The sequence below is a fragment of the Triturus cristatus genome, chromosome 11, assembly GCF_964204655.1.
Source record: "Triturus cristatus chromosome 11, aTriCri1.1, whole genome shotgun sequence".
NCBI lineage: Eukaryota > Metazoa > Chordata > Amphibia > Caudata > Salamandridae > Triturus > Triturus cristatus.
Genome location: NC_140594.1, coordinates 433,394,814 through 433,466,902, shown reverse-complemented (window position 1 = coordinate 433,466,902; position 72,089 = coordinate 433,394,814). Strand labels below are relative to the sequence as shown.

Here is a 72,089-nt window from a genome sequence, read left to right as displayed (position 1 = left end):
AACGTGGCAGCTGCCCGCTAATTGCGGTACAGCTGGGAAGGCAAAAGTGTGGGCACTGAAACAACAGCGCTGGGCTCTGGGGCCAATAAATGTAGCCCAATCTGCACCACTGCGCCCTTGTGAAGCCCCACTCTGGGTCTACGCAAAGCAAATGCCCCCAACGTTGGAGCTGCCCGCCTTTGTGCGGCGCAGCTGTGTAGCAAAGCAAGCACGGGCACTACGGTGCCTCCAGGGAGAACCAACTCGGTAAGGGGGTGGAAAAGGGCAGCTGCCCACTGCGAGTGCCCCCAAGAATCTGGGCAGGGTGCAACTGTCACAATGCTGAATGTTTCACCACCGCAGGCCGATTCATCAAATACGGTGGGGTCACTCACCCTACCACCCTTGGACTGCACTGGCTCCTGCGTGCAGTTACCTCGAGCGATGTGGTCCCTTCGGTGAACAAGACGTCGGCACTGCGCCCTGCAGGCCCTGCTTACCTCACGGAGCGAAGTCTCCGTCGATCTGGCTATCCGCGGGCCTCTCACGATCCTCTGGCCAGACACGTGGGGCTCCCATCAGCATACGGGGGCCCTGTCTTCCTCTGAGCGCGGGACGGTGGTGGAAATGGAGCCCGCATGGCTCCCAACTTCTGTGGCACACAGGGCTTTCCCCTTCTCCCGGGACGCTCTCTTTCTCACTCGGGATCTCTGTGGACACGCGTGGCTCTCCACAGGCACACAGGAGCCCCGCCCACAACCAGGCAGCCTGCCTGGTTTCCTGTTTTCGCCGATCTCGGCAGCAGCGCTTCACAGCTGATCCTCAAGATGCGGGTTGGGCACCCGCCAATACCACAAAAATGCGGGGTGGGCACCTGCCTTGAAAGACACTACAATGCGGGGTGGGCACCCGCCAATCAGCAGAAATACGGGGTGGGCTCCCGCTCCGGTTTGGAAGTAGCCGCAATGCGGGGTGGGCTCCCGCTATTTTTAAATATCTATAAAGCGGGGTGGGCTCCAGCTCGGTAGGCGCAATGCGGGGTGGGCACCCGCTTGCCTGGTACCACGGGGGAATCCCTACGATGGGTATTCCCTCGAAAAAGACAGCAGCTCAGCGCTGCACATCCCACGCTCTCCTCCTGGTTGGGCAATTAAAGGAATAAAGCACAGCGCTCACAAGGCGCTAGAATCACAGAGAGTCCAAAAGTCATTCTTGGGTTCCACACAGGAGCAGTCTCCTGCAGGTCAATTCGCCCCTTACAGCAGGGCAGAGCTGGGCACAGGTAGGCCAGCATGTAGGGACCCCCCCAGGAGACATCAGCTGGATCCCACAGCAGTTCCTCCTTGCCCAGCAGTCCTTCAGGCCCCTGTAGGTCCCACGCAGCACATCTTCATGGGGTCACAGCCCCAGTACTTGTACTAGCTCTTCTTTTGTCTGCCCTGGCACAGGTCTTGGGGAAACCAGTTAGAATTGGTTCTGGAACACTCTGTTTACCAGGCTCCTCTTCCCTATTGTGAGGTGGGGGGTCGTCATCAGACACACCACAGGGGAGCGGAGCCAGCATTCGCTAGGGCAGGCACCATCCTATTGAGGGACCAGGGACTTCCCCTCCCACTAATCAATATGTAGATGTCCCATTCAGCTTAGCGCTGACTCACCCTGCCCCTCCTGGAGCCCCCCACACCTCACCAGCCCCTGTCACTTAAAAGCCAGACATGCAATTCACATCAGGCAGGCAGACACATAGCGCACAGAAATTCCAACTTCAAAAAGTGGCATTTCTAAAATAATCACAATAAATCTGCGCACACCATTGCGCAGCATTTATTAATACCATTTCACACATACCAGACTTGACCACTCTGCGCCTCTCATATCAGGATTTACCACTGACACACATTTCATCAGGGAATCCCCCATGCATTCCTATGGGAGGGCAGGCCAATCTCATTAAATGTAACACAGAGCGCACACACTTTACACTGGGCCAGAGTGTTAAAGTGCCCAGAGGCCTAAAACCACTACCACCAAACAGGGAAAAGGCTAGGAGACAGGCAAAAAGTTTAGGGGTGAACCTGCCAAAAGGGCCAAGTCCAACAGAGCAGACACAGGGGTGCACTGGAGCTGAGGATATAACTGGGGTGGATATTTTGAAGTTTCGGGATACAAAAAGATTGGGACCCTGATTACAAGAACTATAAATTGTGTACTATACATTGCACACCCCACAATTTTCCTCTGATAAATGTCACCAAAATATATCAACTGACAATAACAGGGAGAAATATGCCTGGTAAGTTCTGACAAAAATTGAATTTGATGAGGAAATCACCGGGTCCACATGTCACACCCCATTTTTCAGAGGAAAACCTCAGAATTAGACTTATTTGCCACACTGGATAAATACATAACTGGCAGTGTCAGGATTTAGTGGGAGCAGTAAAATGCCCCATGCCAATCCCGGAGACTCATTAACGCGATATAAATAGGGATGTCGCTCTTTTGGTGCACTTTGATTCCATGCATCTTCTGTAACATGCTTTACAATGAACGTGACTATACAGGTAAAGACATTTGAATCACACGTGTGTTCAGTGAGATCAGAAAACGTATAGCTCACTTGGCATGCCACTGAGAGCCACAGACACGTTTTTTGGGGTTAAAAGGCAGGCATGCTCAGCTCCAGAGCAGGGGCATAGCTACCACTGGTGGAGCTCCTGCAGTGGCACCAGGTCACAGAGCCCTATTAATTGCTGTATTTTACTCTTCCAACATCTGTCAAAGAGGCCATGTACCTTGCATGCACAAAGACCCATAGCAACCATGCTAAGAGACTGCTCCAGAGATGCCAACCCCATCCTCGCCATGGCATGATACCTTTGATAACCTCCAACAGGTCTCTGTGACGATCCCCACCTCTGATTCTGAGTACCTACTGTCTGTCAGTCCTGTGCAGCCAAAATATGAGCTGAGCTAGTTAGCCTTTGACACAAACCACAGGGCTTCAGTCCCCGAGCCACAGCTACCAGGCAAGTACAAGATCCATGCATGTTAACTATATAGAACTTACAGTGGCACCAATCATTTTATCGACCATGGGCCCGGCTTACCAAAAATACTCATAAATCTACACCCTACTCAGACTTCTAAGCAAGGGGGTGTGGGGGTGGGTCTACAAGTTTTAAACTCACACACATTCCAAGCAATGCACCTCAAAAACTATGCCCACCACAGCTTTCCGGGCACATTTCTGGTAGTGGCACGTGGCATCTTCCCAAATTACTACTTCCCCTAATGTGGCTTGATGTGAAAATGAACAGGGTATTCCTTTGCCTCATTTAGAAACTCCTTGCTCTACAGACGTACACAGTGTGGGATGGGGCAAGGGGGTTCTGTCCCCTCCCCGCCCGCCCATTAATTTCTGACCATTTTCATCGTAAGGAATGGTTGGACAGGAATGGGCGCCCACAAACTAGCAAAGCAAACCGCGGCACCATCCCCGAACCAGTTGCGTGGGTTTTACTACTGTAAGTGTATAGTTGCATGCAGTCGTGGAAGACAATTTCGCAAATCATTTACGCCAGTCAGGTATCCAAAGTAGATGCCTAAATACCTCACAAAAATTCGTCCATAAGTGAAGTTTTACATATGTAATTTGCTTTGTGAATGTTGCCCCGTGTATATAGCACATTCATTTCATTGACAACAGTTCATTGTTTGTATTTGTGAGTTGCGTATTTGGTGCACAACTATGACGCTCGCAGTCAGTTTCGGACGTATAGAAATACATGATTGTGGAAGAAAGGAGGCACTTGAAATGGAGAGATGTGGCCAGGATCTCTGATTAAATCCCACCCGTCATGGCTCTTTGAGCAGCAGGTGCTGCGCGGCATCTCAAAAGTGATCACAGTTCTTGTGTATAATGAGAGGCACCCCCCGCGCTTAGGGGAGGGGTGCCGTTAGTGGCATTTCGGGCAAGAGGAAACAGTTTTGTTTCTCTCGAAATGGACAAGGGGAGGGTCGCAAAGAAATGCAAGAAGATAGGGAGGTGCGCTGGTGATCCCTCCCCGAAGCTGTTAAAAGTTCCAGACTCAGGGGCGTAGCCCTCTTTGTCCTCTCACCTCAAGGGGTTGCTGGAGGGTCGCATTTTGTTTTGGTCGGACAGTATGTCGGTAGTTATGGCAGTGAATAATCAAAAGGCGAAATGTCCATGGGTACTCCGTTTGCTAAAAGAATTGGTGCGGGGCTGTCTCAGGCGTAATGTGTATTTTACGGCCAAACATGTACCAGGTGTGGATAACATGGTAGCTGACGCCTTGTCTCGTTTTAAGTTGACAGAATTCAGAGCGCGATGGCCTCAAGCAGACGATCAGATGACGGTCTTCCCGGAAAGCCTGTGGAAGCTTGGTGCCCCATTGCTCCCGACCTGATAGCGACTTCAGTTGCACCCAAGACTAAGTGTATGTATGAGAAGGCATGGCAGGTTTACTTAGCAGTCACAAAGGGAGCAGGGTGTGTGGAGGAATTCACAACGCAGAGAGTGCTGTTGTTCATAGTTCGGCAGAGAGAGATCGGAAGGTCGTTGTCGCTGGTTAGGAGGCAGTTGTCGGCAATTGCCTTCTTTGCGGGATTAAAAGGGGTGACGGATCCCACTAAGGACATCCGAGTCAGATGGACTATAAAAGGCTGGGAGCGGCTGGCCCCAGGGGTGAAGGATGACAGGAGACCCGTAGATGCCAGAAGGCTGGTAAATATCTTGGGAGTGTTTCCACAGGTGTGTGTGTCAGCATACGAAGTGCACCTGCTGAGTTTAGCGTATTCTTTAGCTTTCTTTGGGGCATTCCGGATATCTGAGCTTATACCAGGCTCTAAGGCGGACGAAAAAGGGGGAATCTTGATGGATGATGTGGTGGTGGCCGCGGACTTACTGCAGGTTAGGGTGAGGAGGTCAGAACGGACCCTCTGGGGAAAGGCGTGTGGGTCCAGCTAAGAGCAGTATAGGGGGCATGTTATTGCCCGGTGGTGTTGGTAGAGAAGTTCTTGCAGATGAGGCCTGGGGGCAGAGATGATAGGTTCCTTTTGCATGCAGATGGAATGCTGCTGACAAGATTTCAGTTCACGCGCTTATGTAGATGCGCTCTGGGCCTGTTGGGCGAAGAGACTGCTCATTTAACATCACATTCATTCAGAATTGGGGCGGCCACGACAGCAGCGAATTTGGGACTCTCATCAGAAACAATCAAGAGAGTGGGCAGATGGAATTCATCTTGTTTTGAGCGTTATGTTCGACCGCAGTTGGATTAGGCAGGGGTCGGGTTTCGGCATTTTGGTACTGATGCTCCTCTCCTTTTTTCTCTCTATTTGTTTCTTGGACTTCATACAGTGGGTGCAAGTCAGTGGACGCAGGTATGCTGGTGTGGAGACTCAGTCATACAAAGTGCAGGGCAATGGTTCAGCACGTCCGGGGAAGCGAGAACACAAAGGGCCATGGGAGTCAATCATATTTGCATGGGGACTGACGGGCAACGTTTGGAGGACGTCACAGCCCATTTGCAGAGTGAGCTTGACAAGGGTATGCCCATTCCAGACGTGCTGGTGATTCACTCGGGAGGTGAAAGCATGATTCCAGGTGGCAGGAGGGGGGTGAAGGAGTCGCTGTTTTCCACATTCTCATGGGTAAAGAGGGTCTTACCAGACACCACCATATTTTGGTCAGAGGTGCTCACGCGGAGGGTCTGGGGTGACGACGTGCCATCAGCCGTGGTGAACACGTCCGTGAGAAAACTGAATAGGGAGGTGGCCAAACTGTTGAGAGGTTCGCAAATACGTTCCATTAGGCATAGCTTGCTGCAGGCATTAAACACTGAAGTATATCGGGAAGATGGGTTGCATTTGTCTAAGACAGGGTTGGAATTGTTCGTCCAAACCATTTTCGGGGCCATCGCGTTACAGCTAGAGGGGAAGCAGGGCCATAGTGTTACATCTGGAAAGTGAAGCAGCGGTGGGGGGAGGGCGAGAGCGCCAGTTGGCTCCTCGTCCTGTGGCGGCTGACCCTGCAATATGCAGGTAGACATTGGGGCTCATGGGCTGGCGGGAGAGGGGGCCGTCCTGCTGGTGGCCCTGGACTCTCCGGCCCTACCCTAGTAGCCGGTGCTTGGAGGAAGCAAGATGGAGAGAGCGGTTGTGCAGGAAGGCGCTAGGCAGTGCTCTGTTGGTCGCGTCTAAAGGGTAGACGACGGATAGCTACCTCAAATGGAAGTAGTGGAAAAGGGGTGGGGTTGTGGCCTGCTGGTACAACACCCCTCAAGAGCGGATCTAGTGATGCCGAATTGTATATACATGGTAATCTGGGGCGCACTGTATACGGCACCATCTTATGTTCAGTAATGTGGGATGGTTTTGATGTAATAAAAGTTGGTAAAAATGTTGAAGGTTTATCAACAAATAAAGATGGTGTTATTAGTCAAATAATAAAAGCTACGCAGTGAACACCAATCACTTGTAAAGTGTTTTTGTGGGAGGAAAAGGGGGTATAAAGGTTTTGAGGACGAATTGCACGTTATATGCCCACTATCAACCTTTCCAGAGAAACAGCTGACTCCGACCAGTGTGCGATTTGCCACAATTGACCCGTTTTTGGCTGCCACCTGTTCATGAACTGCTGTTGTGTGTAAGTAGTTTATGTCAATACTTATCAGCGTGACATTTCTTTGATCTTCCAAGGTGAGCCTCCAAATCAATACTGAAAACAATAATTAACTGTCTGCCTCAGATTACACCAGTATCTACGCGGGGTGTTAAGAAACACTCAGCGTCGACATTCATGGAGACCCCTTTAGAGCATCTGTCGGCACAATGATGCTGTGTGTGAATGTGCGGAGTCAGTGAACACACGTGTGTAAAAACTCGGCCATGGTCTTTGTTCTACAGCGTTAATGACCTGTCCAATGACATGAGATGACTGTGCGGCCTCGATCCCGTCTTAATTATTTTAATTGAGATTGAGATTATTGTACGGCCTCTAACTCTTATCTTTATTGTTTTATAAGGTTTCTTTATTCTAAAGATTGACTGTTACACTTGAAGTATTAAGTAGATAGCAGCTGAGCCAAACTCTATTCAAATTTATTTTTAATTATTGTCTAAGCAGCAAGGAGGCACAGGGTGTTCAGTATATTATAGGAAATGTATTGGACTCTCAGCTGCATACTTCAAACATGTCAAGGTGTACTTCAAAGTTCAAGCACACCCTCGGGCCTCCCGCTGGAGTGCTCCAGAGCGCACAGTGCAGTGTACATGCATTAATCCATGCATGTCTTCAGTTACAACAAACATAATGAAAGTGGGATTCGTGGCCTGCCAAGTCTTCTATCATATTTTATATCTGTATTTATTACATTTAAAAGTTTGTATATTGCAAAAAATAATAAGATCCTTAAGACGTCACCAGAAAAAATCTGGACCTGGGCCACTAAGTAATATTGTGGCTATCACTGGCATACTTAAAAAAAATATAGAACACTTCACACCTCATTTGGGTTAGTTTAGAGATCTAGATGATAGACCTCTCAGGAATTCCCCTTATCCCTTGCATAACTGTGACCACCACTGCCAGATGGTGGCCACGGCATATTGTTATCTTCCTTGGAAAATTGTGAGCATCACCGTAGTTTCTCAAATCTCAATCTCCCCCGCTTTTGTATGACATTCTCAGATTGCTCCTGATCATTATCCTGACAGCGGAGTCCGAGCATTATGTCCGATGCCCGGTGGAGCTGCCTTGTTCAGCTATAGAGGAGATCGGCCCTGGTTCATCCCCTCGGCCGTCACCTACCCAGCCAGACATTGGGCACAGTTTCTCCCCGTCTCCCTGTTTTCTCCCGTTCCTCCCCCTCCCCTGACGAAGTTCCGTAACTTTTCTTTTTATCCTATGTTTGATTTTGCTCTTGGAACAAATGCAACTTGTAACCTGTAACTCCGATCCTCATGGAAAGCGCTCTGATATCTCCGGGTCTAGCCAGTGCTAGATAAAACTCATAAAATAAATAAATAATTAATAAAAATCACTGCCACAATAGTGACATCCCCTGGAATCGTGGTTATAATGTGGCCCTGGCATAAACTGGCCATTGGTGGGCATGGGAATCCTGCCATAACCACCCAATTCTAGTGGCCTCTTTTGTAGGCAAATGAATGTCCTGCCAAAATAGTGGCCACTCCTCAAATATGGTGGTCGTCCTTGACTTATAATGCTAGCATGTGATGAGCATCTCTGACATAAGGTTGCAACTCCTGGCTTCTGGTAGCCATTTCTTGCTAGTGATGGTGTTGCACAGGCAGGTCAGCCAGATTCAGTCCTTTTTAGACAGTATTAAATGTGACTACTTGATGAAAAGCATGTGCTGATATTTAGGAATCAAGCGTCTGTATGTATTAAATGCACATTTTTGCTTATGGTCAGGGGCGTCATGTATGTGTTGAAGAGGGTGAGGCTGAGGGACGATCCATCTCCTGACATAGAAAAACCTCCAATTTTGTTTTTTCACTGTGGCAAGGCTGTCTCTCCCATAGGAAGACACTGGGCTATACTTGAACAACTTATAGTGCTTAGTTTCAGTATGAGAGTTGTTACAAAGATGATTCAAAGACTCCTTTTAATAGTAATTTAAAATTCAACGTAATAAAAAATAATTCTGGACCTGCAAAGAATCAGAATAAGTGGGACTTAAAAACTTTTTGCCAGCTTTATGCTTGGAGAACTGTCAGAGACTGCGAACACTGTTGAAGCTGCAGTCATCTCCTTGTATTTGCTTTGTTCATCCTAAATTGGATTTGCATGCTCAGACTTGGGTCCCTTGCTCACTTTGCCACTGGATTAAAGCTAGCCTGGCTGATGAGGGTGTTATCCTGAAACCGGTCCAGGTATGCTTATTTCCGGTCCAGGGAAGACCTGGCTTGGCACTTCGGGCTGGACTGTTCCCATGAGGAACAGGGTCAAGACTAATTTGCATATGGCTGGGTCTGAACTGGGGTGGCGAAGTGAGCTAAAGAACGATGATGAATTCAATCCAGATATGTGTCGGGGGTGAGTGTCTGAAAAGTTTCAGCGCTCCATCCATCATCTCCTTGTGTTTGCTTTGATCGACGTTGAGTCACCAGTTAGCCCCAGCTTGCTGGGTTGTCCCGATAAAGGAGATATGACCTCAACAAAAGTTTCTAGGTCCAAAAGTAGAGGGCTTCTTTGGAACCAATGCCTAGTAGCATCATAATGACGAAGAGGCCGTCGGTGCACGGAGATTGTACTGTTCCTGCTCTGAGCTTTCCCAGTCTCATAAGCAACCACACCAGGTCCTCATTCTACAGCAACCTGCCGTCGTTGAGTCCTGCTTCAGATACAGCTTGCATCTTGCTGCACTGATGACCCATTGATAACCACTTTTTCTACATAAAAGTTTCTGAGTCTGGAGTTAAACTTTCCACCAGGACAAGCCTGGTCCTTGTATCGACCTGCTGTCCACTGCGGTCAGCTTTTACGTTTGACTTTCACCCAGTCAAGTGCGACCATATAACCACGGGTGGCACTTTGTGCTTTTTGGTGCTATTTTTAATTCAAATTTTAAAACTCCAAATCTTCATTTCTACTTACTGAATGTTTGTCATTTTGGTGTCATTTTATTTATTCAAACTTACTCTAGTTTTCTAAATTGGTTTGATATTTTTCTTGTGTTGTATTTTCACTTTATTACTATTTGAGATCTGCATTAATGCTTTATGCATAACCTCTAAGTTAGGCTTGACTGCTTTATGTCAAGCTACCAAAGTATTAAGTACATATTTATTAAGTGAATTTTGTAATTCACCCTGACAAGGAGTATGAACAATATTTGAGGTGGTTTCTCAACTGCTCCACTAATACTCTAATTTCTTACATCTCCCTTCCAGAATTCCTGTAAATCTACATCCTCGTAGCTAATGTATTATAAAATTGAGAGAGAGGTGAAATATTCACTGTGATTCATTTGTTTCTTTCTTGGTGATTGATGGGTACCCCATCCTCCACCATCCTCCCAGGAGAAACTGAGCTTGCTTGCTTCCCTTGCTCACTCTTTGCCGCGATTAATAGGTGATCACCCGTCCTTACGTAGCATGCACAAAACCATAGTTGTTGTAAGAAATAGGCATGCTACATGTGCAAAAAATCTGTATACCTTTACCCACCTCATGCCTCTATAGTGCAGTCGTCCAGCGTCTGCTGTCTGCTGCTCACAGAATATCTTCTGTATGAAAGGCGCTGCTGTTTCTGACAAAATCCGCAACGATGGACACCTTAAACTTTCCACCAAGGGTTACTGTAATGGGGCAAGAGAAACACCTAATTGGACTGGTGCAGCTCTATGTAGTATCCCCCTATCATGCCTCATTAGCTCCTGCATCGAAAATATTAGCATTTATTTTTGGAAGATAAACAAGTTATGCGTATGTTTGTGTCCATGAGGATGTGTATGTTCTAGGCCAACTACATGCAGAAAGTAGTTTATAATATTTATCCATTAGTTTATAAAGTCATTATGCTATTTAAGCTATTAACCCTTTCAGTGCTCATGACGGAATGGTGCCGCCCTGAGCACCAGTGCTCGTGTGCTCATGATGGGACCATTCCGTCATGTGCACAAGCGCACTGAATCCCACTGCTGTAAACAGCAGAGGAATTTCCTTTTATTTTGGCCTCAGGAGGTGGGGAAGATCTTCCCCAACCTCCCAAGGCATTTTTTTCTTTTTCAATGTAATGACGATCGTGTGCATGGCGCGCTGACGTCATTACTTTGAAATTGAAACTGAAGCTTAGTGTCAGTTTCACTGTTTTGGTGCTCGTGGGCTATCCCACACCCGAGCACTGAAACACAAGGGAGAGGTATCATTGGAAAGGGGAGAATCTCCCCTCTCCAATGGTATCCCTCCCTCGTGGATCCCTGTTAGGGGATCGCCCCAGGATGTTGGTTCCCAAGCAGGGATCTGCCCACTAGGCACAAGGGAGGGGGGGCAGCCCCTTGGGCAAGGTTCTTTGCTTCCCCCATTTCTAATGGGCATATTCAGTCTTTCTGTCCCCCGGTGGCAGATGGGACAGTACCCCAATCTGCCCCAGGGAGGGCAGAAAGCACCCTAGACCCAGGGATTCTTTTTTTATAGTTCAGGGGTGGGGGCTTGCCCAGAATGGGAATGCCAAAACCCCCTCTACCCCCCAAAAATGGCAAAGTCTTTCTGCCCTCCCCAGGAGCCAGATGGGGGCAATAGCCCCTGATCTGTCCCCAGGGGGGTAGAAAGCCCACAAGGCACCAGCCATTTTTCCCCTCAAAGTTCTGAGGTGGGGGCTGCCCAAACTGGGCATGCCAATGCCTTCAGACCTTTCCCATAAAAATTCCACAGTCTTTTTGTTCCGCCCAGGAGGCAGATGGGGGCAATAGCCGCCCACTAGGCACCAGGGGTTATTATACATTATACATAGGGGTGGGGGCTTCCCAGAATGGGCATGCCAATGCCCACATCCCCCCCAAAAATTGACACAGTCTTTCTACCCCTCCCAGGAGGCATATGAGGGAAATAGCCCCTTAAATGCCCCTGGGGAGGGGGGGGGGGCAGAAAGCCCACTAGGCACCAGAGATTATTATTTTTTTATACATAGGGGTGGTGATTGTCCGGAATGGGTATGCTAAAGCACCACACCAAATACATTTGCCACAGTCTTTCTTCCCACATGGGAGGCAGATGGGGCAATAGCCCCTTATCGCCCCCTCGGGGTGGGGGGCAGAAAGCCCACTAAGCATCAGGGATTTTTTTTGTAATACGTAGGGGGGCTGCCCAGAATGGGCATACCAATGCCGCCACCCCCAAAATTTAATGACAGTCTTTCTGCCTCCCCTGGGAGGCAGATGGAGGCAATTGCCCCACTAGGTGCCAGGGATTATGCAGGGTTTTTTAAAAGTATGGGCGGGACCTATCCAGAATGGGCATGCCAATGCCTCCACCCCCAAAAAAATGGCCACAGTCTTTCTACCCCTCCCAGGAGGCATATGGGGGAAATAGCCCCTTAAATGCCCCTGGGGAGGGGGGGGGGCAGAAAGCCCACTAGGCACCAGAGATTATTATTTTTGTATACATATGGGTGGTGATTGTCCGGAATGGGTATGCTAAAGCACCACACCAAATAAATTTGCCACAGTCATTCTTCCCACCTGGGAGGCAGATGGGGCAATAGCCCCTTATCGCCCCCTCGGGTGGGGGGCAGAAAGCCCACTAAGCATCCTGCTCTGAGCTTTCCCAGTCTCATAAGCAACCACACCAGGTCCTCATTCTACAGCAACCTGCCGTCGTTGAGTCCTGCTTCAGATACAGCTTGCATCTTGCTGCACTGATGACCCATTGATAACCACTTTTTCTCCATAAAAGTTTCTGAGTCTGGAGTTAAACTTTCCACCAGGACAAGCCTGGTCCTTGTATCGACCTGCTGTCCACTGCGGTCAGCTTTTACGTTTGACTTTGACCCAGTCAAGTGCGACCATATAACCACGGGTGGCACTTTGTGCTTTTTGGTGCTATTTTTAATTCAAATTTTAAAACTCCAAATCTTCATTTCTACTTACTGAATGTTTGTCATTTTGGTGTCATTTTATTTATTCAAACTTACTCTAGTTTTCTAAATTGGTTTGATATTTTTCTTGTGTTGTATTTTGACTTTATTACTATTTGAGATCTGCATTAATGCTTTATGCATAACCTCTAAGTTAGGCTTGACTGCTTTATGTCAAGCTACCAAAGTATTAAGTACATATTTATTAAGTGAATTTTGTAATTCACCCTGACAAGGAGTATGAACAATATTTGAGGTGGTTTCTCAACTGCTCCACTAATACTCTAATTTCTTACATCTCCCTTCCAGAATTCCTGTAAATCTACATCCTCGTAGCTAATGTATTATAAAATTGAGAGAGAGGTGAAATATTCACTGTGATTCATTTGTTTCTTTCTTGGTGATTGATGGGTACCCCATCCTCCACCATCCTCCCAGGAGAAACTGAGCTTGCTTGCTTCCCTTGCTCACTCTTTGCCGCGATTAATAGGTGATCACCCGTCCTTACGTAGCATGCACAAAACCATAGTTGTTGTAAGAAATAGGCATGCTACATGTGCAAAAAATCTGTATACCTTTACCCACCTCATGCCTCTATAGTGCAGACGTCCAGCATCTGCTGTCTGCTGCTCACAGAATATCTTCTGTATGAAAGGCGCTGCTGTTTCTGACAAAATCCGCAACGATGGACACCTTAAACTTTCCACCAAGGGTTACTGTAATGGGGCAAGAGAAACACCTAATTGGACTGGTGCAGCTCTATGTAGTATCCCCCTATCATGCCTCATTAGCTCCTGCATCGAAAATATTAGCATTTATTTTTGGAAGATAAACAAGTTATGCGTATGTTTGTGTCCATGAGGATGTGTATGTTCTAGGCCAACTACATGCAGAAAGTAGTTTATAATATTTATCCATTAGTTTATAAAGTCATTATGCTATTTAAGCTATTAACCCTTTCAGTGCTCATGACGGAATGGTGCCGCCCTGAGCACCAGTGCTCGTGTGCTCATGATGGGACCATTCCGTCATGTGCACAAGCGCACTGAATCCCACTGCTGTAAACAGCAGAGGAATTTCCTTTTATTTTGGCCTCAGGAGGTGGGGAAGATCTTCCCCAACCTCCCAAGGCATTTTTTTCTTTTTCAATGTAATGACGATCGTGCGCATGGCGCGCTGACGTCATTACTTTGAAATTGAAACTGAAGCACCACACCAAATAAATTTGCCACAGTCTTTCTTCCCACCTGGGAGGCAGATGGGGCAATAGCCCCTTATCGCCCCCTCGGGGTGGGGGGCAGAAAGCCCACTAAGCATCAGGGATTTTTTTTGTAATACGTAGGGGGGCTGCCCAGAATGGGCATACCAATGCCGCCACCCCCAAAATTTAATGACAGTCTTTGTGCCTCCCCTGGGAGGCAGATGGAGCCAATTGCCCCACTAGGTGCCAGGGTTTATGCAGGGTTTTTTAAAAGTATGGGCGGGACCTATCCAGAATGGGCATGCCAATGCCTCCACCCCCAAAAAAATGGCCACAGTCTTTCTGCCCCTCTTGGGGGCATATCGGGGCAATAGCTTTCCCAATCTACCCCCCCCCCACAGGGAGGCAGAAATCCCACTAGGGATTGACCTTTTTTTTTGCAATGCGCCTAGCTGTGGATTTTGGGCCCTAGTGCAGCCGGCACCTAGGGAAACCTAGCAAAACTGTACAAATGTTAAAACTAGACATCCAGGGGAATCCAGGATGGGGTGACTTGTGTGCCTGTCAGCAGATTCTGTTACCCAAAATCCCTTGCAAATCTCAAACTTTGTAAAAGAAAAATACATTTTCCTCACATTTCTGTGATGGAAAGTTCTGAAATTTGCAGGAAGCCACACACTTCCACCCACCCACCATTCCTCAGAGTCTCCCAATATAAATGGTACCTCACTTGTGTAGGTAGGCTTAGTGCCCGCAACAGGAAACGTCCCAAAATGCAACATGGACACATCACATTTTTCCACTGAAAATGAACCCTTTTTTTGCAATGTGCCTAGCCGTGGATTTTGGACCCTAGCTCAGCTGGCACCTAGAGAAACCTAGTAAACGTGTACATTTTTGCAAACAAGATACCCAGGGGAAGCCAGGATAGGGAGACTTGTGTAACTTTTACCAGGGTCTGTTCCTCAGAATCCCTTGCAAATCTAAAACTTTGCAAACAGAAACACATTTTCCTCACATTTCTGGGATGGAAAGTTTTGGAACCTGAGGGGAGCCACACACCGCCATCCACCTAGCATTCCCCAAAGTCTCCTTATAAAAATGGTACCTCACTAGTGTGGTTAGGCCTGTTTCTTGCAATAGGAAATGGCCCAAAATGCCCTGTGGAAACTTCAAAATTATTGATCACAAAAAGACTTGGTTTTGAGAGGAAGTCACCTGCGTTTTTGGTACCGGGTTCGGTTGGCATCTAGGGAAACCTACCTAACCCAGACATTTCTGAAAACTAGACACCCTGAGGAGTCCAGGGAGGTGTGGTTTGCATGGGTCCCCCAATGTTTTCCTACCCAGAATCCCCTGCAAACCTCAAATTTAGCTGAAAAAAATCTAATTTTCCTTAAATTTCTGCCTGGCATCATCATGCCGGCAAACATGTCCTACCACCCAAAGTTCCTCTTGGTTTCCCGATAAAAATGATATTTCACATGTGTGAGTGTCTAGTGCATGATCAGCCTAAAAACACATATAAATAAAATATAGTGCTTAGAGCTCGCTGGGCTATCCCCTCAATCCCTATGTTTTTGGCCCTTCACAGTCACAGGCCCTTGGCCCATTCACACAAGTGAGGCATAATTTTACTCAGGAGACCGAGGGGAATGCTGAATGGTAGGTATTTTGTGCCGGCACAGTGATCCCACAACTTTCCCACACAGAAATGTGAGAAAATGTGACTTTTTCTGGTAATTTTGAGGTTTGCTGGAAATTTTGGGGTATTCATGCAAGTCACACCTCCCTGGACTTCCCCGGGTGTCTAGTTTTCAGAAATGTGTGGGTTTGGTAGGTTTCCCTAAATGGCTGCCGAGCCCGGGACCAAAAACGCAGGTGCCCCCCTTATAAAACCATGTCGTTTTGTGATAGATAATTTTGATATCTTCACAGTACGTTTTAGGCCCTTCCCTGCTGTAGGGAAATGCTGGGTAGTAGGAAATATGTATCAAACCGGCGATTCCAAAACCTTCCCACACAAAAATCTGAGAAAAATATGATTTTTACAGCTAAATTTGAGGTTTGCAAGGGATTCTGGGTATGAAAACAGTGGAGGATACACACAAGTCACATCTCCCTGGACTCCTCCAGGTGTCTAATTTTCAGAAATGTGTAGGTTTGCAGGTTTCCCTAGATGATCGCCGAGCTTGGGACCAAAAATTCATGTGCCTCCCTTGCAAAACCAGGTCGTTTTGTAATAGATAATTTTGATGTCTGCACAATATGTTTTTGGCCCTTCCCTGCCATGGATACTTGGCCCACCCACACAAGTGAGGTGCCATTTTTATCAGGAGGCCTGAGGGAATGCTGGGTGGTAGGAAATTTGTGTCAGCCCAGTGATTCCACAACTTTCCCACACGAAATATGAGAAAAAGTAAAAATAAATTCCCCAGATGGCTGCCGAAGCCAGGATTAAAAATGACGGTGACTCACTCGCAAAACAAGGTCTTTTTGTAATCAATAATTTTGAAGTCTTCACAGTACGTTTTGGGCTATTTTCTGTCATGCGCAATAGGTCTACCCACACAAGTGAGGTACCATTTTTATCGGGAGACTTTGGGGAATGCTGGTTGACTGGAAGTTTGTGGCTCCCACAGATTCCAGAACTTTCCATCGCTGAAATGTGAGAAGAATTAGTTTTATTGACAAAATGTGAGGTTTGCAAGGGATTCTGGGTAACAGAACCTAGTGAGAGCCACACAAGTCACCCTATTCTAGATTTCCCTGGATGTCTAGTTTTCGAAAATGTATAGGTTTTCTGTCCAGCAGTCTTAGCAAACAAAGAATTCAATGCAGAGTTCGGTACGAAGCCGATTAAACAAGAATCAATCCACTAACGGCAAGACAGTGAAAAAAAACAAGAAACGGGCATCAGTTCTAAGAAACGCAACTGGCTCACTACGATCAATGTCACTAATACATCAACAATCGTTAACCATCTCCAAGACGTATAAGCTGGGAAGACAGTGCACTTTAGCCACTCCAATACAAAAGCACCACAGGAGAACTGGGACTGGCTTGCACGTACACCCTCTCCGAAGCATAGGTGCAAACTCGCTCAACGGAGCAGTGGAATTTAAAATTACCACCTTTCAGTTTAAAACAGCCCTGAACAGAAACGTAAAAATTACTTCTTTTAAATCTGACCAAAGAGCACTTGATAGAAGAAAATATGCCCACTTGGTCCTTAGCAGTTGCAACAAGAAATGCCCACAAAAATATATCGACAAACCATTCTCCTCCTATTACAAAATGAAATACCTGCAGCTTCAGATGGGCTCTTTTGCATCTTTAGACTTGTCCCCACCATGGGCGGTTAAACCAGAGTCGAAAATATGTCAACTATGTGGTCTATCCCAGGAGTCAATAACTCACTTGCTCTGTATATGCCCTATACTCCTGGAAGACCACAGAAGATTGCTCTGGCTCCTGTGGGCTAAGGAGGGGACACGGACATTGCCATCTGCCGTCAACTTCCTACTGAAGCCGCAAGTGATCACCAAACTGGCAAAATGTTTGGAGAGTATTGAGAAGCAACTAAGAATCAACCCAGAAGCCCAAAATGAAGAAAGGGAGGAACCTTGAATTTCAGAAGCCTCAAATACTGCCTTCAAATAGACAGAGAGTACTGCTTTTAAACAAATATATATATTAAGTACTGTTTTTTATCGGAACAGAGAGAACAGTAATAGCAAGCTAGACACAGCGAAATTTTAACCAAAGACTATTTTACCAAGTTATTAGTTGTATTTAAAAAAATGTAACTGTTGAGGAAACCTGCGGATGAACTGTGGGTTATCTATTGAATTATTGACACTCATGAAAAATTGTGACACTATCTATCATTTTTAATCTATTTGACACTAATGCACATTGACAGACTTCATTATCTAAATAAAGTTTTTTCAAATGAATGTATAGATTTGCCAGGTTTCCCGGGGTGCCGGCTGAGCTAGGGTCCAAAGTACACGGCTAGGCAGATTGCAAAAAGGCTCAGTTTTCACTGGAAAATGTGATGTGTCCATGCTGCGTGTTGGGTCGTTTCCTGTTGCAGGCGCTAGGCCTACCCCCACACAAGTGACGTACCATTTTTATTAGGAGACATAGAGGAACATAGAATAGTAGAACAAGTGTTATTACCAGTTGACTTCCTTTGCGTTGCTGCCTTCCAAATATAAGACAATGTGTAAAAAAGAAGTCATTTTGAAAAATGTCCTCTAATTCACATGCGTGTATGGGTACCCAAAATTCTGGAAATGTGCAAATAACCACTGGTTCTGAACTCTATAGTTTGTTCCTATTTCGGAAATATATAGGTTTCCTTGGTTCCTATTTTTCACTCTTTATATTTCACCAAATTAATTGCTATATACACGGTAAACAATGAAAAACCATTGCTATATGCAGCTCAGTTATTGGCTCTGGGTACCATGGGGTTCTTGGTGAACCTACAAGTCCTATATATCCCCTTCACCAGAAGGGGCCAACAGAGGTAATGTTATATTGCTTTAAAACATCTGCCATGCTTAGAAGTTACAGGTGAAAATGTTGGCACAAATGGCTGTTTTTTCCAACTCAATTTCAATATTTTTCTATTTCAATTGTTAGTTTCAATAGAAAAGCCTTGAAGGATCTACACAAATGACCCCTTGCTAAATTTACAATTTTATCTTCTTTCAGAAATATATAGTTCTCCAGGATCCATTATTGGTTTCCCACCCATTACTACCACTAACTGAAAGGAGGTTGAAAGCACAAGAAATAGGCAAAATAGGCAATGCCCCAGTAAAATGCCAAAACTGTGTAGAATTTTGGTTTTCTGACAAAAGTCTGCCTGTTCCTGAAAGCTGTGAAGATAGTGATTTTAACACCATAAAACCTTTGTTGATACCTTATGCAGGGGAAAAACAGACTCTTTCTCATGTCATACTTAGAATCTTCCCAAGTACCATAAGAGTACACAATGTTAAGAAATAATATGTGTGTTAATAAGATGATGTGAATGTGCAATTTGACATCAGGCCATTTTCAGATCTCGTCTAAGGCAGAGCATATACCGTCGCTTGTGCAATCTTTCATTTTCTTTATAGTGGACTTAAAGTCCCCCCATCACTTGCATTGGTTGGCTAATTGTCACTCGTATTTCCTTGCTTCTTATTGGTCAATGGCTGTAGGCTTCCTTTCTCTTCATGTGTTTGTCCCTCCCTTGGAGCATAGAGGCATTACTTGTGTCCTTCCACTGCTCGCTTTTTTAGATGATAATTACTTTCTTCTTTGTGTTTGTATACTCTACCAGAGTGAGTCTCTTTTTTAGCTGGTTCCCTTGTGTTCTTCTCCCCACGCTGTGTTCCCCACCTCTCTGTGTTGGCTTGCCCACACCAGTCCTCCCTCCTCCTGTCATTCATGTTTGCTTTGCCCCCCTCCTCCCACTGCCAATGCTGCCTTTGACCCCTCCCTCCTTCTCTTCGACTGTCCATGCTACCTTTGCCTCCTCCCTCCCACTGTTTGTGCTGCCTTGGTTCCCTCCCTGCCTACCTCTCTTCGAATGCTCTCTGCCTCCATCTGTCTGTGTTGCTTTCTTCCTCCCTCCCAATGTGTGTGTTGCCACCCACCCACCATAGTAAAGTGCTATGACGCGAACAACACTGGCGACGTGATAATGCTCCTCCCAACCCTCCATGTCGCCTTTTGCCTCACTCCGTGTTGCCTCCGCCTGCCCTCCCACCTGCAATAAAGAAAAAATGCAATTCAATACAGACATGAATGAGCTATTGAAAAATCATCATCTGGTGTTCCAGAAACAATCTGATAGACATTATGTATTTGTTTTACCCTAAAAACATCATATATATTGTAACAACAAATAACAATGTATACCTTGTCAGTTAATAGGTGCTACATTTGCACCCCTTTTGCCTTCTCCCTTTCTCCTGTTGTTTGTGTTGCTCTCACCCCTTCATCCCTCCCACTGCGTTGTCTTTGATCTTCCTCCTCTCCCTCCCTCGTACTGTATGTGTTGCTTTACCCCCTTCGTCCCTCTCGCTATCCATGTTCCCTTGCCCCATCCATTCTCTCTCCCACACATTTGCATTGCACCCCACCCGCCTTTAAAAGAGTGCTATGGTGTAGACGCTGCTAGCTTATTTCCCCAGTTCTCTCAGTCCATGTTGCCTCCTGCCTCACCCTCCCTCATTAAGGAAAAAAAACACTCTGACATTTCCAACGGTGCCCATGTCATAGCGCTTTTTATTTTTCTAACCCTCAGCTCTGCTACACAGCAGCTGTGCTGCTGTACAACATGGCTACAAAAAAACATTGACAAAGCCAATACTTCACATAGACCTATTGGCTTTTGCCAATGCTTTTTGAGATTGGAGTCAGATGACTGTGATCTCCAGGTGGTAAGAGAAGGCTCAGGGGGGGCGTGGCTTGCCGGGCCACGATGGTGGACGCACTTTAAGAGTGCTCCGGGACCCCTCCACCATCCACCCGTAATCCTTACCTGAACCGAGCCATCCGGCGGTGAATCTTGCTGTGTGTGTGGCGGATTGGCCCTGACTGTGCCCTCTGGACTCCTGGGCCTTCTCTGAGCCATCATGCCACTGCGAGCCAGAGCATTGCACCTCCCCCGCAAAATGGCGGCCCCTCTCCGGTGACTGCAGCGCTAGCAGCCCCCGTGGTGCCCTTCCTGGCTCTGCGTGCGCTCTGCTGTGAGTGGGGGGGGGCCCCGGCCACACATCCTGACGAGGAGCGGCTGCCAGCCTGAAAGACTCTTCCCTTCGCCGCCTGGCTCTCCCTCATCGGTGCTGGCGGAGGCGGGCCTGGAGTGTGAGGAGCCTTGGCGGCCCAGATACGACTCGAGGCCGGAGGCCCTCCTATCAGCGCTGCTGCGGCCTACGCTGCCACATCAGGCAGCGTGGATAATAAACAAAGGCTGCACTCCCATCGAGGCCGGGAGATCCGAGGAGGACTCGGAGGTGACTGTTTGAGAGGCTATGGAGCGGGTGAGTCTCAGTAGCGGTGGGGGTCCGGGACGGTTGCTGGGGGCCCCCATGTGCCTCTTCTCCCTGTCTCCTGGCTTCCCCACCACCGGCGCTGGCGGAGGTGTGCCGAGTGCGTGGCATCCGAGCAACCAGGCCTTGAATCGTGCCCCTGTGATCCTCCCAGGGGGGGCGCCCGCAACGGCGGCTGCCACATCGGGCAGCAGAGGAGGCTTTAATCGCTTTGGCGCTGGAGGGGCCTGGGAGAGTCCTGGGGTCGCTGAGCAGGGGACGGCAGTGCGAGTGAGTCCCGCCGGCAGCAGTGGGGGTCCAGGACAGTGGCTGGGGGACCCCCTGCGTCCGCACGAAGCCAGCGGGGGTAGGGCCGGCCTCGTGTGGCTGTATACTGTGCTTGAGATCCCGCCTGACTGGGGTAGGCATGGGCTGGCCCCCCCTTTTGACATTGCCGGAAGCGGAGGGAGTTGCTGGGGCAGCGCAGCGCTCCCTGGGCTGGGGTGTCCTGGTGGAAATTCTCGGCTGCATTTGTCCAGCAGCGGGGGGGTCTTGTGTGGGCCCCTAGCCCCCCCCTGGTTGGCCCCGGCCTCTCCCCTCTGCGGATTTTACTGGAGCGGGGACGATTGGGGTTCCCTCCCGAGTTCAGTATTCAATGTGGTTTCCACCCATCGCCGCGCCATCATCCGGCGAGTTATCACCTGGGGCTGTCAGCAGTGCACATCGAGCAGCGCTCTGTGGTATTTGAGGACCTCTGCCGGGGGTTCCCCTGTCTCTCCCGCAGGGCCGGTGCTTGGGACGGTCCCCCCTCCCCAGCCACTGTCTTTGCCTGCTGCATTGTTGGCCTGGAGGGGGTGGGACCTCCTGCTGAGTTACCCGGGTGTGGCCCTGCCAGGGGCATTAGGGCCTTTGTGGGTGGGGGCCCACTTGCGGTCCTGGTGCTGAACTCTGTTATTTCCTCCCTCCTACTTCCCATCACCTGCTCCTATGGGGCCGCCTCGGCTGGAGCAGGGTCTCGGCTGCACATACCGGGCGGAGGCGAACTGGTTCGAGCCTTGTCTGAGCACTGGTAGCGTTACCCACCTAAACCCGGCCTGCCGGACTACATCTGCTGGTCCTCTGCTGTGGGATCCACCTCTGGCTCCCCGGGTGCCATCATGGGCAGAACGGACAGGTCAGCAAAGCCCCCTGTCCCAGACAAAAATGGATCGTTTCACTACCTCGGAAGGTGGGGCGACCAGGGGAACCGCAGAGCAAGAGCCTCCCTCATCCGCGGACCTGTCCACTATTCTACAGGCCATCCAGGCCTCACAAACCTCGGTCGAAGGAAAGATTGCGGAGGTACGCGCAGACATGACCCTCATCCGACAGGACCTCCAGAACGCCATGGCCCGGATCAAGGAAACTGAGAGCCGGAACTCCACCGTTGTGGACGATATCCAACAACTCAAGAGGCAGGTGGCCAGTCCCCAGTCGCGTACGCAAGAAATGCATTGCCGGGCGCAGGACGCAAAAAACAGGTCCCGGAGCAACAATCTCTGCCTGGTGGGCTTCCCGGAGGGGGCGGAGCGGGGTCACCCGGCAGATTTCCTGGAGAGGTGGTTAAGATCGTGGGTCCCCGAGGGCTCTCTTTCTCCATGGTTCGCAATTGAGCGGGCCCACCGGTCTCTCGCTCCCAAACCACCGTCAGGCGCGGCCCCCCGACTAGTCATAATGAGGGTCCTTAATTTCAGAGAACTTGATGCCATCCTGTCTGAAGCTCGTAAACAGCAGCGGCTCCACTTTGAAAACCATACAATCATGATCTTCCCCGACTACACCCGCGATGTCCAGGGTCAACGCCATTCCTTTGGCGAAGTTAAACAAAAGCTGAGGACCCTCAACATCCAGTATAGGCTCCTTTTCCCGTCACGCCTGCGAGTGGTGTTCTCTAATAAGATCATGTTCTTTGACAATCCTATGGAGGCTTGGGCCTGGGCGAGAGAGGAGCGCCCTCTGCGTATTGCTGACCAGCCATTCCTTGGGGGGGTGGGCGAGGAACCTATTCGGCCTGCACCCTTCACTCCCCAATCTCAGTGTCACCGCTCACGCAGGCGTCGTTGTCAGAGGCGGGCCAGGTCAGATTCCTCGCTGGGCCAAACCTCACGACAGCCAATACTGCTCTCTGATGGAACCTCAGTTGGGAGGCGCTGTGGCTCTTCTGGACACCTGGACCGGGGTGGTGACTCGCCTCGGCCTTCTCTGATCGATCTCCCAGCCACAGATCTCTCCCGCAGCCCGATGCTCTTGAAGGACCTTGGTTGAGGGGGTCTCTGCCTGCTGGGCTTGGCTCTGCGCCCGGAGACTGTGCTCACAAATCTGAAACATTTCTTCTTTCCTGATGGACTCGTTCAAGCACATCCTGACAAGAGCAGGGGTCCTCCACGCTTTCCCATTTCCAAGCGTTGTAGTTTGGGTGTTCATTCACTAGTTTATTGTTGGGGCGACAGCTGCTTCCAATCCTGAAGTGTAGGGTGGGCTGTGGGGGGGACTGGGGGGGCGGGCCATTGTTCCGAACTTTTTCCTTACCTTTGTTTTTCTTGTTTTTTGGTTTTGTCACACCACCACTCGCCCAGCACTCTAATAGGCGCATACTGGGACATGCAGAATCCACTCCAGACACCTTGTTAAACCCGTGATGTCCGTCTCGACTGCCACACTCCCCCCTTGGAGGCTCACTACCACACAACTAGGGGTGGGCGGAATTTGCGAAATTCACTTTCTCAAATTATCGCGAAAATGTAAAAAATCTCTGCAAACACGCAGAAATATTGCGAAGATGCGGAAGTTTTTTTCCCGCCCGTTCGCGTTTTTTTCTGCGTGGTCGTGGCTCGCCAACTTACCCATGCGGTTGCTCGCGGCCATCTTGTTTTCACTTGTCTCGCGGTGCATGATCGCGAGAAAAAAGACGTGAAAGCGCGACCAATAACGTTACTGCGAGACAGCGCAAATGGCTACCAACAATCCAACATCTCGTGGAGAACGCGACCAGATCAGGAAAACTTGTCAGCGAATGCGGGGATTCAGGTAACGCAATTGTGCGCACGCGAAAATGTTTTATTTTACAGCACGAGCAAGCAAAACATTTTCGGTAAAATGCGGATTGAGGAAATTTTGACATTTTCGCGCTCTCCGCAGATCGAGAAACTGTCAAATTATCGCAATTTCCGCGAGCGGAACAGAATTTTAGCCCAGGCCTACACACAACTACAACCATTATACCTGACACACTATCGTTAAGCAACTCCCTGTGCATCATGTCTTGGAATGCTAACGGTCTCTTGGATCGTTTCAAATGCATGGCTGTCTTACGATACGCACAGCGCTTAGGGGTGGACATTTTGTTGCTGCAGGAAACACATTTGCTGGGGAATCATTGCCCCTTTTTGGCGTGATACGGGTACGATAGATCTTGGCATTCGGGGTTCTCTCGGGGCTCCCACGGGGTGGCGATTCTGGTGAAGCGCTCCCTTCCCTTTGTGACAGTCCAGATGACCCTCGATGCCCACGGCACCTTGGTGGCCCTTAGTGGCACGCTGAATGGTCATCCCCTCAACCTCATATCACTCTATTCTTCCCCCTCACAGCTGACAGCTACCCTAACAAAATATGCCGACCTTATGGCATCCTTGCCTCTGGATCCCACTTTCCTTGGGGGCGACTTTAATGCAGTCTCCGCACCTGATCTTGACACAACCGGCACACCTTCCCCTAGTAGGATTGCGTAAGCAAAACAGCTGGAGGCTTGGGCTGAATCCCTGGGTATATGTGATGCTTGGCGTGTTTGTCGCCCACACTCTAAACAATTTACACACACCTCAGCGGCGCACCACACTCAGGCACACATCAACGCCATCTTCGTTCCTTTGACGGACTGCCTCCTGATTCAAGACGTCTCACTTCTCCCAAGAGGCATCTCTGATCATTCGCCAGTGATGCTCCGTACGGGTCCCCCCCACTTTTGCTCGACAGACATGGAGGCTAAACGCCTGGTTCCTTCAGGAGAAAGAGTTTCGGACGGTGGAGGGGCGGGAACTCAAGCACTACTTCCTTGCTAACGAAGGGTCTGTTTCCTCACCAGGTACCCTATGGGAGGCGGGCAAGGCCACGATTAGAGGGGTCGCCAAGGGCCAGCTCAAGATCCAATGGCAGGCCCAAATAGAACAAATTATGACACGGGAGGAGCAGGCTGTGCGTCTGGAGCGTACCCCGGCCCGATCCCTTGACGTTTCCGACACAAGACTTCTAGCCCGGCTTTGCTCGGAGATCAGGCAGTTGTCGCTGGACGCGGCCAAACTCCTTTGGCGCTCATCCGTGGCCAGGGTGTACGGTTGGGGTGACAAGAATAGGTCACTCCTTCACCGCCTTGCTACATACCCTAGGGCGAATCGCATAATTCCTGAGATTGTTGCATGGGACGATTCGCTGTGCCGCTCCCCATTGGATATGGCCCAGGCCTTTGCCATCTATTATCATCAGCTCTATGAGGCCAGACCTCCCACCCTCTCTCTCTCTGAGCTGCTGGTGGATGGAGGTGGCAGCCTCCCATGTATAGACTCCACCACTCAAGCTGACCTTGATCGCCCTATCACCCGCGAGGAGATCGGGGAAGTGATCGGCCTTATTTCTTCCGGCAAGACACCGGGACCAGACTGTCTTCCCAGGAATACTATGCACACTATCGGGACATGCTGGTACCACACCTGGTGGGACTGTATCAGGAGGTGGTGGAGAAGGGCTCCTTCCCTCATGAGACAGACATGGCACCATTGTGGTTCTGCCTAAATCCCAGCCGCCCTCGTCCTGTTGTGCCGATTACCGCCCGATCTCACTCATTACCTCCGGGATCAAAGTGTATGCCAGAATACTCGCCCAGCGGCTTAAACCCCACTTGTCCATGCTGGTTCATCCCGACCAGTGTGGGTTCATGCCCTCATGCAGAACCCGACACTGTCTTCATAGATTGCAATCCGCCCTGGCTCACCGTCACCTCCTAACCCCGTATCTGGCGAGTCTCCTTGCAAACTTCGAGAAGGCCTTCGACTAGGTGGATTGGGGGTTTCTGGGAGACGTTTTGGAGAGGATGGGCCTCGGCTCCCAGTTCCGAGCCATGGTCAAGGTTCTGTACGTCTTCTCGAGAGCTCGAGTCCTTATAAATGGGGTCCTATAGGAACCCTTCTCTATTCGCAGGGGAACGAGGCAGGGCTGTCCACTCTCCCCTCTGCTCTTCGCTTTGGTGATGGAACCCTTGGCGTGCCTGATGTGGTTGTGTGAGCATGTGCGGGGGTCGGAATGGCCCAACACCGAGCCAGACAAAATTGGCCTATATGCGGACGATGTCCTCGTCTACTTAGCAGACCCTGCCCAGTCAGGTCCACATTGTCTTCGCATTTTGCATTCCTTCGATCGGGCCTCCGGCCTCCGGCTGAACCCTGATAAATCGGTTCTGGTCCCCTTCCATTTGTCTAGAGAATGCTTTGACTGGCAATCTGAAATACCCCTTCACCTTCAATCCTTTAAATATATGAGGGTCTGGATGACCCTGCTCCCCGAGCTGAGCTGGATCCTCAACGTTACTGCTCTGGTGAAACGTGCCAAGGCGGATCTCCAGAAGTGGCAGTCGCTGCACCTGAACCCCATGGGTAGAGTGGCCCTTTTTAAAATGATGGTCCTCCCCGCCTCCTTTACGTCCTTCAAAACACTCCCTTGTGTTTTCCTGAAACTTGGTTTCGCGAATTGGATTGTACAGCCACCAAGTTTTTATGGGGGAAAGGTAGGTCCCGACCTGCGCTGAATACTTGTTGGATCCCTTCATTCGACAGGGGCCTAGGAATGACTCACCTATACTTATATGATCTCGCTACGCGACTTCTCTCCATACATGACTGGTTCAACGGGGGTTGGTCGGACCCGGCCTATAGGCTCGAGCTGGGAGAGTTAGGCCTTGCTAAGATTCAGTCTATGCCATTAGGGGACCCTATTTCCACTTGCCTTCCCGAGGTGACGCGCTCGGTGTTGCTGGCCTGGCGGGCTGCACTGCGGCACACCAAGTGGACACGCACATTGACTCAGTGTACTCCATTGGGGAATGGGACCTGGCTGAAAGAAGTGAACGAGCTGCAGGGCTTCAGGGCTTGGGACCTCATAGGTATCTCACAGCTGGGAGACGTGTGGGTGGGGGACCATATGCGTTCCTTTGGAGACCTCCAAAACAGATTCTCACTGCACCAATCACAATTCTATAGGTGCCTGCAACTGCGACATGCCCGCCGCTCACACCTTGCAACGGGTACACGGCTTCCCGACCACAGCCCACCGGAAGCTCAGATAATGTTTGGGGACCTGGGGAAGGGTGGCATCTCACGTATCTATCGTACACTGATTAACAATACTCCCACCTCCATAGATCGATTGCGGGCTCAGTGGGAGGACTGGGTTGGCCCCCTAGAGGAACAGGACTGGCGTGATGCCCTTATGCCTCCGAGAACAGTCACAGCATCCACTAGGCTGCACCTGGTCCTGTTATATTACTTACACGCAGCATATCTCACCCCGGCGCGCCTCCATTGTGCGGGGTTTAGTCCAGCCCCAACCTGTACTAGATGCGGTCATGACCCGGCTGACTTCCTTCACATGGTGTGGGCCTGTCCCGACCTGGCGCGGTTCTGAAGGGAAATAGAGGAAGAGCTTACTGAACTCTTGGGGTGGGAAGTCCCCCATGACCCGAAGCACACACTCCTGGGCACTAATGACGGGTTAGATGGGTCTAGGAACGAGAAGGTATTTCTAACTACAGCACTGGTGGTCGCTAAGAGAGACATCGCGGCCTCATGGAAATGCCCTGAGTCCCCGAGCGTTGGACGATGGCGGGCTGGGGTGGACTGGTGCGCCACGCAGGAGAAAGTTATGTATGAAGCGCGTGGGTGCCCCAAGAAATATCGCAGAGTGTGGGGGAAATGTTTGGGAGAGGTGGGGTGATCATTGGGGGGACTGTCCATTTGTCAAATAATTGTATTTTAATAGTATCTGTCTGGTGGGTTGCACAGAGTCTTATATGTAATCCAAGACTTTCATGGGTTTGTGATGCAATGCTGGTGTAGTTTCTTTGTAAAATCAATAAAAATGTGTTTATCAAAAAAAAAGAAAAGGCTCAGGGCCTAATTCACAAATGGCCTACACGCTCGTGTTGACGCCCCCTCAACTCCCTTGTGGCAGGGGCTGCGCCCTTGTGGCAGGACCTCCACAATCAGTAACTGCAGTGCAGAGGTCCACCAGGAGTGGGTCCCCCTGCAGCGACTGCAAGGCCTCCGCAGGGCCAGACTTGGAACAGCAACCAGCCCTGGCAGGTTGCTGCTCGCCCATCCCTGTGAGCCGGAGTGGGGGTGGGGCTGGGAGGGTGGTGGTAGCAAGAAGGACTGCTCCCGCTTTTCTTACAGGGGGCCTATGTTTCAGCCCTGTAAGAAAAGCGGCCCTCCGGCCACAAAACTGCCCTCCAGCCCAACGGGGGAAATTCCGGTTTCCGCTACAGGCAGTCCGGCCCTGGGCCTTTCCACGAGCGCAGAGGCCCTTTGTGAGTCGGCCCTCAATAATTTAGTGCTCTACCCCTGACCTGCTTAAATGATTGCTGAGGTCGTTGATCCCAGGCTAAATGTTGAGTCAACTTTCTACAGCAATAGATGTCGGTTGTGGCCTGTGATGCAGGAGTCTTCCTCCCAGCTGGCATCAAGCAGCTGATTGGTCGCTGCTCGCCAGTTTGCCCCGTCCAATCACAAGGCCTGTTCTCATGTAGGGCAGGGAGGACATGTTAATCCTTGGCCATAATTTATGGACTTGTCATAATATCCCACTGAATCAGCAGTTCGCAAACACTGGGACTGATAAGCCGAATCAATACCGCAACTTGACATGTCCTGACAATATTTATGGCTATTTCGTCATTAAAGGCCGATTATAATCTTACTTCATTGAAACGTGCCGACTTTCCGAGACATTCTCTGTGCGTGGCAGCCGGTTCTCAGAGCAGTCCTTCCTTCGGCGTAGTGTTCATCCCAGAGTCTAAAATGACGGCCCCTGTAAGTATTTCTTCATGTATTAATCTATCAATGTAATGTGAATTAAACCAGGGAATATGTATCAGTAGTGAAGGCTGCTATATTTTTGCGCCTCTAGCCCTCGGGAGGAGACCTCTGTGTGCTCTGCTCCATAGCCTGCGGTTTGCAGCAGTGTTTTGGTTGCATCGAGGGTGCGGGATGGTTTGTGGACTGTCACGGGGGCATCCGTCCTCACACTGCGTGTCAGTCTGAGCTCAGGGTTACCACTAAACGCACCTCAATGGATGCCCAAACCTGGCTGACACCACAGTGGTGTTTTCTGTTTCTTTTCCATAATCTTGGCTTCTTGTTGTCCTTATGCTCCTTTCTGTCACTGTACTTCCTGTGATGTCATAAGGTTCCATTTCAGGATCCTTCAGGGCATCAGTAAGTATCCGATCAAGCTGTTGGTGGGGGAGCATTAACCTTAGCATCTCAACTGCCTATCTTGGTGTCATCCGATGCTCCAATAACTATCTTACTAAGTCTATCGGCCCAATTTCAGCCATCTTACTTGTGGCTACGATCACTTTGTCACATTGTTGTTCTCAGCAGAATTAGAAGAGAGTTGGTGGTTTGCTGTTCTTAATTGATGGTGATGTTGTAGCTGTCCACAGTCTCGTCACACACAGTGCTGGTCATATGTGTGTTGCTATATATAGGGAAGTGGAAACTTAGATACGGAAGCACCGAAGTTAATATATCATTCCTGGGCAGTGAGAGGGAGTGTTGAAGGAGTCTGGTATTCTTTATGGAACATCAGGGTGACTGGTGTTAAATGTTGAAACTGTTTTGGCCCTTCATTTTTAATTGATGTAATTATTTTTAGCACCATCTAACCAAGCGATAACATGAATTTTTTTACACTGGAAGACGGGATGGGCACCTTACATCAAGGGATTTACTTTCAAGTGACACAGTGAACAGGGATTTACTTTCAAGTGACACAGTGAACATATTGGAAGAATGGATAGCAAAGGAAGAAGTATGAGAAGAAATTTATGTTTTGAAAATTGATGATTTCAAGACTTGCGTCATTATATTTAGAAGATAATTGCGCATTGTAGTTATGTGCAGTCACAAAAAAAAAATATAGAGTTAGGGGGTGTAGTTAGGTAACACAGTTGTTGAACTTATATAATGGAAACCCCAACTCTAATGTCCAATCCCGGCTTCCCGTTACACCAATGTATGTGATCCTGAGTAAATCTCTCAAACACCCATGCTTCAATTGCCTTGTCCGCCAAAATTATAAGCACTTACAAATGGTTGGAAATCTGCTGTTAGATGGTACATGAAAAAGAACTCCACATTGAGGTAACTTTATATAACTTAAAGAATTGGGGAACAACACGTTGCCATACCGAATTAATAAGGTAGTGTAAATGCCTAAAACAATAAAATATTATAAAACCAGAGGCAAATACGTTGTTTAAAAAAACAAAAAATCTGCAAGTAACATAGATCGTACCCATTTGCCACCACGGTCTGCTAAGTCACTTTCCTGTTTGCTAATGGGGACGTCAACAAGTCGGCAGATCACCTTGTGTCGCCATATGTAACAGTGTCTCATTTTATCGCTTTCTTCGCAGATGTTGGTTGCAGCCCTGCTTGGTATCTGCCTGACCCAAGCATTCGCTGTTCAGGTAAGGGGTACTTCAATTCAACATTTATATATGGCATCATCCACGTTCATTAAATTGCTTTCCTAAAGTGGGTGCTAAGTAATCCAGCACTGGAGTACCTGACATAGCAAACAAGCATTGATAAATGCTTTAGGTTTCACCTATGTGATTAATAATAAGCTGTTTTTTGTTGTAAGTTGTAGCTTGCTGATTAGTTGTACAATATAAGTTACAAACAGTCTGCTAAAGTGTTTATGTACAATAAGGCAATATATTGTGCTGTTACTAGTTGTATAGTGTGGGTAAGTAATAGCAGCATTTACAAAAATTAAATGAAAGAGAGAAAAAATAGGATTAATTGATGTAATAGCAATATTATGTGTTTAGAGGAATTCTGACAACTTTTGGGCCTGGTGCCAGTGGACCTGCTGCACCATTCCAATCATGACCCTATTGTCTGTAAGGTAACTGTACTTGTTACTGCCTGTTTAGTAGTAAAATATGGCAATATTTGGTGATTAGAGGGGTTCCTAAAGCTTTTGGCCCCAGTGCCACTGCACCATTCAAATCATGCCCCTTTTAACTGCAAGAAAACTGCCTGTTTAGTAGTAAGATATTTCAATATTTGGTGTTTAGAGAGGTTCCTCAAGCTTTTGGCCCAGGCGTCACTGCCCCTGCTCCACCATTGAATTCATGTCCCTGGTGCCTACAAGGTAACTGCACTTGTGACTTCATATTTAGTAGTTAAAGATAGCAATATTTGTTGCTTAGAGGAGTTCTGACAACCTTTGACCACAGTACCACTGCACCTGCAGCACCATTAAAATCATGGCCCTAGTGCCTGCCTGCCAGAATACTGCACTTGTGACTACCTGTTTAGTAGTAAAGCTTTGCAATATTCTGCGTTTAGTGGGGTCGCCAGAGATTTTGGCCCCGGTGTCACTGCACCTGCTGCACCATTCCAATCATGCTGTCTGCAAGGTAAATGCACGTGTGACTGTCTGTTTGGTAGTAAAATATAGCAATATTATCTGTTTATGGGGGGGGGGGCTAGAGCTTTTGGTCTTGGTGCTGCTACACCTGCTGCACCATTTAAATTATGACCCTGTTGCCTGCTATATAAATGCACTTGTGATTGTCTTGTTTAGTAATAACATTTTGCAATAATCTGGGTTTAGTGGGGTATTGAGAGCTTTTGGTCCCAGTGTCACTGCACCTGTGCCCCATTCAAATCAAGTCCCTTTTAGCTGCAGGGTAACTACAATTTGACTGCCTGAAAGTAAAATATAGAAATATTATATGTTTAGAGAAGTTCAGACAACTTTTTGGCCCGGTGCTACTGCATCTGCTGCACCATTCAAATTATGACCCTGTTGACTGCAAAGTAATTGCACTTGTGATTGCCTGTTTTAAGAATACAATATAGCAATATTAGGTGTTTAGTGGAGTGCCTGGGGCTTTTTGTCCCGGTGCCACTGCACTTGCTGCACTATTGAAATCATGACTCCAGTGCTCACTAGATAACTGCTCTTATAACTGCCTGTTTAGTAGTAAAATATAGCAATATTAGGTGAACAGAGGAGTTCTGACAACTTTTGGCCCCGGTGCCACTGCACCTGCTGCACCATTTCAATCAAACCCCTTTCAAAGGCAAGGTAACTGCAATTGTGACTACCTGTATAGTAGTAAAATATAGCAATATTAGGTCTTTAGAGTCAGTCTAGATGGTGAACTCTGCTCCGCTCGTTGACTTTGCGGAGTTTTCTGCACTTCGCGTTACACCGAGCTCGCTGAGTTCTGAAGAACTCTGCTTTGCGTTACGGAGCGGAGTTTTTTTCCTTGCTCGCGTTCGTCAACGTCAAGTTGGCAAGCAAGGAAAATCCACTTGCCGGTAAGACTTGTCCTTGTTTGCGATCATCAACATCAAGTTAGCCAGCGCGAGCGTGGAAAATGTACCTCCCCGTGAGATTTCTCAACGCAGGCGGTCAGATTTCTCATTGTGAGTGGTTGGGTATGCTTGTGACTGCTCATGTTGAAAAACCGCCCGTTGGCATTGAGAAAGCTGACACTCGAGTAAAAATCTACTTGAGCGGCAGAAAGGAAGCAGCGCCTGCTTGCGCTGTGCATGCTGCCGTTTGCGATGATTGCACAGTGCGAAGAAGCACCTGGCACTGAAAATCAACGCAAACAGCATTTATCCACCGCACTCCGCTGCTTGCAGAGCTCCGTAAAGTGCGGCAGAGTTTTTTTTTGCATCGCGGAACTCCACGGACTCCGCCTAGGCTTAGTTTAGAGGAGTTTTGACAACTTTTTGGCCCTGTGACACTGTACTTTCTGAACCATTCAAATCATTACCCTGTTGTCTGCAAGGTTACTGCATTAGTGACTGCCTGTTTAGAAGTAGAATATAGCAACATTAAGTGTTTATTGGGGTGCCTGGAGCTTATGGTCCCGGTGCCACTGCACCTGCTGCTCTATTGAAATCATGACCATAGTGCTTAGAAGAGTTCTGACAACTTTTTGGCCCAGTGCCACTGCATTTGCTGCACTTGTGACTGCCTGTTTGGTAGTAAAATATAGCAATAATCTGGGTTTGGTGGGGTCCCTGGAGGTATTTTCCACAGCACCACTGCACCTGCTGCACCATTTACATCGTCTGTTTTACTGCATGGTAACTGCAATTGTGACTGCCTGTTTAGTAGTCAAATATAGCAATATTATGTGTTCAGAGGAGTTCTGACTTATGGGCCTGGTGCTACTGCACCTGTTGCACAATTCAGATCATGACCCTGCACTTGTGGCTGCCTGTTTAGTTGTAAAATATAGCATAGCTCTTCTATGTAACTTTATTTTTATTGTGCAATATTTATCACAACATTTAGAATTTGATCATACTGACCAAATGGATTAATTTAAAAAAATCAATCCGATTATGCCTACAAAGTTCAAAGAAGGGTACTGAGGCATGTATAGGAAATGCCACAATTGTTCTAAGGCTAAAGCATCTGCTTTACTCAACTAAGTAATAAAAAGCCAGCATACTCTTTGAAACTGTCTGCCTTTTCCATGGGAAGATATCTTATCCTGACAGAAGAGATCTTATCAGGACAGTTAATGGGGCTTAAACTGTGTGAACAGCTTTAGTAGTAGTATAGTAAATGTGCGCAGCCAGGGGAAGTTAAAAAAAAAGTTCCACACAAAAGCGACTGAACACAGTAATTCGCCATTGGGAACTGATAAACGCCCCCTTTTAAGATATATGAAATACAAGAGATTTCACAAGCGCTATGCAGGCAAAACCAGCAAATCCGGGACCCTCGGTCTCCCTGTCACAAGGGGGTCTATGAGTACTTGTACAGAGGGAGTGAACTTACGGATATATTCCCTGTCACTTCCTGGCAGACTGCTTCACCTGAAAGGCTAATAAGGCTGGGGCCAAGCCAGTCACAGGTCAAGCTAATGCCTGACCTGCGAGTGACTCTTCTCAGAATACACGCTTTTCATGTCAGTGCCTAAGAAACAGAACCAAGAAGCTGTAGAGAAGGGGCCAATTTGCGCTTACACCTGGAATGTGGAGAAGCACTAGATTCACAGGTCCTAATGCATGTTCTTTTCAGGTACTGTGAGGAGACCAGGGAAAACTCAATGGCAGGGGATGTCCAAAGTAGGTTGAGAAGTGGTGTTTCCAAGGTAGATTGTGAGGTCAGCTGCTAACTAACTGTTCTAAGGAGTTCACTTTAATTAATGTAATTGTTTGTAGATGCATATTATGTGCACATTGTCACTAAACCCTGCCCATGGGTCTGACCTTTTCTGATATGTGTTGCTCCCTCCCCCCCACTCTACAATACTTTGATCCTAGTGTTTGACTGTTCAACTTGATGTTTTATGGTAGTGACTTTTTATGAAAGTCAATAGAGTCATATGTGTGCTCAGGCTACCTCTATCTCAGTTCTCCTAGTTCTTCAGTGTTCAAACAAATACAAATAACTCTATGGTAATTAAATTATAATTGCAGTGGTTCCATTCTAAATAATGAAAGAAGGATTACCATTTGGAAGCATGGGGCGGGGAAAGGGGTGCATACAGATCCTACACAAATTCAGGATAATGAGGCCAATGAGGTTGATGATTTCGGGATATGTCTTGAGAAACTTGATTTGCATTTCAACCCAAAATTAGCATGACCATGGAAAGGCACCATTTTTACATTCCTTTTATTTTAAATTCAGAAGTTTGGCAAAAGAGAAAGTTACTTCAGGGAGCAAACCAGGTTGACCAGAGGTGGAAACTGGGCATCAGTTGAAAGGGACCATCAACGCATATAATTGTGCATTGCTGTTACAGGTCTAAATCATGAATGGTGGGTATTTTGGGACCCCTAGGGTCTCATTACAAAGACAGCTATATTTTTCTCAGCATTTCCACTTCTTAGATTACCCAGTACTAGAGGCATGGGTAACTTTCCTGAGGGGGGTTGATGGGCCTTACAAGTGGTACCCTGGGGGTTCCCTTAGAAATATGAATTACTGCAAGAATCAGTAACTCCACTCGTATTACTCCTGGTAATTAATCATAATTCACTGGTATTTCAGCTGAAGACTCCCAGTGAAACACCACAGATCCGGTGAGCTGCTCATCCACCCTCTCCAATAAACCAGACTCAGTACTCTTAATTTGGGATTATTCGTATGGCTTACTGTGATATCTGTTAAAGATGCTACCTGCTTAGGAAGTAAAGTTCTCACACTTTTAAGATGGCCGTGTCATTTTTGTATGGTACCAGGAGTTTGTGGCCTAAACATTGTACAATAAAAACATAGGGAATATTTGCAAAGAACTCATGCAACTCAGCACAGCGCATCAGCCAGAGTTGATTCACTGCATGAAAGGTAGAGAGCAGGACAGCACACGCATATCTTGCGGGCATGGTGCTGTATTCCCACTGCACTGGCACATTTTAGGCTGCCCTGCACCACACATATACCCATGCATCATAGTGAAAAGGTGTGAGCATGATGTCTAGAATATAGGTTTTGTACTGGAAGGGTACCCTTCCATCACAAAATACTATGCTTAGAAATAGTATTCACATGCAAAGGCAGAAAGGTTTTGAGAAAAGAAAACTTTTCTCAAATGTTACACCTGCCTTGAGTAGGCATGAATTTTTGGCACAAAGCATCTACCTTAGCCCCTTCACTGCGAGGCCTTTTCCCCCTCCTGTGCCACGCCCTTTTTTGGCTATTTGGGGTAGTGCGCGCTGAGGCCCCTGTAACTTTTTGACCACATAAGGTATCCACACCAAATTTGCGTTCTTTTCTTCCAACATCATGGGGATTTTGAAGGTACTCAGGGTTTGTGGATTCCCCTGGAGGGGTCACAGAAATGAGCCAAAATATAGCAAAATGTAGTTTTTTTGGTGGAAAATGGGAAAAACGGGCTGCAAATGAAAGCATCTGGTTTTTCCCGGTAAATGTTATCAAAAAAGGGTTTGTGGGGCTGAAATCACAATTTTCCCAGCTTTTAGGGGATACCAGACTTTTGTCAGAAACCCAACATTTTTTACACAGTTTTGGCATTTTTCTGGGACATAGCCTATTTTTGCAATTTTTTGTGCTTTCAACCTCCTTCCAGTTAATGGTAGACATGGGTACAAAAGCAATAATGGATCCTGGAAAGCTATACATTTTACAGAAGTAGACAAAATTCTGAATTCAGCAAGGGGTCATTTGTGTAGATCCATCAAGGTTTCTTTATAGAAACTAACAGTTAAATATAGGATAAATTGAAAATTTGTTGAAAAAACAAAGCCTTTGGTGTCAACATTTTCACCTGTAACTTCTTCTAATTATGACAGCTCTTTGAAAGCAATATACCGTTACATCCGCTGGACATTACTGGTTGTGGGGATATATAGGACTTGTAGGTTCACCAAGAACCCGACTAAACCAGAGCCAAAAACTGAGCAGCAACTTGCAATGTTTTTTTATTATGTATCGGGTATATAGTAATTATTCTGTAAAAATGTGTACATGGAAAAATCGGTATGAAAGACACCTATGTATTTCTGAAATGGGAACAAAATATAGAGTTTAGAAACAGTAGATATTTGCACATTTCCGAAATTGGGAATACTCATACTAGCATGATAATTATCAGTCATTTTTTAGAATGACTTCTTTTTTACACAATGTCTTTCATTTGGAAGGCAGAAATGCATCGAAAGTCAATAGGCAATAACAGTTCCTTTACAAATCTGAAATACCCTAAGTCTCCCGATAAAAATGGAACCTCACTTGTAGGGGTAGGCGTAGTGCCCACAACAGGAAATGGCTCAAAACCCAACGTGAACACACCACATTTTCACAATGCAAAATTACCCTTTTTTGGCAAAGTGCCTAGCTGTAGTTTTTGAACCATAGCTCTGCCGGCACCTAGGGGAACCTAGCAAGCCTATACATTTTTTTAAACTAGACACCCAGGGGAATCCAGGATGGGGTGACTTGACTGCCTCCCACCAGGTTCTGTTACCCAGAATCCCTTGCAAATCTAAAAAATTGCCAAAAAAACACCTTTTCCCCACATTTCTGTGGTGGAAAGTTCTGGAATCTACTTGGATCCACAAATTTCCACCCACCCAGTGTTCCCCAAAGTCTTCCGAGAAAAATGGTACCTCACTTGTGTGGGTCGGTCTAGTGCCCGCGACAGGAAACGGCGCAAAACGCAACGTGGACACACCTCAATTTCGCTGTGAAAAATGACCCTTTTTTGGCAAAGTGCCTAGCTGTAGTTTTTTAACCATAGCTCTGCCGGCACCAAGGGAAACCTAGCAAACCTATACATTTTTGAAAACTAGATACCCAGGGGAATCCAGGATGGGGTGACTTGACTGCCTCACACCAGGTTCTGTTACCCAGAATCCCTTGTAAACCTAAAAAATTGCCAAAAATAACACATTTTCTACACATTTCTCTGGTGGAAAGGTCTGGAATCTGCGTGGATCCACAAATTTCCACCCACCCCGCGTTCCCCAAAGTCTCCTGAGAAAAATGGTACCTCACTTGTGTGGGTCGGCCTAGTGCCCACGACAGGAAACGGTGCAAAACGCCACGTGGACACACCTCAATTTCGCTGTGAAAAATGACCCTTTTTTGGCAAAGTGCCTAGCTGTTGTTTTTTAACCATAGCTCTGCCGGCACCTAGGGAAACCTAGCAAACCTATACATTTTTGAAAACTAGACACCCAGGGGAATCCAGGATGGGGTGACTTGACTGCCTCCCACCAGGTTCTGCTACCCAGAATCCCTTGCAAACCTAAAAAATTGCCCAAAAAAACCCATTTTCCCCACATTTCTGTGGTGGAAAGTTCTGGAATCTGCGTGGATGCACAAATTTCCACCCACCCCGTGTTCCCCAAAGTCTTCCGAAAAAAATGGTACCACACTTGTGTGGGTCGGCCTAGTGCCCGCGACAGGAAACGGCACAAAACGCATCGTGGACACACCTCAATTTTGCAGTGAAAAATGAACCTTTTTTGGCAAAGTGCCTAGCTGTAGTTTTTGAACCCTAGCTCTGCCGGCACCTAGGGAAACCTACCAAACCCACACATTTCTGAAAACAAGACACCCGGGGGATTCCAGGGAGGTATGGCTTGCGTGGATCGCCCAACGTTTCTTTACCCAGAATGCCCTGCAAACCTCAAATTTAGCTGAAAAAAATCACATTTTTGTGTGGGAAAGTTGTGGCATCACCGGGCTGACACAAATTTCCTACCACCCAGCGTTCCCCCGGGACTCCCGATAAAAACGGCGCCTCACTCGTGTGGGAGGCCCAAGTACCCGCTACAGGCAAGGGCCCACAACGTAGTGAGGCGAAATGAAAATTGCCTATCTCAAAACGACCTGGTTTTACAAGGGTATCACTTGGGTTTTTGGCCCGGTGCTCGTGATGCCACCTAGTGAAACCTACCAAACCCACACATTTCTGAAAACTAGACACCCGGGGAATTCCAGGGAGGTATGGCTTGCGTGGATCCCCCAACGTTTCCTTACCCAGAATGCCCTGCAAACCTCAAATTTAGCTGAAAAAATCACCTTTTTCACACATTTTTGTATGGGAAAGTTGTGGCATCACTGGGCTGATACAAATTTTCTACCACCCAGCGTTCCCCCAGGTCTCCCGATAAAAACGGTGCCTCACTCGTGTGGGAGGCCCAAGTACCCGCGACAGGCAAGGGCCCAAAACGTATTGAGGCGACGTGAAAATTGCCTACCTCAAAACGACCTGGTTTTGCAAAGGGGGTCACCTGGGTTTTTGGCCCGGTGCTCGGCGGCCCCCTAGGGAAACAAACCAAATCCACACATTTCTGAAAACGAGACACCCGGGGGATTCCAGGGAGGTATGGCTCGGGTAGATCCCCAAACGTTCCCTTACCCAGAATGCCCTGCAAACCTCAAATTTAGCTGAAAAAAATCACCTTTTTCACACATTTTTGTGTGGGAAAGTTGTGGCATCACCGGGCTGACACAAATTTCCTACCACCCAGCGTTCCCCCGGGTCTCCCGATAAAAACGGTGCCTTACTCGTGTGGGAGGCCCAAGTACCCGGGACATGCAAGGGCCCAAAACGTATTGAAGCGGCATGAAAATTGCCTACCTCAAAACGACCTGGTTTTCCAAGGGGGGTCACCTGGGTTTTTGGCCCGGTGCTCGGCGGCCACCTAGGGGAACCTACCAAATCCACACATTTATGAAAACTAGACACCCGGGGGATTCCAGGGAGGTATGGCTTGCGTGGATCCCCCAATGTTTCCTCACCCAGAATGTCCTGCAAACCTCAAATTTAGCTGCAAAATTCACCTTTTTCACACATTTTTGTGTGGGAAAGTTGTGGCATCACCGGGCTGACACAAATTTCCTACCACCCAGCGTTCCCCCGGGTCTCCCAATAAAAACTGTGCCTCACTGGTGTGGGAGGCCCAAGTACCCACAACAGGCAAGGGCCCACAACGTAGTGAGGCGACATGAAAATTGCCTATCTCAAAACGACCTGGTTATGCAAGGGGGGTCACTTGGGTTTTTGGCCCGGTGCTCGGCGGCCACCTAGGGAAACCTACCAAACCCACACATTTCTGAAAACTAGACACCCGGGGGATTCCAGGGAGGTATGGCTTGCATGGATCCCCCAACGTTTCCTTAACCAGAATGCCCTGCAAACCTCACATATAGCTGAAAAAATCACCTTTTTCACACATTTTTGTGTGGGAAAGTTGTGGCATCACCGGGCTGACACAAATTTCCTACCACCCAGCATTTCCCCGGGTCTCCCGATAAAAACGGTGCCTCACTCGTGTGGGAGGCCCAAGTACCCGTGACAGGCAAGGGCCCAAAACGTATTGAGGCAACATGAAAATTGCCTACCTCAAAACGACCTGGTTTTGCAAGGGGGGTCACTTGGGTTTTTGGCCCGGTGCTCGGCGGCCACCTAGGGAAACCTACCAAACCCACACATTTCTGAAAACTAGACAGCCGGGGGATTCCCGGGAGGTATGGCTTGTGTGGATCCCCCAAAGTTTCCTTACCGAGAATGCCCTGCAAACCTCAAATTTAGCTGAAAAAATCACCTTTTTCACACATTTTTGTGTGGGAAAGTTGTGGCATCACCGGGCTGACACAAATTTCTACCAAACACAAAGGAAGAGGTATGAGGCAATTTTATCTGCACCTATTATTAAAGTTAGTCATAAGTTTTAAAGGTATGTTTCGGGTGCTTAAGCATCTGAGATTCAATACCTCTAAATCTCCAGTTCAATTGTACACAAGAAAAATATGATCCAGCACGCCATAAAGATTATATATAGTACAATAAGTAAATTCGAACAGAGGTGAGTCCAATCAGCAGGTTCCGTTTAAAATTTCTCTTTATTCAATATTCTTCTTAAAATCTGCGTAGCCAACGCGTTTCGTCCATACGGACTTCTTCAGGGCTACAAATAATCATAAACATACATATAAACAAGGAGTAACAAATACCATTTATAAACCATATCATATTTACAATCCTATTTACAAATAAAGAACCTATAGTACAATATACAACACTATATATAGTTTGCAAAGCATAAGCAACAAAACATGAACAAATTCTATTAGAACCTGCTGAAGATATATAGAACTAAGAGAGTTCTTGTCGACAAAAATGCAAGTTAAAGGTAGAGAATATTCCTATCCCATGGTTATCTAGAGAGGCTATTTGGTCCAGTAATGAGGGTATCTATATATATATAATTTCTTCTAATATTTAGGTGGAATGGGGAATTTTTCTTACCAAAATGCTTATTTCTACGCACTCTTCTTTATATGTTCCCACAGGTGTAGAAGCAGCATGCGTTCTTTCCTATATGGGCCACATTGATTTTTGATCTAAAAATACAGTGGAAGGTAATATAGTGTCACATATTTTTTAGAGCTTGTTTAATTGACTCTGACCATTAATTACTTTGGTGATTTTTAAATATCAAGGCAAAGCAAGCCTTGTCGCCTCCTCTTATTGTAATACTCCTAGTCAGATCCATAGATCCAATATTCAATCTTATTAATAAGAAGAAGCATACCGATTTTGAATTTCCTTATGCGAGATTCTCTGTATGATATTTCCCAGTTAGGGGTAGACACAATATCTATCAAAGAGAAGTTTGAGAGATGATCAATGTTTTAAAACTGTACCACACATAATTCAAACAACAAGGTGCTCAGGCCCTTTAAGAATTTAGTCTATAAAGGGCTATCAAAGTTCCAGGTTGCACTTATCAACACATACTTTCAAAGAATAAAAAATAAAAATAGAGTGAGAAATAGAAGAACCCATGTAGGCTTCAAGTTTGCTAAAAACTATGGTTGCATATTAGTGATCAAGCACAAAGAGTTCCTTATTGATAGTTGCTATACTATTCCCAGCTGTTAACACCAGAATTACACTTGGTAGTGTATTCTAACTAAAGCAGATAGAGTTCCTTGTGGGTACTTACTTCTAGCTTCTCAGTCCCAGGAGCAGTCCTTCCAGGTCGTTGTCTATGTGATAATGGGACTAGTGTGTGGGTTAGCCTTAAATACTTTTGTTATGTAGTACCTGGATTCAATTAAGTCCCTAAACGAGGTAAATTGAATGTAAAAACGCGCCGCCATATTAGAAAGTGTTGGAGACCCAGACAGCACAATGTAAGTAAAGGGTCATCCAAGATCAAGTCTTCCATATCAAGAACAAATAGAAGGGAAATGAATAGAACACAACATATTATAAAATGATATGGGGGCCATATTATGCATGTCCACATCATGAGTTCTACCGCTACTTTAGGCGGCTGTAATCCACAATAATGTAAAAATATATCTCAAAACCCTTCCTATGAAGTAAACTGAAATGCTGGTGTGCAGAAACGCCGCCATATTTGAAGGTCCACATAGTGCTAATCAAGGCTGGTGACTTGAGAATGCCTAGTAATTATCTAGAATTGCGTGAGTACGTTAAAAGTAATCACAGTATTGACGAGCTGCCGAACCTCCGGGATGTCGGCTGAATAGCTGTGTATCTGAATTATACGAATAAAGGTTTTTAAAAAAAAAAAAAAAAAAAAAAAAAAAGTAATCACAGTAGGCAAAAACATTCCAAAAATTCTTTTCGAAAAAGAACAAAGATGGGTTTACCGTTTGGGAACCAACCTTTGTGGCCTGAATGACAATATACCCTGGACCACCATACTGTAACCCATTTGCTTCTAATATGGTACTACTACCCCCGTCTTTCTGCTTCCACGTGAGTTAGCATTATCTCCCTTTGAGAGACAGAGACAGGTATCACTGCACACATTTTGCATACCTTCATGTCCTGGCTGGACCACATGTGCCCGTTTCCATCCAGGGCAGTCTGCATTACCCTGTACAGCAGACACATTATAGATGAGACTCGTACTTTGTTCAATTTTTATTAATATTAATTTTTATTAATTCTGTATTGGTCTCCATCTTTAACGGTAAGAATAAGCGTTATGTTTCGTTCCTTTGGTATACTTTCCGTGCGCTGGTTCTATGACTTAACACCTTTGCGAGTCATACCTACGCTGAATAAAGTTTTCTCTCCCCCCTTTTTTTCTTTTTTTCTTACTTACGCGTCACTCTAATTTCGTGAACGATTTTTTCCTTCACGGCACGCCATTGGCCGAACGGCTACCACTTTAACCAATCACAGCATAGTTGGTCCCAATCTGACCAATCCCATGAGCCCTTTCTTCATCCACTGCTCCACCGGTGCTCAGGACAGCACCTGTGATAATAAGCCCCACGCCACGGATCCTCTCATTCCGGACCCGGTGGCCAGAGGCGCTTTAGGTTCCAAACGGGTGCCGAGCAGCGAGGGCGTGAGTAATCTCCACTGTCTCCCTCCCCCCTCCTCTCATGGTAAGCGGACTTACAGCCCTTCCACTCGAGACCGTGATTTTGTTCTTTCTTTCTTCTTGTCTTTATGTTTGTAGGGTGTGCCATATTGCTCCCACCCACTCCCGGGATCCTCGAGGCTTCAAACGGATTGCCTCTGAGTAAGAGTTTCTTTTCCTACTCCTGCATGATAAGTCTTAGACGACTTATACAGGGGCACGCTTCATGATTCCTCAGCCCATATGCATCCTGAAAGTCTCACACAGTATGTTGAGTTCCACGTGTGTCCCGTTATACATTCTAGACACGCTATTTAGGACTACCTTATCCTACACCAGTATCCAGATAATTCTAGGTGCACTACTTTCACCATTTTTGCACCTGAGGTAGACGTTATCAGCACTCCTTCATTTGAGCACCAAAGTTCCCAACTTTACAGCATTCAATTACGAATTGACCATCAACATTTACAACTCTTTCATGTTTTGTCTTTTGTTTGTGTGTCTACCTAACTTAGAATAAACTCGTTTCTCTCCACCATAAAAAACATTTTGGCGGATTTTCACTGTAAATATTTTTCACACAGTAGTCCACGGAAGGGTGAACCTTAGCGCGCTCATACCTCCGGGATTCTGCACCTCCACTCTGGTCCTGACGAATGCCTGCTGAACATTCATTTAGGCAGAAACATGTTGACCGCCACGTAGTGAAACAGGTCTTTCTATTTTTTGACCTTCACTCCCTTTTAATTTTCCCAATTAGCAAAACTAATAAATTTCACTTTTTGACTCAATTGGAAATTTTAAATTCACTTTCACTTCACATGAACCCTGCTCCGCAGTAACCTGGCGTTGCAGCACACTGGGATGACATTCGGTCATACCCAGTGGAGCCCGATGATGAAGCATGTCACCAACCAGGTTGGCGAGTGAGGGCTTTATACATAACGGGTATTACCTGTGTAGGTCTACGTCTTTCTAAACAACATATTTGTTTGTTCTGAACCTGTGGACTAGTGCTCTCTTGATACACAGTGCTGTTTCTTATCACACTGACTTTGTTGCTTCATATACGTTAAAAGTAATACATGCCAAATGCCAATACGCGATAGATGTATAATATTAGATAAAGGTAGCGTTAGTTTGCACGAATATGCAACCATAAAAATCTCCCTAAAAGAAACCAACCAAATCAAAGAAACAGGATAATCAATGTAAAAAATATATTGATCCATATTGTAGTTACTTGCCAAAACATATTCTGCCCAACTATGCCGAACTAATGCCGCTGATTCGATTGGCAGTAATCCACGATGGTACGAGACTCCACCCAAGGACACATCCCATAAGACATAAAGGGTGTTGATGCAAAAACGTACCGCCATATTGGAAAGTCCAAATAGGAAATTTGTGTCAGCCCGGTGATGCCACAACTTTCCCACACAAATTGTGTGAAAAAGGTGATTTTTTCAGCTAAATTTGAGGTTTGCAGGGCATTCTGGGTAAGGAAACGTTGGGGGATCCACGCAAGCCATACCTCCCTGGAATCCCCCGGGGTGTCTAGTTTTCAGAAATGTGTGGGTTTGGTAGGTTTCCCTAGGTGGCCGCCGAGTACCGGGCCAAAAAGCCAAGTGACCCCCCTTGCAAAACCAGGTCGTTTTGAGGTAGGCAATTTACATGTCGCCCCAATACGTTTTGGGCCCTTGCCTGTCGCGGGTACTTGGGCCTCCCACATGAGTGAGGCACCATTTTTATCGGGAGACCCGGGGGAACGCTGGGTGGTAGGAAATTTGTGTCAGCCCGGTGATGCCACAACTTTCCCATAATCTATCTTAAACCCTTATAATCGTGTAATTTAAGGTTTACCAATCGGCTTTTTTAACTCAAGCGGCCTTAGGTCCACATTATTTGGACTTTCTTTTATGGAGTGATTGGGGAGTTTTTGGCATTGAAGGGTAGTTTTTGGCCTCACACTGTTGCTTGGAAGTTGGAGCCCCAGTACTTTTCTTCCCAACTACTAGCTTTGGCTTGGGCAATTTAGGTAATTCATAGGTGAAGAGGATGCATTGGATGGCTAAACAGAGGGAGATGACATAGTCAAGTTGGGTTTTGTTGACCATAGAGGCTAATACTCGTTGGTCTGTTAAGGGAGGGATAAGTTGTTAGAAGGAGACATAATATGCAGAGGGGTTATAGTTATGGGCAGCAGTGATTATTGACCCAATTTTGGCATTTGTGCACAGAGTGAAATCTCTTGACCTTTGTCTTACTTTCTTGAAGTGGATTTATGTTCTTGTAGGAGTGGTAGAGTTACCACCATGAGGAGGTTAATGGAGGAGATACAGTTGAGCGATGTTTAATCTCTTTATCAAGGGTTCATAGCAGCATGTGCCCTTAAGGAGGGGTATGCTCTTAACAGTCACTGCCTCCAGCATATTGTTTAACTTATGTTTCAGTTCTTCCTCTCTTGTCAACACTCATTTTCTACATTGACTTGTCTTAATGCATGTGGCATTTCTGCAGACAGTGGACATTGATGCATTGCAGAAAGTGGCCTACTTGAAGACCGAAGATGGCCTGAACTCACGGGTTACTGTTTTGGACTACAACTTGGTAAGCAGTTTTATGTAAACTATTTGTGCGTACAATTTTTATCTTTGTTTCTACTGTTTTTTTCTTAGGCGAAAGTGGACTTCATACCGATTCTCAGGTGCTTAGAATGACTACATTTGATTAAAGACTAGAAAGGCCAATATTTTGTACTCAGTTTCATTGAATCACATGAACTACATGTCTTTGAAGGATGGTTGGAACTTACAAAGTTACTATAAATAGGGAGCTGTTTACCGTCTCCTCCCTAGTCCCACCTCTAATTTATTTAAAGACTCCTTACCATTTGTTTTAAAACCCACATCTCTGGACCATTCATTGTAACATTCTGTTTTTGTGTGTGTTTCTTTTAATTGTAAACACATATGGCAATTACATTCCCAAGAAAAGCAAAACAACACTTTTATTCCAGTCAGATGCAAGCAGCAGTAAAACAGAAATAATCCCACAAAAATTACTATTTGTGAAAGAGCTACAATACACCAGAGGATTTTGGAGGGTATACTACTTGATTCTTATGAAATCTTGAATATTTCCAAACAAAATGTAGAAGATAACTGTATCAAAGTATCCAGCTTTACATTCTTTATAAAGTCTCTTTACATAATCACCAAATGCATGGTTCAGTGAGGTTGGCCTTTAAGTAGAAACTGCAAGGCAGACCAGTGATTTTAGTGCATCTATGCTTGGCCGTAAAGAAAATGAAGACAGCTCTGCACCTGCCTATACCAGTTAGCCAACTGGAACTGAGGAGACACATGCATTTTCAGCAACCCAGGTTTGAATAAACACTTTGTGCATCAGGACAATATATATATTTATTTTTTTAAATCTTGAACTATTTTGTGCACTCAAGTAGCAGACTCTCAGAATATACCTCATTCACTAAATTTAATATTCACCTTGCTGCCATTGAAAAGTGCTACCCGCAGTTCGTCCAACAACTTGCTCACCTATTTATCCATTCATGCACTTACCAACTCATTTATCTATACACGCCTAGTCCTCCACTTCCATTCATTCACTCACTTATTCATTCACTCACCTGTTCTTCCATGCACTCAGTCAATTACCCAATAACTACTCATGCACTCTTTCATTCATCCATTTATCCAGGTGCTGACACGTTTTCTTGTTTATTTACCCAGTCACATAACCACACACACACACACATTCGTCAATCAATGAAGAAACACTTGCACTTTGTCAGAGTTTGCTACATTCATTAAAAGGATCTCTTTTCTACAGCTATTGTAGAATACACATTGAATTCACGCTGTCAAAATAAACGAACCAAAAACAGATTGCAATTTCTCACGTGGACATTTATTAAGCATTTAAGCATTTGTAAGTAGCTGCCAAAGCTAGTGTGGTGCTTTGGAATATGCGATAACATCATAGTGATGATGCAAAATTCTCATTTCATTTTTTTTTTAAATTTTATTTTGAATTTTAAAAATCAGCATTAATGATATCATAATTACATACTGTTAACATTTTGTTACATGAGCCATAAATAGAAACTAAAACAGGGAGGAGAAAACGGTCAGACCATAATTACATACTATAGAAATCCAAGAAAAAAACAAAAAATAGTCATACCCAATTCATAATTGGGGCCCATAGTGCAAGTCCAAATTTCTTTTTTTCCCTGCCTTTAAGTTTATACAAAGCAATTTCTAAATTGAACAAAAATAGTAGTTTGGTCTTCCACATAGTAAAAGACGGTGAATCGGGACTTAGCCATTGGGAGGTGATACATAAACGGAGAATAACCATACATAAAAACAGGAATCCCTTCTCGGGGGTTGGCCGATTTCTAATGTTTGCTCCAAACTCAAAACCAAACAGCACTAGTTGGGGTGACAAATCAACAGGGATACCCAATCCTAAATTCAAAAAACTTTGCATCTCCTTGAGCCAAGGAGAGAGAACAGGGCAATCATAAAGCATATGTACCAAATCGGCAGCTTTCAGGGTACATCTAGGACAAAAAAAACCTCAATTCGTTCCCCATTTGGCTATCTTCGCTGGAGAGTAATATAGATCAAAAATGGCCATATAATATTGACTCTTATGTCTACCTGAAAAAATTACCACGTCAGCTAAATTAAATGCTGCTTGTAGGTCAACCCCCACTATCCCTAACCTCCTCTCCCAGCGATGCTCAAAGAAAACAAGATCGTCTTGCTGAAATGCAGTCATTGTTTTGGAGAGCTGGGAAATCTTACATCTCCCTTTTATATATTCCAATATCGTATTCTTTTCCAAACTGATCTGTCCTCTTAAATCAAGCTTATCTAAAAAACTTCGAATTTGGAGATATTTAATAAAAATCTGTGCGTAACAGCCCAAATCTCTCTTGAAGTTCTGCAAATGACATCATTTGTTTATCTGAGAAGAGGTCGCCGATAGTTCTAATCCCCTGAGCACTCCACCTCCGCATATTGTAGTCACAAAAATTTAAAGGGAGTTTACCTGGTATTCCCACAGGCATATATCGATTATATTCCTTTAACATAAAATATTTACAGATTCTAGACCAAACTGCCGCAGCGGCGACCAAAGTCTTAAAACGTGTCCTTTTGTAGTAACTGGGCTCAAAAAACTTAGAGAACATATAGTTGGCTTCTGGACCCACAATAAATTCGTAAATAGACGGATACATAGCTGGGTCCATATAAGCCTGAGAACCAAAAAACAATATTCCCATATATTGAAGCATGGCCGCCCAATAATAATATTGAAATTGAGGGATATTTAATCCACCCCTCACCTTTGGTAAACTTAGTTTTTTAAAGGTTCTCCTTGTTCTCTTGTACCCCCATATAAAACGGGAGCACATTCTTTCAATTTTCGTGAAAATTAGGTTAGGAACCAGGAGTGGGATCGTGCGGAATAAATAGAGAAATTTCGGGAAGACCACCATCTTAATAACGTTACACCTGCCAAATAGAGATAAATGCAAGTAATCCATATTCTCTAACATTTTGTTTGTAGAGGTTAGGATCGGATCATAGTTTAGATCAACTATAGACTGTACATTAACAGCAATTTTAACCCCCAGATAAATGGCCTCTGTAACTATATTAACACCTGGTAAGGCATCGGAGCCGGTAAAGAGAATTTGTGTTTTATGTAAGTTCAGCTTGTAGCCGGACACGGCACCAAATTCTGAAGTCAGACTTTCAATACGTCTCATCGTGTTGGCAACATCCAGTGTGACAACGGCCACGTCGTCTGCATAGGCTAAAAATTTAATAGGTTCGCTCACGGGCTGAACTGGAATAATCTCTAAATCGTATTCAATTTTGATCAACAAGGGCTCGATATATAGATCAAATAAAAGAGGGGAGCAGGGGCACCCCTGCCGAGTACCCCTATATATCTTGAACTCCCCTGAATGATTCCCTGAGATACGAATTGTGGCAGCTGAACAAATATACATAGCCTGTACAGCCTTAATAAAGGAAGATGGAAAGCCTTTCCAATAAAGAACTGCCCATAAAAATTCCCAGGAGACCCTGTCGAATGCCTTCTCGGCATCCAACAGGGCCACCCCTATTGGAACTTCAGAAACCTGGGACCAGTCCAGGAGAGATATTATTCGCCGAACATGATCCGTAGTACCTCTACCTGCCACAAACCCATGCTGACGCAGTGAGACTAATGGTACTATAATTTTTCCTAATCTTCCAGCAAGCACTTTAGAGAAAATCTTGCTGTCTGAGTTAATTAATGTAATTGGACGATATGAAGTTGGCTCAGCCTCGTCCTTCCCTTTCTTTTTAAAAACAATTATAGTTGTTTTAGACCATGAGTCAGGTACTGTGCCCCTAAATGCTTGCTGGAATAGAGATAGTAACACGTCCCGCAATTCAACCTGAAAGGAAACTTAAAACTCCAAAGGGATCATGTCTGGCCCCATTGCTTTTCCCCTTGGTAAAAATACCATTGCTTGGATAATTTCCTCCCATGTTATAGAAGTGGACAGAATATCTTTCTGAGCCGGACCCAGGCCTACAGTGGCGATTTCACCTAAGTAGCCCAACGGGTCTGAGATTTTCCCACTTTCGTAAAGCTTTTGATAAAAATGTTTAAATACCTCCAGGATACCAGACTCCGAGGTTTGTAAAGACCCATCTAAGTCCTTTATTCTGTCGATTTTGCTTTGTGACTGTTTTTGCCTTATTCTATTGGCCAACACTTTCCCCACCTGCTCCCCATATTCAAAACATTCCCTTCGGAATGTCTGATATTTAGCAGCCGATTCATCCGCATGCTGTTTACAGATTAGAGATCTCTGTTTAGCAATGTTATTTTGGACTACAGAGACATCCATCTGATCCTTAATCTTCTGAGCTAGCTCTCGCTCCAATACACTTAGCTCTAACATATCTTGTTCAAATTTTTGTCTCATAGCGTTACGTTTCCTTAATACATATCTGAGGGTTTCCCCCCTTACACCGGCCTTAAAAGTATCCCAGACAACTGTATCTGGGGCAGAACCATTATTGACTGAAAAAAAGCTCGGAAGCCATAGTTTGATGTAATCCCGATATTCCTCATCAGCTAATAGCTTCCTATCGAAGGTCCAGTTATATCTTGCACGTGACACAGCAGAGATCTGAAATTTTAACACAAGGGGATTGTGATCTGAGATTAATCTTGGCAATATCATAATAGTAGCATCCGCCAAAATGGAAGAAGAGGCACATATATAATCAAGACGAAACAATTTATTGTGGGGAGCAGAGTAAAAAGTGCTGCCCTGTTGTAACTTTTTAAGTCGGTTCCAAGCATCATAGAGGCCTTGTTTCCTTGCTAGGTTGCATAGAGATCTAAAAACTTTTGGTTTCCGACCCGTATAGTCTACACCTGGATTTATATTAGCTGACTCATCTAAGTGTATATTGAAATCCCCACATAGTATGATAGGGTGGGGCCATAAAGCTAGTTCCAGATTGAGGGAGTCATACAAATCGGGTTCGTCTACATTGGATCCATAAACAGTACATATAGTTATAACCTCCCCAATACCGAACCGAGCCTCAACAATGACCCACCTGCCGTTTTTATCCTCCTTATACTTCTTACAAGAAAAAACACCTGATTTACAAAGGATTGCAACACCTCTCGTATTTGTAGACTGTTTTGAGCATGCGATCAATTCAAACCCCATCTTTTTGAGCCATGCCCTGTTGGCCCAAGCAATATGTGTCTCCTGGAGACAGACAATGTCCCAGGAAAAACCTCTGGCTAGTTGTGCAAAAGCCAGCCTCTTTTTAAAATCGTTCAGACCACATATATTTAATGTACATAGCTGTATTTCTTTCATTAGATGAAATGAGAATTTTAATATACATTAAAATTCTCATTTCAAGTGAAGTAGTGATATCCCACTTAGACTAACTTGGAAAATAAACACAAAGGGTACAGAGGGATTTCAGTCTTATATGTATTACACATTTTATGATAACACATTTTTTCGTCCTACCTGTACGGCCCTGAATGTGCTCTGCAATTAAAGAGTTCAGCTATGCAAGATCATTTTATATATAATTATTTTACATTTATAAAGGATCCGGGAATGTATCATTTGTTGACTTTGCAACACTAGAGCAATGCCATGTCGTGTAGGAAACGTTCCACTAACTTATTGAACCCAATGCAGAAATACATTCATAATTCACAAACAAATGGTGAACAATATATATTCCAGACATGCAAAGCAGGCAAGGTGGAAATCATGAGATAGGTGAAACTATCAAAGTAGCTTTTTTTATATTTACATTTCTGGACGAGGAGATCTTTCAATGCACAGAAAGTCAATGTGTGATCTGCATCTATTTTATTTCATAGGGAGTGGTTGCAACCCGGCTGCTGTCCAATCAGAACTGCGTTGTGATGATGATGAATAGGGAAGTAATTCCCACCTTGGAGCAGCTCACAGAGGAGACCCAGGTAAGGTCCTTGGAGGACCGGCTACATTTCATTTGGATCAGGGGCTGACTATGACCCAAAAGCAGTCCTTACAAAAAATATATAATACCTCCCTACTGCAATGAGAAAGGGAGCATGGCGGGCCAGTAAGACCCTCTCAATGGTGCCTTGGGTGGTTCTTCACCCAAAGAAATTAGTGGAAATATTAAGGCCTCATGGAAATGAAAGACGTGTTCCTATAATTCTCTTCTACACTCTATAAGGATGAGCATTATATAATGCAGGAAGAATTGAAACCAATCATTTAAGGTATAAATAGGATAACGAGGAAGCAGCACGGGCCAGTTCTTGTAAACCAGTAACACTAGAAGGACTAACTGAGGTCATGTGATCAATCCCCCGCAAAAAACCTGCAGTAGATGAATGATGCTATTCCAAATTAGCTCTATTAGGTGTTCTAAGATTTGTTAGATGTGGTTCACTATGAAATACCCAGAATGTAATTAAATATTCACTTATTCCTGAATTTTGGTTTTGGGCAAACATAGAGATAAAAAAAGGGATAAGAACCATACGTCACTCATCCTACAGACATGTTTCTCTTCTCAATAGCATTTAGCTAACCTTACAAGATTAGTACTAGATTTGGTGTCTGCTGAGCAGCATGGCACTGTGGCAGGAAGATCTACTTTTGATCATACTAATCTAATGATGACCCGATTTGACACTGCTGCTACATATGACTCAATTAAAGGCCATTTTCCTTGACGCTGAAAAGAAGTTAGATAGAGGAGCATATTTACAAGGGCATTGCACCACAGGAACGGCACTTTTAACAAAGTTCTGGTGGCACAATGCCCTGCTCCATATTTACAAAGTAGTGTTTTTTGGCCTAATGCCTCTTTGTACATATGGTACCCTTTCACCGCAACACTCATTGCTTTTTGACCCTGCCCCATATTTACAGGATCTGTAAATCCGAGGCAGCGCCAAGAACTAATGCCGTGCAAGAGCAGGCATTAGAATGGCAAAATGAGGAGAAATGCTTCTATTTATCCTCAGTTTTGATTTTTTACTACAAGTGCTGCATTTTGCAGCACACATAGATAGAGCAAAACACCATGAAATATTGCCTATGTGCAGGATGGTGTCCCTTCCTGCACATAAACAATAATTAAATAATGACGATTTGCTACTTCTATATGGGCTGCATTCTGCAGCACACATAGAAGTAATAAATCGCCATTATTGATTATTTATGTGCAGAAAAGGACACCTTCCTGCACATAAACAATTATTACCTGCAACACAGGAACCCTTGCACTATAGTGCAAGGGTGCCTGCAGGTAATGATTGTTTATGTGCAGGAAGGTGTCCACTAGGCAACTAGCCTTAGTGCCAGCACTAGGGAAAACTCAGTGGTGCACCATATTGTTGTACATAGGGCGCATCCCTGCGTTTTGGAAATTTCGGAGGGCCTTGCTGCCAAATTTGGCACAGCTCCATGCTTTCATTGTACATATGCCCCAGAGTCTTTTGACGTTTAATGTAGCAAATCTTTGAAAAGTATGAATTTCTGACCAATTGTAAATGCCCCATTAAATTGTTTCATTTCAGATGTAATGCAGCACTGTGCTTGAATTAGTCTCTATCCAAGGTTTTTATGTAGAATGGAGGACAAGACAGAAATTACCTTTATCTTCCTCCCTCTTCGCTCTACATATAGAATTTTTCTCTGTATTAAGACTCTAAGGCCCCTTTGTCTATTACAAAGCAGCTGAAATATGTGTTTATGGGGATACAATAGTGGTGGTTACAAGCACTCCATATTCCACTATCTCTGCATTTGATGCCCCTGCAGAAGATTTTTGCGCCTCTTCAGGCTAAAGGATAACTTCGACAAGGGTCAGATTATACTCTGATACTTCACTTAGGAATCTTTCTGTCAAGTCAACTGTTCAGTATTTAGGGATTAAGATTTTTGCAGATCATGATCGCCTCTGGACTTCTAATTTTGAGGCTCTACTAAATTGATTTTAAAGAAACAGCAAAATCTACCTCCGCACCCAATAAGTAGACTTAACCTACTGAAAATGCCCATTTTACTTGGGTTCCAATGTTCTTTTAGACCCTAGACATGCTTTGTCCTCTTGCTCTTTTTCCGAAAACTGAAGAGATGTATTACATTTAAAGTATGTAAAAACCTCAGAGAGCCCTGTCTTCCTTACTGAATGCTAAATACACTTTCCCAGAGGGCACAGCAGTGCTTCTTGGGCAATAATACTTAAAAATCAGTTTCGGAGAGTAGAAAGGAGGCTGTGTTCATACTCATTTCATGTTCAGAAATATCATGGAAGCTGCTGGGAAATTTTAAATACAAAATCTTGAGGAATTCAACAGTCACTCCTGCCTCATTCCTAATCATCGAGCATTAAAGGAAACTCTACCCCAACAACCCATGATCTTCCTCGTAGTCCTGGTTATTTGGGGTGACCTAAGTAAACTCTTAGGGGGTCATTAGGATGGCGGATGGAGTTAAGTCCACTCACCACCCTAGCGGAAACGGGACCGCCTGCCAGCCATTCGGCGGTCCCGCCACCCAAATCATGATGCGACCGCCACCGCTGCGGTCGCATCAGGCATTCTCAACATTGCGGCGGGTGCTGCTGGCTGCAGCACCCACCGCAATGGTGAAATGCCATGTTGTGCATTGCACAACGTTGGAGGCACTGCTTGGTGCCTGCCACCTTGTGCAGGGCAATGCCAAGTGCAGCCTCCCATCCCCCCCAGCCCTCCGGGAGCCCACAACAGGCCCCAAAAGTGAATCCCCACCAGCCCTTCCATGACGGCGATAAAGGCCTTGATTTCAACACATCCTAATATGGATGGTGGTGCCTGCTAGGCACCGCCACCATATTGTGGCCCAAGTCCGCGAAAAAGCGGTGGACACACTTTGCGTCCACCGCAATACCCCCGCCATTATAACATGGCAGGGGGTAAATCGGGTTGCGATGGCGGGTGGATCGCCACTGCTGGGCCAGTGGTGGCGATCCGCCCGCCATCCTAATCAACCCCTAAGTATGTTAAGCCTATGACTTGATCTATCCCAGAGGAGAAGGTGGTACTTAATTTGTGCCGGTGTTTGCCAGCACCTATCTATAAACACAGGCACTTAGTTATGACAGTCCGCCATATGATGGGACAGCCTGTGTATTTTGAAGATCACCAAAGTGCTTTACTGTTCCATACACTAAAAAAAACATAATGAATTAGCGCCTCTAGTCCATCCTTAGTGCTAGAGAGGTGTGCATTAGTCCGAAATGTGATACTTGTATCAGTGTGATGGTTAGTAGGTAGCACCCGTATTAACATTTGACAAACCTAGCAGGGGCAGTGGGTGGCGTGAGCTCCAGTGGCCTCCTGACCAATAATCTGAATCATGGTACTTCCTTCCTGTTTTTTGTTTTGTTTACACATTAACAGCTTGGATAGGTGATGGGTAGGAGAGTGGTATTGTAGATAAGCAGACAAACACCAAGAAGAAGATTCTTCGTGGCTTATTGGCCAGTTATTTTAAGACAAGAGGATTTTGAGTTATTTTCTGAAAGTGAAAGGTAAAGGGATATGATAGGCCAGGCCCAACATGAGCCACAGACAAACCCTGGGTATCTGTATATTGTGAGGGCAATACGGCCGAGATCCCATAGAAGAACTGATGAGTGGCCCGATCTGTTCAATCATTGCATTCAGTCTTTTGCAGGTCACATGGCGCCTAATGCATCCAACCATGATATGTTTTATACAAATCTATTTATATTTCTGCACACTTTCATAATGTGATTGCTACTTAAGGCCCGTTGTTTCATAGCTCATAAATAGTGGGGGGAAGTATTACCATAATCAGTGGGACACATTTTGTCAACCTCATAGCTGATCTGTACTGCACATGCATTTACTGACCATGCTTGATTGCAGTGCCCTCAAAATGATTAGAATGACAATTGCCTGATTTAGTGACTGTGGAAAATAGGGGAGGGAGGATCTTGTTTTATTAATATGGATTAAATGCTATCATTGTTCTTTTATTTTCAGAATCCTCCCAGGCCACAGTTGTCCTACTCCCTTATGAATACACCGATGAAAAATGCAGCATTGTTTGGGAGACAAGTAGAGCAGTTATGTACCGGTGTCCCTAGCTACTATGCAGAAGAAACAGAAAGTGAGTGGATTCAACTATTATATGCTGTAGAAGAAATGTAGCAGGCTCGATGTGCACACCTTTAGCCCTTTGTCAGGGGTTTTCACTGAGGATCACAGCAGAAGAATCAGTGAAGGAATCTACAATTGTTTATTGGGGCCTTTGTGCCCAGCCCACATTTGATTAGAAATTCTTATGTGAAATTACTTATATCTTTTTTACATTAATTTATGGAACATTATCATGCCAGCATATTTCCTAGCAATACTATGCACGAGTAGATCAGAAATATTGGCCCTGTTCTAGTAAAAAAACAAAGGTATGGAAATAGCATTTAATTTTACTTTAAAAATATGTAGAATTCACTGAAAACAACACAAATGTTAAAATGATATAGTTATAGTTACTCACTATAGTTATAGTGAAAATGTTATTGTTAGGTAAGGTAATAAGATTTTAGACTGCCTTTAGAAAAAAATCAAGAAATTCAATGAAAATAAAACATTGAAGTTATAGTTAAGTGTTGTAATAATATAAAAACTTACATTTAAAAACAAACAAAACAAAACATTGAAATTCTCAAGTTATAGTTTACTCAGCGAAATATAATTTGTTCCCCCATCGTGCACTGCTTATGACCTCACATATTACATCACTCATGACATGCTACATGACATCATTGATGACATCAGGGATCTCTCTAGGCAGGCCCTGTGTTCAACACCCGATGAGCAGCCGATCCGTCCATGGGAGGCCAACTGCCTCTGGACCTCCGTCTAACTTGTTCATGTGTTTTTAAAAAATATTTTGGGCTGTTCCGTGGCTCTCTCACTGAACCAGAGCTGTAGAGCCAACAGTGATACTGTGAGACCACACAAGCTTTATTTGTGGAAATGTGCATGGTTTTGTGGCGTCACAGCTCCTGTGGGGTGGGGGAGCACAATGTGTCCCGTTCGACCGGCGGCATGAAAGTTTATTATTTTTATTTTGCCTCTTGTGGGATCCATCAGGGATCCCCTACAATGGCCAGGGGTCCCTAATTCGCTGTTTGTATGTCAATTTGTTTGTAAACACAGGACACAGTGTCACAGTGCCAGATTCCTGAATTGGTGGCTGCAATATTTCTCTTCATGTTGCAGCCAGCCAATCATATAGCTCGGTCCTGAGGAACCATTACTGGTCATGTGGGACAGAAGGGTCTGACAGAAAGAAAAAAAGCAATCTCAGCAAATCAGAACACTGTTCTTTAAATTTGTGGGGCTCAAAAATGGCTGAATGGATTTACACCAAATAACAATCAACACACTTTTCACTCAATGCCAAATTAGGTGAAATTTAGTTGAGCTGTTTTTTTGCATTGCTTCCCAAAAGTTCCTACGAGAATGGGGGTGGGCGGAATTTGCGTAGTGGCGCTACACAAAGCTCCGCAAAACTGTAAAAAATCTCCGCGAACACGCAGAAATTCCGCGAACACGCGGACTTGCTTGTTCGCGATGCTTTTTTCCTGTTCGCGACGCTGTTTGCGTGCTCGGGGGAAATATCTCACAAACACGGACTTTGAGAACGCGAACAAGCAAAAAATTCCACGAAGTCACGGAACGCAGAATTTTGGGCAATTCCGCGTTCTCTGCGGAACGCGAAATTAGCCAAATTCCGCAAATTCCGCGAGCGGAACGGAATTTACCGTCCAGGCCAATACGAGAATTAACATAGGGAATAATCCAAAGTTCATGTCTTTATCAGCACCGGGTATATGAGAAAAGCCAGTTGATAGGGAAGTTTCTTGCTCATACAACTAGAACTAAACAGGAAACAACAACAATTAGGGAATTGGTGGAACCACAGACAGATACTGTGGTCTTGGAGAAGGATAGGATAGCTAAAATCTTCTTACAGCATTATAACAATTTATATGTGGCAAAATATACAGTCTCAAATAAGTCTTTATCCTCCTATTTTCACTCGCTAAAGCTCCCACAACTAACAACTACACAAATTGAAGAATAAGATACAGATATAACAGCAGCAGAAATTCAACTTGCCCTCTCTACAATGGCAAGTGGCAAGGCTTCGTCAATGATGGTTATCCAACAGAATTTTCTAAACTCTTTATTAGGCAGTTGACACCCTTTTTGGTTGAGCTTTTAAACACAATAATAAAGGGGGAGACATTCCATCTGATTTTAAAGAGTCAACCATAATTAGCTTTGTCAAGAAAGTAAAGAACCTGAGGGCTGTCAATGCATACAGACTGATAAGTTTACTTAATGCCGACTATAAAATATTAATGAACATTTGGGCTGGTTGTGTGTAGTCAATAGCTCAGAATTTAATCCATATGGACCAGACAGGATTTATTGTCAATAGAATGATGTCATCGAATACAACCTTTTTAAAACAAGCACTTAATTATTTCAAAATCATTCAGACTCCGCAGTCATAATGATGCTAGATGCCAAAAAGGCATTTGACCTAGTCAATTGGGATGCCCTTTTTTACCCTTAAGAGGTTTGGTTTCCCCTCACAGTTTACTAACATGTTTCACAGAGTATATCACGGCGCACAGGCAAAGGTCCTTGCAAACTCAATCTTATCAGGCTTTGTTAAAATAAATAGAGGGACAAGACGGGGATGCCCCCCTTTTACCAGTGTTGTTAACCTTTTTTATTGAACTTTTAGCTATTAGTATTAGGGCAAACAGGGGTGTAGAACCACCAATTTCGGGAATGTCTAAATTAAAGTTATTTGCGGACGATGTAGTGCTTTATCTTAAGGAACAAAGACATAATATTGAAGAATTAATGGCAGAATTCGATCGTTTTCAAGCAATAGGGGGGGTATAAAATCAACGATAACAAAAAAGAAATGCTTGTATTTAATGCTTTGCCCAGTATATTTTCTTTAAATCTTCAGCAACAGGCATCTAACAACCAACCAATTCGATATCTATGGGTTAGAGTAACTAACCTATACAAAGAACTTTATAGACTGAATTATGAACCAATGTTGAAACAAATTAAGGAATTATTGGATGGATGGACATTTCTCCCCCTTACATTGATAGGACGCGTAGCATTGATTAAAATGTCTATCCTACCCTGTTGATTTTGCTTTTTTCAAATATCCCAATCAAAATCAATAGGGCATATTTTTAGGCGCTTTATTTGGAATAAAAAGGCTCCTAGTGCCAAATTCCCAATACTTCAATTGGATATAAGTCAGGGTGGATTGGTTTTACCCAACATGTATTCTTATTATGAAGCAGCCCTTTTGGATAGAACAGTGCAGATTTTGGATGCTGTAGGAACACAGGATAATTTCTTTTTGGAAAAGATGGTGAAGGAGGAGGGGTCTCAGCTACCGGCTTTTTTAAAGACTGCAAAGCTCTCAACAAAACAAGATGTAAGATTCTTCAGGAATACTCTACCTGACTGCAAATATTTTATGTCGCAACAGGACTATTTGTGGGACATTGGTATATGCTGTTAAACGAATACCAGGTCTGGGGTTGCAAATCCCTAAACGTCATTTAAGATATTGGTATATGAACGGATTTACAGAATTAGTACATTTTGTGATTGGAAGCAGTATTATCTCCTGGCAGAATATCCAAGGAAGATGTGGCGATCGTTTCAAGTTATTTTCTTTTGGATATCTGCAGATCGTGCACTTTATGAAACAATTAAATGTACTTACAAGCTTTATCTCTTTACCAACAATGATGGCTTTTTTTAAAACAAGAATGAAGGGGATTTGAAATTGATATAGGCTACTAAGGAGCAAAACGGAATGTCTTTTGATAAATAACTTTTTAGAGAAGATTTCTTTGACAACTCAGTGTACATTTCAGAAGTGGAATGGCAGATGATCTCAAAACTAGGGAACTCAGCCTTAAGAGTTGCAAACTACAAAAGAATGTCCTTTTTAGCTCGGTGGATGGCATACTATATCCCTAGAGCCCTCTCAAAGTTGTATCAAGAGGTTTCCGATGTAAGCCGGTTAGGAGTGGAGATTGGCTCCATATCTTTTTCACCTGCCCTGGGATAAAATTATTTTGGGAACAAGTATTCGATGCCTTAAGAAGGGGGCTAAATATAAAGATAGAATGTGATGTATGTGTGGCACTGTTTGGGTTAAATACTAAAAGGCAATGTCAATTTCTGAGTAAAGGTGCTGATGTATTTATAACTATTACGTCTTTAGTTGTGCATTCCTTGATCCTCCAGAACAGGAGAACTAATAAAGTGCCTACTTATCATGAATGGTATAATAAGATGATCCTAACTCAAATGTTTGAGAAAGCATACACCAGCAAGGTAGGGGATTTTAAAAGATTTACCACTTCTTGGTATTTTATGACAAATCTAGAACTATTTGTTAGCTGCTAAAGTCCCCATCTTTGCACTTTATCTATAACTTATTCAATATTTGCTCTTAGGCACATCCTCATTTCCTAGAGCTATATTTAGGATCAGATGTACTGTTGAAAATATATTGATGAAAAGAATTGTTATTTGTTTTTATAATTTAAGCATATTTAATATATCTTATAACTGATATGTAGGAGTTATTAAGATGTTATGTTTAATGAAAGACTTTTCGATAAATTGAATACTTTCTCTTTCTTCTTTGTAATTCCAATTCCAATTTTTCATATATGTAATCTGCTATTTTATAGAAATACCCGGGCAAGCTCTTCGTTTAAGCTGAAACAAATATGACTGATCTGATGTATTTTATTCTTTCATCTGCTTAATAAAAAAATTAAAAAAGAGAATTAACATAGGGAAAACATGTTTTGGGAGCCCCCTTTTTCTCAACCCCTGGTGATATCTTACTTTGAAACTTACCAATATGGAGCTGAGGTGGTGAACCTTTTTTGTTTTTTAAGTTTTATGAATATTTGTCAAATGATGCCAAAGTTATTAGTAAAACAAAAATGCTCTTCCTATCTAAACTCTGACCTCTCTATAACTACACAGTGGTGAAGGGATTATGGAATATATCTAAAAAAAAACATGCAAAAATGCCCTCAGGCTGAAACCTTAAAATTAAGCCAGAAACCATAACAAGTTCAGCCTTGAACTGATGATCTAAGCATTAGGCGATTCACAGGGTCTCTATTTTAATAGTCCAAAAAAAGCTAATTACTCAGTCAACCTATGTAGTTGTTCAACCTATGTAGTTGCCTACTATTTTCTAGAGCCTAGTAAACCCTGTGTGTTCCTGCAAAATTATTCTCAAAACCAAAAGTCTCTTTCCTCTATAAAACATTCAGAATTATCTCTTGCTTTAATATCAAGATGCACTGTTTTAAAACACCTATTTTCACAAAGTAAAGAATGGTACTGTGTTAGAGATCGAATTTCTCTTTATCTGCATTCTAGCTATAAGCAAACAGTAGAATATTAAAGTAACCTTTGCATCCATTGAAATACATCCTCAATTCCAAAAATGAGGACTCATTTACTTATCTTTATTCTCCTACCTAGGAGACATTCCAATGCTTTGATCACCTTGCACTAGAAGGTTGATACAGACTTATAAGTCATCAACTTATGACTTAAATGGGCACATGGGGTTTTACATCTGTGATAGCTTTTTGTGACACCCACAATCCTTGTTAGCCTGCATTGGGAAAAATATATTTGAGGAAAAACAGAAAAAATATGTATTTTTATATTATTGACCTTAAGTAATTTATGCAATACAAAACCTTCAATATACACTCATAATCTAAGGAGAGGCCTTATTTTCCCAACCCCATCCCCCCCCCCAATGTATCCATGTATTCTAATCCACCTCATCAGCAGTATGGCGACTACTGTAGGTCCCTGACAGAAATCTTCTTTTAAATCCAGCCTGTGTAGAGCTTCCTCCTACTCATTTAATCATTTCCTACCCACCCCATTTGGCCAGTTTTTTCCCCACCTTTTTAATTGAAGCTATTTCAACCCATAGAGGTTAGACCCTCCCACCAGTTGCAGTTCTTCAATGAGTCTTTGCTTTTATTAGTCTGACGAAACCCTGCATCAGAAAATCATTAGAAAAAACAGCTGGAAGTAATAGCACAATTATTACTCTGTTGGAAGCCTATGTAAATTCTGTACTTGCTCAACTGCAAATAAAAATCGCATCTTCTTCAGCAGTGCTGACCAATAATATAGTTTTAGGTCGGATTGAGCTCATCCACCCTTCAGCAAAGAGCCGGGAGATTTTTCAATAGTCATTGTGAAGGTTTGAAGGCACAAATACAATTTAAAATGTCAATTTGGGCTTTACTGAAAAAAATAGGATTGAGATAGATAGGGTGGTCCTTTAAAAAGCTAAATTACAGCAGAATTGCATCGTTTATTGGATTTAAGCAGCCAGTCAGAGTCAAGTGAAGTCTATCTCACCTTAGCATCTTGTAAAACCCTTTCAAGTAAACATTGGCTGTCAATAGCAATACCAAGTATTTCACAGTCTAAGCAATTCAGTTACAAGTGAGTTATTCAAATGCCTTAAATCATAATTAGATTTATTGACATGGTACCCAGATAAAGACCCAAGCTCTCCTAATAGGTATGAGGCCTCTTGTGTGTGGTTTATTTTATTGCACAAATGTAGCCTCTTTTGTCATGGTATTGGATAAGCACCTTTCAATTAGCTCAATTCAATTATCTTTATTTGGCTTATCAAATCATAAAAGAGTGCGCAGCATAAAAAACATCAATATACAGTCATTGTATCACAGCAAATAAAGTTAAAACAGGTACATAAGAAAATGCATAAAGTGACATGTACAATAAATAGGTTATTTACCAGCAACCGATGTATACTCTACTACAAGAACTGGATTCATAAAGTGATTCGTGCATAAACGAGCAGGGGAAATAATATAAACACTTGCAGAGAATGGGCCAGACCCATGTTCCATGCTCAGTAACACACCAGAAAGGCTAAAAATAAATTTAATAATAGATCACCATTAAAACATTACATCCTCACCATAATCCTCAGTATTACTGCAGCTGATATACATTTATGTAAAGACATATTTCGTTTGAAACATTTTTAAATAAAGTAAGCTGGTCTGCACTTTCCTGACGTTTAAAAACCTGGATAATGGAATTAAAAACTGTTTCTTTGGCATGGTATATAGTTTCCAAAAAATGAAACAATGTAACATGGATTGATGTGACCGGGAATCACAGGGACATCGCTCAATACCTGATTCACTGTAGGAGGCCCTTGGATAAGAGACCAGAAGATTAGTTATATTAAATCTAAACCATAGCAAGTAAAATCTCTGATGGTGATAAGATAAAGAATAGAGGTAGGGCTCCTTACGGTTTGTGGTAAGAAACATATGATAGGCAGCTACTCTCTTCTCATTGAGCTCTTGAGATTCTCTTCTCCTTCCCCACATAGTGAGAAATTCTTTTTTTAAACGCCTATTGGCCACAGTGGCAATGTCCCGTGTTTTCCACCAGGTAATTTTGAAATTACCATTTACCTTCTGATGCAAAATTTGCACCTTTCATCAATGGAAATTTGATTCTAGCACAAAGGGATCAAACATTACTAAAAGAAATACTTATCTCATGGTGCAGTAATTCTCTTCACACTTTGCAATAGTTAACTAGTCAACTTACATTTGTTAACTAACCACCTGCAGGTACTGCCGTGTGTTTCCTGCTGCTTCTAGACAACAGCCCGTATATAGTACAAATATTTGTATGGCTTCTGAAAGTGTTTCCATGTATGCGTTGACAGTGGTGGTGGGTAAATCCATTTAAGTTTTGGCGAGTTCCGCCAGGCAATACCTAGTTAGAAGTGCAATTTCTCTATTGTAGCTTAATCTAGGTTGTTTGAGGGGTAATAGAATTGTTCACTTGATCAGATTGTGCAAGGGCAGCTCAATGCATGTATGATAGGTACCATGTGGGGCCTCAGAGGTGTGATGCAACTGCCGTAGGGTCCACAAAATGTGGGGCAACCCCAAGTAATTATGGATTTACTGTTGTAAACAGCAGACGAGGGAGAGGGTTGACATTTGTACTTAAGTGCTGTGTTTTTTCTGTTTTTCAGGAACCACATTTTCTGCCCCCTGTGAAACCATCATAACCGTCTTGGGTGTCACCATTTGCACGGTTATCACACGGTGTTAGTTCCAAATGACCTCTGATTACAGATCCAGGAGCGCCCAGCGATGAAGGAAAAAAGCACCTTTTCTTGACCTTCATTAATGTCACTGTAATAAACTTAAGAGCTAACCAGTTCAATTCATTTACAGCTAATTTATATGTTATGTTGTCATTTTTTTCACAAGAATTAATGCCTAGTGTTTATAAAAATGAAATACAAATGTAATCAATCAAACATCTAGTACAAGAGGCAGCAACAGAAATAAGCATCATTGTCCTTGTGTCAATTCAGTTAGCTTTTGGGCTTCTCTGGCACCTGTAGTTTTTCTTATGCATTTATTTTTTACTGTGTAACGTTGTATGATTCAATACATGCACTTCATCCTCAAAACATAGTTCAGATTCATATGATTTCAGCATGAAGTGCTGAGTAGTGGCTGTAAATGGTCAAAACTTTTCATTTAAAAAATAAAAAAAATAGAATCATTTTCTGATCCCACCAGCAAGGATAAACTTTATCCTAATCACCCCCAATGTTTTTACAAACAAAGGATTAGGAATTGTCCCATTACCATGGATGTAACTCTCCAGTGGCCATCTCTAGAATATGCAGTTGCTTCTGTCACAAAGCTCCATATTATATATGAATGAGGGTGTAAGGTGGTCATTGCTTCATTTTTGGCCGTGGTTACAGGCGGCGAGCACCAGCACTCATTTTTGGGGACTCAAACGTATTTTATATCATCAGATTTTAGCACAGAGTAAGAGAGAAGATCAGAAAAGGGGCAAGAAGATAGAAGATAAAGACAGTAAGATAACAGTAAAAAAGAGGAACGCAGAGGTGAAAAAGAACTTGCATGACTGAGATAATAAGATAGGAACTTTAACATGGTGCAAGAAAGAAGCATGAAATGGAATCTAGACCCGGCAACCTTGGTATTCGTCAACCTTGGCATTCAGGAGAGCATATGGTGAGTTCTAAGAAAAACTTTGGTACTCTATACTTATTTTTTTATAAATTAATTACAGGAGGAGACAAAGAAACTCACAAGATTCCAGTGTGTAACGGCAAGGCGGTAGTATATTTTGAATAATAGGAACTGGCTAATTCCAAATGCTACATCCAAATGGAGCATACAACCTTTGAATTCAAACAGAGCCCTTTGCAGTCAGTGCATGCACATATGAGCTTGTGTGTCAGTGCAAACCTTGAATAGGTCTTTGGTTATCTGGTTTACCGAGAGCCAATAGATTCCTTGACAGGTGATCCCTCTAAAAGGCTGGAGTGTCTGTGGAAGTCAATCACAGGTCAGTCTCATCATCCATAAACTTCCATTGAATAGATTAATATATCACGTTTATATAGACCAACGATACCAACCACAGCCTTCGTATTTTAGAAATCGGCAAATTTTGGATGCTTTATATAGCCATATTTCGCTATATGTATGCATCTCATCACACTCAAAATCTGACTCTTTCATGCACATTGAGAAAGCAAAGATATCCTGCTGGCACTCATCCTTACCCATATCCTCCTGATCAATGAGCCACGTTGTCAGGCCCACATGAAGAGTGCAAGGATATTCGGTTCCAACAGATCGATGGTTACAAAATAAATGGAAAAAAAACTGAGATACTCGTTTTCAATTCGGACCCTAACTTGTTTCCTATTAAGTTCAGCGCTCAAGCCAGGAAATTAGATCCAATAAGATATTTGGGTATTTATGTTACGAATCAGTATCATAAATTATTCGAATTGAATTATCTGAGGACTAAGCAGAAGATAAAAAGTCTATTAGAACAATGGTCTGTGCTCCCTCTTACTATTATAGGGAGAGTCTATATGATTAAGATGTCTATCCTTCCTCTTTTAACATTTTTATTCTTAAATGTCCCTATACATATCAACCAAGTATACTTTAATGAATTAGACACTTTGCTTTGGGAATTTATATGGGGAAAAAAGCCCCCAGAGTAAAACTAGCTATAGTGCAACTACCCATAATCCAAGGGGGTCTAGCGCTCCCGCAGGTACGAACTTACTATGAGGCTGCTTTGTTAAATTTTGTGGTCGATATTTTATTCTACAAGCGTAACTTTGATAGTTTTTTTTTAGATAAAATGATCTTAGAAGCAGGAGTTCAATCTTCCTTTTTCCTAAAAACATCTAAATTACCGAAAAGGACCCGCTATAAGTCTCTTCGAGAATTATTATTTAGGCTTCAGGTAGTCTTTCAGAAAACAAGCTCTTCTGGTTTTCAATATGTTACATTAAGGGAGTCTAATAACATCGGTCTGCACCTTCAATCTAGACATATTGATATATGGGAAGAATGTGGTTTTTTTCAACTCAAGCACTTTATTGTCCAAAATAGAGTTTTGTCCTGGCAGGAAATTACCACAAGAGCCGAAGGTCATAGAAAACCCATGTTTATTGAGTATCTACGGATAGTCCACTTTATATCTAATACGGCGGGCATTTTAAATACTCCACATAAAATTATGATAGATTTATATGCCTCTAACTGTTGTGGGTTGGGCAAGTGGTACTCTATATTGTGGAATCAAGCCCAGGACAAAGTTATATTAAATCATCTGGAAAAAATAGTTCGGGAGACTGGCTGTAGGTTTAGTCTCCAGGAGTGGGAGAAAATCTGTCTCTTGGGCTACAGGTCCCTACGTGCTGCTAACTTTAAAAGAATGCCCTTTCTATCAAGGTGGTTTGCTTATTGGACACAGTCCATATTACAGAAAAAATTCCCCGATTGTCCGATTAGGTGTTTTCGGTGTCAGCAGGAGGATGAAGGTGGCTGGCATCATATTTTTTACTCCTGTCCGTTATTGGACCAGTTTTGGTGAGAAATATTTAGCGATATGGGCATTGCCTTGGGTTTGTGTTTTTCTCCTCAAGCTGAAATTGCATTATTTGGGGGTGCGAGGGTCGAAGCTATTCGATCTAGTGCTGACAAAGCTTTTGTAGCAATCTCCTGTATGGTGGCTCGCTCCCTGATACTTCAAAATTGGAAATCGAAGGAGATACCAAACCATCTAACTTGGTTCAATAAAATTAAAAGGATTTGTAGATTTGAAGAGGCCTATGCTAGGAGAGTTGGGGGAATAATGAAATTTGACAAAACTTGGAAGGGGTTTAGGGAACTACTCGTATTTAAGGACAGTTCCGGATCTATTGGTCCTCGATGATTCTTAGAATTTTAACGGTGTTTAATGATCAATGTTTATTTGTAATTGCTTAGATTTGCATGTTTTGACATTTGATAGCATTATTAACATTGCCTATTGGGAAAGCTACTGGCACTGATTCACTGCCGCTGGAATTTTATAGAACCTTTAAGAAGACCTTGCTTTTACCCCTTACTAGTGTAATACAATCTGTAGCTGTCAGTGGAACAGTACCGACCTCATGGAACCAGACACAGATTGTGTTTTTTTTAAAAAAGTATAAAATACCAACTGAATGTGGGTCATACAGGCCAATTTCTCTTATTAATGCAGACGCAAAAATATTCTCAAAGATCTTGGCAACCCGTCTAGCTCCGCTTATGCCGGATCTAGTTTCTGAAAGACAACATGGATTTATAGCAGGGAGGGATACCACCGCTCACGTGAATATGGCTATTGGAGCATTTGACTACGCAGAGCAAAAGAAAATTGATTTTGGAATGATTTTATTAGACGCCGAAAAAGCGTTTGATCGTGTGAGGTGGGAGTTTTTATGGGCAGTGCTATCTAAGATCGGTATAGGCACGCAGTTTCAATCCTGTATACAGGCTCTATATTGTAATCCACAAGCGAATCTTTCCTATATGGGATCCCGATCAGCACCTTTTAGGATTCTATGTGGGACTAGACAGGGCTGCCCTTTGTCTCCACTACTTTTTGCTTTATACATAGAGCCATTTTTACGCACTTTACAATCTTGTCCGCACATTAATCCGCTGGTATCAGGCACTTTCAACCTCAAACTTACGGCATATGCCGACGATATAGCGGTTTACGCAACTAATCCAAGTGAGGCTGTGATGAGGATTAAGCAAGAAGCAGAGAAATATGGGAATGTCTCAGGGTATAAATTAAATGTTAATAAAACTCAGGTGCTCACTACAGCCGGGATACATAAATCTATTTCCGGGGCATATACAACCGTGACCTATCTAGGGGTAAAGATAACAGCTAAAGTGAATCAGATTATCGATCTTAATTATGTACCACTCCTACAGGCAATTACTAAGTTGTTTAGAATCTGGCATAGGCTTCCTTTAGGTCTACTTGGCAGATGTAACTTAATTAAAATGAAAATACTTCCTAAATTTTTATATCTTTTTCGTTCAATACCTTTGAAAATTTCTAATACTTATTTTAAAAAACTTGAGGGCATCTGTAGCAGCTTCATATGGGGCTATAAGAAACCTAGGAGGGCAATTGAGCTACTCAAATCATCATACGAACAAGGCGGACTAGGCTTCCCGGACTTCAAAATATATTTTTGGGCCTCATTCACAGGACGTTTTCGCTGTTTGTTGGGTTTGGACCAGACGGACTCATTCTTTAAGTTTATTTTAGGTAATCAACAGGACATGTTTTTATATGGAATAAATGACCCTAATTATTTTAAAAGAGTTAAGTTTAAGACTGTGAGGGATACTGCATATGTTTGGAGAGATATGTCTTCTAAGTGTAAACTATCACTATTATTATGAAACTATCACTATTTCATAATAAATGCCCATTGTGGGGGAATCCTCTTTTTCCCGAGGTTTTTCAGGATCAGGCTGGTAAATCTTGGGCTAAGTATGGAATTACATGTCTGGGCGAGATATATAGTGAGAAAGGAATCAAATCTTTTGAAAATTTGTGTTTAATTTATAACTTGCCATCACATTCTTACTTTAAATATTTGCAAGTAAGAAACTATTTGACTTCAAATCTAAGGATAACTGTGGCTATGGAATCAAATGTTTGGGATTGTATTTATGGAAGAAAGACTAAATCTCTAATAGGGCTGATGTATACACATATACATGGTTTTAAATTAGATGGTAGTAAAAAATTAGCCGAATGCTGCAGTCAAACTTTGGGTATAGTGGTTTCACCCACCCCTATTAGCATAATGCTAGCGTAGTTGGTAAAGAGGTTGGCCATTTGTTCACTAAGAACTGAGGGGAAGGTGGGCATAGCAAAAGGGGGTCGGTATAATAACACTAGAGCGATAGAGCCGGAAGCGGCCTCTAACCTCATCACTAAATTCTCCACCTCAGGAAGGATCAGAGGACTGAGAGCGGTGAAAACATAAATCTTTTTGATAATAGCAGCCACTCGCCACCATTTTTTCCCTGGGGACGATTAGCGGCCAGAATGTAGTAATCAGAGGGGAGGGCAGCTAAAATATCAGGTAACGAGTCCTGGGTAAGCCAGGTCTCCGTAAGCAGGAGAATATCTGGCTGCTCAAGGCTAAGTAACAGAAACATATCAGTTTGATGTTTAACCAGTGAGCGAGTATTAAGATAGAGTATGCGTAGCGTGGTAGGGGATCTAGATCCAAAGGAACTGGTAGTGGTAGATAGAGAGCTATGGGCAAGGGGGGAGCGACGATCAGGGGAGTGCGCATAGATGCTATGCTCTATGAGAAGATTTTTAGTAGATTGAGTTATAGGTAAATAGAGCTTGGCAAACGAGTGCAAATAGGGCGAAGATTACATGGTGAATAGACCAGGGTTTGTGGCCCCGAGGCCCGTCAAGGCGCGGACGGGCGCAGACGGGCTTGCCTTAGGCACGCCTTTGGCGCGCCGCCGGCGAGCCTGCTGCGCGCGTCCTCTGCGCTCCCGCGTCGCCACGGGCATTTGAGACAAAGCCCCGCCCACTAGCTCCACCTCCTTGCACCTGATTGGCTAAGGCCAGGGGAGGGGAGTGTAGGGAGAGACAAACAAAGTAAGATTGGCAGAACGCCGTGAAGAATTAAAAGCAGCAATTCTTTTAAAAAGCGTTTCAAGTAAGTTTTTTAATTCTTTAACAAATGCAGGTTACATCAAAATGCAAGCGGCTTATCCGCGCGAAAACCAGAGGACAATTCCCCGCTCCCGCGCTACCACGAGCTTTAAGACAAAGCCCCGCCCACTAGCTCCACCTCCTTGCACCTGATTGGCTAAGGCCAGGGGAGGGGAGTGAAGGGAGAGACAAACAAAGTAAGATTGGCAGAACGCCGTGAAGAATTAAAAGCAGCAATTCTTTTAAAAAGCGTTTCAAGTAAGTTTTTAAATTCTTTAACAAATGCAGGTTACATCAAAATGCAAGCGGCTTATCCGCGCGAAAACCAGAGGACAATTCCCCGCTCCTACGCTACCACGAGCTTTGAGACAAAGCCCCGTCCACTAGCTCCACCTCCTTGCACCTGATTGGCTAAGGCCAGGGGAGGGGAGTGTAGGGAGAGACAAACAAAGTAAGATTGGCAGAACGCCGTGAAGAATTAAAAGCAGCAATTCTTTTAAAAAGCGTTTCAAGTAAGTTTTTAAATTCTTCAACAAATGCAGGTTACATCAAAATGCAAGGGGCTTATCCGCGCGAAAACCAGAGGACAATTCCCCGCTCCCGCGCTACCACGAGCTTTTGAGACAAAGCCCCGCCCTTTAGCTCCACCTCCTTGCACCTGATTGGCTAAGGCCAGGGGAGGGGAGTGTAGGGAGAGACAAACAAAGTAAGATTGGCAGAACGCCGTGAAGAATTAAAAGCAGCAATTCTTTTAAAAAGCGTTTCAAGTAAGTTTTTAAATTCTTTAACAAATGCAGGTTACATCAAAATGCAAGCGGCTTATCCGCGCGAAAACCAGAGGACAAAGCCCCGCCCACTAGCTCCACCTCCTTGCACCTAGAATTCTTCACATTAAGGTTTAAGTCTAATCATACATAATTCGAAGGCGGATTTCTCCACGTTATACTAAAATAGGTCTATCACTTCACCCTACACGTTATTACAGTACACATCATAATAACACAAATGTTAACACGATAAAAGATTATATGCAGGTGCAAACTAGCCATGATTATTATGCACCCCTACAAACAACAGAACAATTTCAGCTCTATCACCTTTTTCTATAAAATGGGAAAGTTTTTGATGTACACACAAGTAAATACCATAATAAAAATAACAACTATTTCCAAGATTTCAAGTGGTACTTCAAATTTGGGGCCTCTTTGGTAGGGGCCTTGTAGATTTACAAGGAAGTAAGTTATGTGCCCTAAGGCAATATATATAAACCACTTGCTATTCAGGTTCTCATTATTCACAGTGCAAAATCCCTCTCTACCGCATTTGTTAGATTTCAAAATTGGAAACCTCTTCCTGTTGCCAATTTCACAGTCCATAACATGCATGAACGGGTTTGGCGTTCCCATGTGGTGCCTTTTGAATAGTCACCGCCATGGAAACGCCAAAGGACCACTCGCCAGACCATGAGAAAACTTCTAATCTGGCGGGTAGCAGGTGAGTTGGATTGGCTGAACTCCAAACCTGTAGACAGGCACCTAGTCTGGAAAAAAGGTTTGTCTCATACGAGCACATAATAAAGCAAGGACATCGCGCTCTCATATATGTGTTTTACTGGAACTACTAGTGCAGACTATAGAACAACAGTGTCTACCAAAAATAATTGCGTGCATGGCATTGTCCTGTGTTAGTGAAAAAACTTATTCAAACCACCATCTTAAAAGATGCTAAATTAGAAGGGGAAAGCTAAAATGAAGACTAAATGTAATCATTACACCACCCTCCCTTTGATCAGAAGATGCAACTTTATAAAGATATAGCAATAGCATTATATGTGTATAGAAATCTTTATTTCCATAGAAACATTTTAGTAATAATAGCAGACTCCAAGCAAATAAAAAATGGCGATTAAAAACTTTGTATACTACAATTTCTATGTTTTAAAAACACCAATTAAGGAAACTTAAATGGCATCCGAAATGAAGGGCAGCGCCTCTGAAGCTTCCATAGCAATCATGTGCATATTGTCATTAGGGCCCAGAAGGGAACCCCCCATCCATAGGCACCATGTCGAATTAGGCCTGAATATCAAGATACAAAGAAAAAAGATAGTCATCAGCAGCCCATACAGCAGATGCCAAAGGCAACAGTGCCAGGACTGCAACACCAGAAGAGAGCACAGA

At 44.2% G+C, this 72,089-nt stretch overlaps 1 protein-coding gene across 1 annotated transcript; it reads left to right on the top strand.

Moving 5' to 3' along the window:
- The first annotated feature begins 28,801 nt into the window (after window positions 1–28,801).
- On the top strand, window positions 28,802–64,056 carry LOC146784392 (gastrokine-3-like). The gene is made up of 6 exons (XM_085634552.1): window positions 28,802–28,953; window positions 30,564–30,617; window positions 45,547–45,636; window positions 51,496–51,597; window positions 55,669–55,795; window positions 63,848–64,056. The coding sequence occupies exons 1-6, from the start codon at window positions 28,804–28,806 to the stop codon at window positions 63,925–63,927; spliced, it is 603 nt and encodes a 200-aa protein (XP_085490678.1). The 5' UTR covers window positions 28,802–28,803; the 3' UTR covers window positions 63,928–64,056.
- The last annotated feature ends 8,033 nt before the right edge of the window (window positions 64,057–72,089 follow it).

Coding starts and splice junctions, on each gene's coding strand:
- LOC146784392 (XM_085634552.1), top strand. CDS start 28,804: ATGGCTATTTCGTCATTAAAGGCCGATTATAATCTTACTTCATTGAAA. Junction 28,954..30,563: donor AGTCTAAAATGACGGCCCCT/GTAAGTATTTCT, acceptor CTTTCTTCGCAG/ATGTTGGTTGCAGCCCTGCT. Junction 30,618..45,546: donor CCCAAGCATTCGCTGTTCAG/GTAAGGGGTACT, acceptor GCATTTCTGCAG/ACAGTGGACATTGATGCATT.